This window comes from Eupeodes corollae, chromosome 2 (assembly GCF_945859685.1).
Source record: "Eupeodes corollae chromosome 2, idEupCoro1.1, whole genome shotgun sequence".
Taxonomy (NCBI): Eukaryota; Metazoa; Arthropoda; class Insecta; order Diptera; family Syrphidae; genus Eupeodes; species Eupeodes corollae.
In genome coordinates, this window is record NC_079148.1 from 75,590,320 (window position 1) to 75,662,408 (window position 72,089).

Below are 72,089 nucleotides of genomic sequence, written 5' to 3' on the forward strand. Positions count from 1 at the left end.
ATGCTGCCAATGATTCTATTGGACGAATCTTCTTTCGCATTTGTACAGTTGCTTGAGTACTGAAAGATCTTGACAAAATCTCAAATCCGCTGGCCTAGATAGTATTCTCGCTATTGTTCTGAAGAGCTGTTCGTCAACGCTGACAAAACCAGGCCTCTTTCCGAGTGGATGGAAAACAGCAGCCTGTATCTAAAAGAGGCGCATCCTCCTCACAATCTTATTATCGTCTAATTGCAATTCTTCTTTCCAAGGTTATATGGAAACTCTGATTAATTTTCAACTAAAGAAATATTTTGAAGAACGAAAGCTTCTTATTGCACGGCAGTACGGTTTTCGTAGCAATAGGTCCGAACAAGGGAACAAATCTTTACATCGTTTTGGAGAAAATAAGATTATTGCACTCGATATTTTAAAGGCATTTGATAGAGCTTGGCATCAAGCTCTTTCGGACTGTTCAAGTAGTATTGGACGTTTTCAAATCTGATACCCACAAAATAAACGCTGGTGTGTCCCAGGGCTCCGTTTTTTCTCCACCACGTTTCCCTTGTTTTATAAATGATATTTTGTCTGAAACTTCTTAATAAATAAATTAGGTGGCGGAACTATCCATGAAGAACCAGGGCTTAGTTACTTACAACTCTCAACAATTCCTGTGTGTTAGTAATGTTGAAAGAGATTGAAGGGACCTACAGTTTATATGCCTATTCCGAACGGCTGATTTGATTTGTCAATTCTTCGCGAGGTCTGAAACTTCTATCCCAGTTCCCTCAGATTTTTATAATTGGTTTTTAGATTCCCATCCCTGTTCTTCGGATGTGGGCTACAAACCGCAGCGTATGATTAGGTTCGAATCATGCACTGTCCAATGGGGAATCAAAAACCGTGTAAAATTTAGTGCTTCGACAACTTAATGCTATTTATTTCCCAAAACGTTCCAGGTAATCTGTTCCAAGTAATCTACAAAGCTTTTATGCTTCCAAAACTCAAATATAATTCTCTTATTCTGATGGTGCCCCAATAACGTACTTGAGTCTTTTGGATAGAGTTGAAAAGAGATCTCTAAAAATGATAGGAAATCGTTCTTTGACATTCCGTTCTTGACCAATAATAAATAATGAATATCATTCTTTTGTCGATATTGTTACCAACAAAACTCTAGTAAATTATTCAGTTGCATTCCTCTCCATCATTTTGGACCTCTTCGGTTCTATACCAAAGTACATATACTACACTATTCCAAAACCACAATTTGGAAAAAACTTCCAGGTATCCGTTCCATTCAGAGATGAATGGAAAGAGAAAAAACTCCTGGATGACAAAAGCATTTATTTTTATACAGATGGATCCAATACAATTGAGGGAGTTGGTAGTGGTGTGTACTCAGAAAAGCTTAATCTAAGAATCTCCGCCTCCCTAATAATTGTAACATCTTCCAAGCGGAAATTTATGCGATCGAAGAGGTCCTCTCCTGGCAAAGAGAAAACGTGAGATCAACTTTTGATATCCGCATCTTCTCTGACAGTCAGGCTGCTATTAAATCTCTTAACGGTGTCTCAACCAAATCTCAAACGGCCCTCGATTGTCGATCGTCTCTTATGGAGATAACGCAGCAATTTAACATTCACCTCTGTTGGGTGCCGGGCCAAACAGATATTACAGGAAATTGTAGAGCCGATGACCTCGCTCAAAATGTAACCGTCATACCTATTTCACCTGAAAGGGAGAAGATAGGTATACCGTTAGCTACTTCTGCTAAAAGAAACAGCTATTACGATAACAAACACTAGGTGGAACAATTTACCAACGTGCGCAGCCAAAAAACTCATATGGCCCTCACTAGACCTAAAGTGCTCCAAAGACTTGTTATCTCAAAGCAGACATCATATTAGCTCCCCAATAGGTGTCCTTACGGAACACTATCTTATAGGCAGACACACAATACGACTTTGGTGTAGTCTCAAATGATTTTTGCAGGAGCTGTATAGGCGGGGAAGAAGAGGAAACAATCTCTCAACTTCTCTGCACTTGCCCTGCTCTTTCACTAAGACGCAGACTTCATCTGGGAGACTACCTTTTTGACAATCCCAGTGAACTAGCTAATAAAGATATCAAATTATCTTCTTCGCTTTATAAAAAGCTAAAAATGGTTCGACTAGTAAGAAGTAATTCTCTAGATTCATGTGATGGGTTCTTTTAGCCTAAGTGTGTGAATTCTGTATCCGCAGCCACTTTAATCTAACCTTACCTAGTTGCATAAGCAAAGATTTCGTCTACAGTATTGTTAGTAATTTACGGATTTCCCCAAAAAAAAAAGAAATTTGTTTGTCAAAAATAATTTATAAATTTGTTATAATATTAAAAGTTTTCACAAAATATAAAAATTTTAGAAAAACTTAAGTAATTCCTTTGATAAGATCATTTCTAAAAAAAAGAGCATGGTTAGGTTAGGTTAAAGTGGCTGTCCGTGATGGAGTGGCCCATTGTGATACCGCATGAATCTTGAGGCTTTCTACTAAGCTCAATGAAACCAGATTGTGTTCCTTACGAAACGAAAAGGCTGATCATGTTTGTATGGTTTAGATTGTTTAGATCTTAATAGAAGACTTCTCCTAGGTAATTCTTCCATTTTTGAACTAGAGCAGGGCATGTACAGAGAAGGTGAAGAACTGTTTTCTCATCCATACAGCTTCTGCAAAAGCCATTTAAGAATAAGCCTAGCTACGTTACGTGCTTTCCTCTTAGACAGTGCCCGCTTATGACACAGATTATCAAGCTTATATGTGACTACAGCAAAAATCTCAATAACGAACATTAAGACTTCCAAAGAAAAAATATCAGACGAAACCAAAGCTCTTATATCAAGAAGAGAACATTTAAGAACAAAAACACAACTACTCAACCAAGAAAAAACAGAACTAAGTGAACTCAGGAAAACAATAAAATCTAAAATAACGAATGATATTCGTGCATATAATGCAAAAATTATAAAAGATACACTAAGCCAAACAAAATCAATAAACAAAGCAAAACGATATTTGAATAATAAACAAGAATGGATAGTAAATATGAAGGATCAAAATGCAGTTAATATTTCAAACCGAAGAGACATAAATGAAAACGCTACATTATTTTTTGAAAAACTGTTCACCTCGACTTAAATCAACACAGAAGAAAAAACAATAAAGAACAGTGATTCAATATCGACACAAACCCATATATTCAGCAAAGAAACTATCGAAAGGACCATAACCGATCTGAAGAGAGATAAATGCTGGAAATGACGGAATATCAACAGAAATGTTAATATACGCAAAAAACTCAGTATCCAACATTCATACAAACATATTCAACGAAATCGTTGTAACAAAACAAATCCCTGAACAATGAAAAGAAACAACAATAACATTAAAACATACAAAAGGAAATAAGGACGATATCAACGACTATAGACCAATAAGTAACATTTCGACAATTTACAAGCTGTTCTCCAAAGCACTTTACAGGACCATAAAGGACGATTTCAATAACATACAACCAAGAGAACAGGCTCTATTTAGAGAAGGATTCTCCAGAACAGACCACCTACAGACAATGAATCAGTTAATAGAAAAGTGCAACGAATTTAAACAACCTGTTAGTAAAGTTTTTGACTCCGTTGAGGAGTCATACAAGGAGATCCACTTTCACCACCTCTATTTAATGCTGTCCTGGAAGACATTTTTCAAAAAATTAACTGGAAGAACTATGGAATAACGATATGTGGACAGGTCCTTAACAATTTAAGATTTACAGACGATATAGTTCTTATTTCTACAAAATCTTTACATATTCAAAAAAAGGTTGACGGAACTAACTAGCTTGTGCAGAAATTATGGACTACAAATAAACAAATCAAAAACTAAAGTCATGACAAATCACACTAAAGATGATATAACTTTGAACAGAGAAAAAATCGAGTACATAAAAGATTATATATATTTGGGACAAATAAAATCATTCAAAGACCAAGAAAATAAAGAAATAAATACAGACGCATCACGAACAGCTGGAGACAATTCTGGAGCCTGAAAGAAATCTTACAATTGGACCAAAGTGCAGACACAAGGAAAAATATGTTCGACTCGGCTATTCTGCAGATTCTAACTTATGAATTACAAACAATGAGCTTGACTACGAAAACACTTGACCAGCTTAGAATATGCCAAACCAAAATGAAAAGGAAAATTCTAAACATACGAAAGAAACCTTGAATGAGAGAAATCTGGTGAGAAACCAGCATTTTGTAGTTTCTTAACAAAAACTAAAGTAGCCTTGAAATTTCTTACTCAAATAAAAATATTTTATCAAAATGTTTTTTCTTTTAAAACTGATCATGTATTAAAATTCCAACTTTTACGGTCTTAATAAATTGACGAGATCTACATTTTGAAGTGAATTTGATTTGATCAAGAATATACATAAATGTCTCAAAAGCAGCAAAAGTGACACTTTCGTTAAACTAATGGCTAATTCAAAAACATAATGAACATTTCACATCTATTGATTTTATATACAAACTTTGAATTTTTTGAGCGTTGATGGAAGAAGAGATTATGCCTCGTGTATTTTTTGAGTGCCACACCATAGTTTTTTTTCCTTAGTTTGTTTGTTTTAAATTTAAAGAGACATTATGTACCTTAATTCAAAAAAAAAAAAAAACAATTTTCTCTCCTTTTAAGTTTTTGTATTTTTTTGTTTGTGAAAGTTTCAGCAAAACAATAGTAAGCTGACTGAAAATGATAGTAATAATTGGCTCCCGGAAATTCTTCATATTAAATTCTGCTTTACTTTCCTAGAAAAAGAAGATAACATTTGTCTTTCAATCTTTCTCAAAACCTGTAGCGTTCTTCGCTTTAATAGAAATTTCAACAAGATCATAATAAATTATTTTTGGAAAAATCTGCGTTTCAACAAAATTGCTAACATTTCTGCACGAAACGCATCCAAAACCCCTTAAGACTATTGTATTTTAGCTCTTAAGTAGGGAATATTATGAAAACGGTAGAAATCTTGGAATACTTTTATATGTAGGGAATAGTCCAAATTAAATAGTTAAGCCATACCTTGCTGCAAAACAGTGTTTTACGAAAATCTAATAACTAAAACTGTCACTTTAGCCACTATTGTTCAGGAATTCTTCCTTGATTCAACAAAAATAATGGATTTTAAAACAATGAATTTTAATGTCCGAAATTTAAAGAACCAACATTTTTAGTTGTGTTTGGCAGCCCTCCACCAATTAATGGTTTATTACAAGATGCGTTGTAATCAGCTCGTAAAAGTGAATTGCAGTTGAAGCTATTATACCCCCGATCGATATGTATGGATATAGGTATGCATAATGTATTTTATTGGAAACGGCAACCTGATGATGACAATTTAGTTGGAGAACATGGACTATACGAAGAACCCTTAAATTTCTGGTCACAATGTGCAAACTGCAAGCGCAAATGGCAAATGCATGTCTTCCCTCTTTTAGTGTCCGGTTTCGATGGTTTTCCACAACAGTGTATATACCTTCACCTTAAAACACTTTCAACGGGCAATTTACAAGGCACTAATGGGTGACCGAATCACATATGTGAATCAATTTTATTTCTTCGACTTAAGACTCGATCGGATAAGCTGAATTCTTGAAGTGCGCTCTTAATGGCATTTGTATATACAAGTAAGAAATTATAATAATACACTTTGACACTTGGTTGACTTGTAAATGTGATTCACCGGAATGAACCTCGTTAAGAGATAGATACGATTTTAATGGAAATTGTATGTTGTAAAATCCCCGACTCATATGCGGATAACTTTCAATTAACAAATTTGTGTGGGCGATTGGTAATAAATGGTACGTGGACAATTTGTGGTCCAAATTATTTTTTGTTGATAATTTTATTTGATCATCCTGGGATGAAATAATATTTTATTAACACTTGTAGAATATGCGCACATGTTCTCTCCGATAAGTGCAATTTTTCTTGCTGAGCCACAATTTGGTCTCGTCCAAAAAGATGATTTTTGGCTAAGTATTGGATCTCACGGGATCTCCTGACAAACTTTTTCGATGCCGAACTAAGGAAAGGACCTCTCTTATGTCAGCACAATTTGTGCGGCTGTAAGAATAACAAGGTATACAACTTTTAGTAATACAAGTTTTCTAATAAAAATAATTATATTAAAATGTGGTAAGTAAATACTGAAGGAAGACCGGGTTAAGAAGGCATGCATTGCCTTTTACGACCGTAGACAAACTTTTAGTAAAAAATGGAGCCTTCAATCGAAGATGATTTCCTGGACGTACACATCCATTCTACGTCCTATGTTGTCTTATGGATCAATAAATGCAACCAAGGAAGGTTCAAAGAATAGCTAGATTCGGCACTTTAGGGGCCCTTCGATCATGCCAAACAGATGCACCTCCTATTAGTAGCCTACACATAAATATTTAGTATCGTTCAGCCAGCTAAGACTCACAGAATCAAACTGTTGGTTTTCCAGAACCTATGGGTTCTACTACACTAACGAACTGAGTCTAGCTTATATTTTTGCGTCACACACCGACTTCTGGACCCCTGCCTTGAACGATAGTAAAGATTTATAAGGATTGGAAGGATGGCATGGTTACTAAAGACTTCGATACCACTATCTTTACTAATGGGTCAAAGATGGAGTGTGCAGTTGGGTTGGGGATCTTCTCTGAGTCCTTAAATGTCTCTAAGTAAGCGGAATTACTAGCAATTACAGAAGCATGCAAAGTACTTAAATCAAAATTCAGAAACACGGCAATCTGGAATGACAGCCAGGCGGCTATTATGGCTGCCAATTCGGCCACAAAATCCTCTGTATTGGTCCAACAATTTCGGGATGAACTATTCAGCCTGAATTTCAACCTCCGTGTCACTCTAACAATATCCAGAAACATATGGCTTACCTATAACAAAAACAGGTCTATCGAACTTTTATGTATACCCAGGCTTGATACAGCCAGGGTCACTGCAATATGTACCGGACTGTACTGGGTATCCCTCACAATACTCACTGTCGTAGCTGCCGAGATGAAAATCATTTCCTACGAGATGATGGTATGATGAATGCCATCTTTAATACTTACTTACTTAAGGTGGCGCTACAGTCCTGGGGTGGACCTGGACCTCAACCAACATGCGTCTCCAGCCAGCTCGGTCCCGAGTTAGCTGTCTCCAGCTTCGCACGCCAAGTTGGTTGAGGTCTTTAATCACCTGCGTTCGCAACCTGAGTCGCAGTCTTCCTCTACTGCGTCGTCCTTTGGGATTGGATTCCAAGACCTTCCGGGCTGGAGCGTTGATTTCCATTCGTTCTATATGATCTAGCCATTTAAGCTGTTGGACTTTAATTCTATTAACTAGGTCAGTGTCGCTGTACAGCCCGTACAGTTCGTCGTTATATGTTCTCCTCCATTCTTAATCTTTGTATGCATACGGGACCAAAAATCACCCGAAGAATTTTTCTCTCGAAGCATCCTAATACGCTCTCATCTTTCTTTGACAGGGTCCAGGCCTCAGCGCCATAAATGAGAACCGGGATGATGAGTGTCTTATAGATGGTGATTTTAGATGCTCGAGGGAGGACTTTACTCAATTGCCTCTAAGTCCAAAGAAGCAGCGATTTGCAAGAGCTATTCTTCGTTTGATTTCAGCGCTGGTGTCGTTTTCTGTGTTTATAGCGGTGCCTATAGATAGACAAAGTCCTTAACTACCTCAAAGTTATAGCTGTTAATGTTGACGTTTTTTCCAAGACGTCGTTGTTAAATGTCCTTTTTTGATGACAGCATATACTTGGTCCTGCCCTCATTGACTTAGTGGTCAACCCATCTTCTTCGCTTCCGTCGCAATGCTCAAAAACGCTCCACTGACATCACATCATGATGTCAATATCGTCGGCGTTTCCGAGTAATTGGATGGACCTTTGGAAGATTGTGCCTCTAGTGTTGATGGTTGAGTTTTCCACAATTCTTTCCAGAACGATATTGTATAAGTCGCATGACAGTGCATAAACTTGTCTTAAACCTTTTTTGACATCAAATGCATCGGTGAGATCTATTTCTTGATAAAGCAGCGTGCATTCTCCATTGTCATTCTGCACCAACAGATAAGTTTGACAGGGATGCCAAAACTTGACATTGCCCTCTTCCATATGGATGCTCTCATACGCGGCTTTAAAATCGTTAAAGAGGTAGTGGGTGTCGCTTTGAAGCTTCTGGGGTTTATATAGACTCCTTAACTCTACAAATGACAATCTCAAATGTTATTTTTAAGTTAGTTTTCAAGTTAATACTGTTAACTTAACGTAAGCATTTAACGTCTTTAATAAATACAGAATATTCTCAAGTCATTTCAAATTCAATTAATAATTTCCGAATCAACATTTTTAGATTCCTTTTTAATATTTAATATTTCGTGCGAATTGCTTGAAGTCCAACAGTACACTTAAAGAACACGGTAAGTGCGACAAATTGTCATTTCGGTGAGCTATCCGCAAGCAAATAACGACTTACAATAAAATGGAAAACTTAACTGAATATTATGACACTTAAATGTCATTGACAGTTTTGACAGCTTCCGAAATATAGTAATAACAAATTAAAATCAATGAAAAATCCTGTAATTTCGTAAATATTTGCGTACCGAAAATATATTCACGCTTTGTATCTGTGCTTTGTTTAGCCTATAGCGAGCTCATCTCATTTTTGCCTGAATATCTACATATATTTGTTATCTAATAACAAAACAAAAACTAATTTCAGTCCAGCAGATATATTCGTCCTGATGTTATTCTTCCAAACAATAAAAGATGTAACCTATTCATAGTCAAGTTACGAAGATTTTTCCTCTTCATATCTTTTACTCACCTTTTTTGATGTAATCGATACTTATTTCTAAATTTATTAAGTTTGTAATTTCAATTTGTTTGTATGACTGTAGTTCAGATGCGTATCAAAAAAAGTAACATATCCAAGGGGAAAACCAAGTCTCTAAATCACTAAAATAAATAAAACAACTCAACCTTATTTCTATTACCCCTTACTGATGTATGTTTATATCAACTAGAAGTCTTATTGAGAAAAAGGATTGCGCTAAAGTGCTCTTATAATGCCACCTTCCTCAAGCTCCACACCTGCTGTCTTCCTCGTAAACATTGCTTCCTTGAACATTTAAACAGGTACGAGTTTAACGATTTTTTTTTGTATTAAAATGAAAGATAATACCAAATGAGCCAACAAAAAAAAAAACAACAAAAGGATCAACGACATTCATTGCATTTTAAAAATAAATAAAGAAGAAAAGATACGTAATCGATACGCTCGTGTGTTTCCAAAAATGAAGGTAGAAAAGAAGGCTACGGTACGAACATAGGTACGTACAAAGGAACGTTGTTCATATAATAATTATTTTCACTCAGCATTTTCTGCGATAAAAATCTTCAAAACAAACAAAGACAGTAAAATTTCAAAAAAAAACAAGCAACCAAATAGAAAATACATATACAAAAACTGTATAAACGACAACATTTATACGATCCATGAGGTCCCATGAAAATAATTTATTGGTCTTAAATCGATGAAGATGCATCTTATCGTTCTTATGTACGTTTTTTGACCTAACTTTTAAGATAATTTCTGGAAAACTGTTCTTTTTTATTTCCATCTCTTGTGTCACGAAATACCATCACATTAAATGTTGATTTAGAGGAAGAAATGCTTAGTTTTAATAAATATTAAATGTACCTAATAGTTTGTATTTATAATATAATATCGATCATACGATATTATATTATTAACTGAAACTTGGTTAACAGAAAATCAAGTAACATCCGAATTATTTAACTCAGATTATACTGTATCCAGAAAAGATAGATCATACTTAATTACTGAGAAGGTACGATATTGATCAATTGATTGTAATTTTAAATTTATATGAAAATATTGAATTATTTATTATTATTAATTATATTCCTCCAAGGAGTCCTTGTGAATGTCATAATATATTTTTACATAATTGTAAATCTATTTTTGAAAACTTAAATCCATCGCAACATGTTATTTGTATTGGTGACTTTAGTTTAGGAAATATTAAGTGGTTATTGGACTCAGATGATAATTTGTTGGTTCCATTTGAAGTTACTTCTGAAATTGAGACTAATTTAATAGACTTTTTTAGTCTGTTTGACTTGATACAAATAAATCATATTTCTAATAGCGTAGGTCGGATACTTGACCTTATTTTTGTAGATAAAGAGTTTAATATTTATGTTGAAAAATCTGATACTCCAATTGTGAATAATTCTGTTCATCAAATTGCAATTGAAGGTAACGTATGTTTTTACATTTTTATGAAAATAGTTTTAAATAATAATACTTTTATACCTAATTATAATAAGGCTAACTTTGATGCAATGAATGAGTATTTTTTATCTATTCCTAAATAATGCTAATGATACTCTTGTATATATTGTCAATGAATCTGTACATAGATTTGTTCCAAATAAAAAAGCCAAATCTAGAAATAATCCTGCATGGTTCTGAGTTACTTTAAACTAATCGTCATGATCCAAATTTTAGATCTAAGCATATGTCTATTCAAAAAGAATTCCATACGGTTAATAAATTTTTATATCGGCCTTATTTGTTTTTTATTGAGTCAAATCTTAATATATATAATTCTTCTGTGAGTGTGTATGTCACTGAACTTCTCTTAAACGACTGGACCGATTTTGATGAACTTTTTTGTGTGTGTTCAAGGGGATCTGAGAATGGTTTAGATTCACAATTTTGTCCGTTGGACAATGTTTTTTTGAAGATAATGGTATTCTCCGATGCAGACAGCTATTCCATCAGTACATTGTCGATATGTATGTATGTATGTAAAAATCGAAAGTGAGAGATTACGATACATACAATTTAATCAAGCAAAACTTCGTGCTGAGGAGTACATTCATTTACGTGACGCCGTAATCGGCAACGTAGATGCAACGAATGACATCAACAATATTGGTACCGCATATATTCTCCCATCATCATACACTGGTAGCTCGCGTCATATGCAGGAATATATTCAAGATGCCATGACTTACGTACATACATACGGCCGACCTGATCTTTTTATCACATTTACGTGTAATCTAAACTGGGATGAAATCAAAAGTTGGACGGTTATCCATCTTATCGACGTAGAGACGCAGACAATGGTGGTCAATCATATGAATTGCGTCTGTCAAATGGTGTGAGAGTAGATATTGATAATCGCTGGGTAGTTCCATATTCGCCATTGCTGTGCAAAACCTACAAAGCGCACATAAACGTTGAACTATGCAGTTCGGTGAAGTATATCAAATACATTTGTAAGTATGTTCACAAGGGTAGTGATCAAGCTATATTTGCTGTTCAAAATGTTAACGACAATGACGAAATAACACGTTATCAAATGGGTCGATACATAAGTAGCAACGAAGCTATTTGGCGCATTTTTACGTTCCCTATACATGAAAGGGAACCTGCTGTTATACATTTGGCTGTGCATCTTGAAAACGGACAACGTGTTTACTTTACAGAAGAAACTGCACTACAACAGGCTTCGACGGCTCCAAAAACAACTCTTACTCAATTTTTTAACCTTTGTAGTCGACAAGATGCTGTTAGTCAATTCGCAAGGACGTTGATGTACACTGATGTTCCTAATTTTTTACATGGAATAAACAATCAAAGAATTGGGAACCGCGGAAACGAGGCATTCCAGTACCAGGATTCGCTGATATATTTATGACAAAAACTTTAGGTCGATTATATACAGTTCATCCTAAGCAACGCGAATGTTTTTTTTTTGCGTTTATTACTGGTTAACGTCCCTGGACCGACGACGTCCTTCCAATATTTACGAAAAGTCAATGGTACTTCATACGACTCTTTCTTCGATGCGTGTAGTGAGTTACATTTATTATAGGATGATAACCATTGGGATCTCACACTTGCAGATGCAGCACTGAGCTCATCTCCACAACAAATTCGTCAATTATTTTCAATAATATTGCCAACGTGTTTTCCGTCTGATGCATCTGCTCTGTGGAACAAATATAAAGACTCAATGAGTAAGGATATTTTGCATCGGACTAGAATTACTAATCAAAATCTTAATATGGAATTCTCCGCCGAAATATACAACGAGTCAATAATAATGATTGAGGATATTTGTATGCTTATTTCAAACATGCCGCTTATCCATTTTGGAATGCCAGCGCCGAATCGCCCAGCAGTAGACATAATCAACAGCGATGTTCAACGTGAACACCAGTTCGATAAGACTTCTTTGGCTACTTTTGTTGCGGAAAATGTACAATTGCTTACTGCTGAACAACGAAATGTATATGATCAAATTAACGTTTCAATTGCAGCACAACAAGGTGAATTCTTTTTTATATACGCGGTAGCCTATGTGGATGATTTGGTGCTATTGATGTCAGGAAAGTACACCTCTGTGATAAGTGAAATAACGGAGTTAGCTTTGAAGAAAGTTAGCAGCTGGGCCAGTTGGAGTTGTATACTAGGAGTTAACCAAAGTAAAACTGAACTGTTGCTCGTTACCACCAAAACTAAAGAACCGCCGTCCACGCTACCTCGACTCAACGGTCAAATCCTATCATTGTCTTCCAGTGCAAAATATTTGGGAGCTATACTCGACCCTGAACTAAACTGTAAACTAAATATTGAAGTACGGGTTAAGAAGGCCTGTGTTGCCTTCTACGCCTGCAACAAAACTTTCGGCAAAAAGTGGGGACTTCAGTCGAAAATGATTTTATGGACGTACACAGCCGTAGTACGTCCAATCTCGGTTCGATTGTGTGGTGACCTGCTCTTACCAAAGCCTATAATATTGATAAGCTAAAGATGGTTCTGAGAACAGCTTGCGTGGGCACCACAGGGGCCATGAGTACTTGCCCAATGGACGCCTTAAACGTTATTTTGGATCTTCTACCAATCCACCTTTTTATTAAATACATAGTTTTCTGCAACGCTATTAGGCTGAAGGAATCAAACAGCTGGTTGTCAAAACCTTATGGTCACAGAAACACAACGAAATTGATTCCCTCAGATATTATATCGTTAGACACTGACTATTGCACTCCTACTTTGAGCCTTAGTAAGGGTTTTAAGGTTATTTTCCCATCCAAAGAAGATTGGAAGGATGACAACGTGTCGATAGGATTCGACACAACCATCTTTACTAACGATTCAAAGATGGAGTGCGGAGCTGGTTCTGGGATCTTTTCTGAATCCCTAAATGTAGCTAAATTCTTTAGGCTTCCTGACTTTGCTAGCGTTTTTCAGGCTGAACTGCTGGCAATAAGGGAGGCATATAAGATACTCAAACAAAGCCCAAACCAAAACCTAATGCGGCTATCTTTACAGACAGTCAGGCAGCTGTCAAAGCCATTAACTCGGCCACATCCTCATATAAATTGGTCCAGCAATGTCGTGATGAGCTTGCGAGCCTGAATATTAACCTTGGTGTCACCCTAATCTGGGTTCCGGGCCATATCGGTGGTATCGTGGGAAATGAACGGTATGACGAGCTAGCCAGGCAAGGATCGGCCAACAAGGATCTCTTATAACACCTTTTGCAGTAGCTGTAGTGACCAAAGATAAAGTGAAATCATAATCTATTTCCTCTGCAAATGTCCTGCTTTGGCAAACACCAGAATGAAATGCTTTGGAAAAGCATTCTTTCAAGAACTCGATGAGCTATCTGAGACAAAGATTAGAGACCTAACCTTTTTTCTCAATGCGACAAAATGGCTCTAACATAATCGCTATGAAGCTTCTCTATCAATCTATACCTTTCAATCAAAGGTCAAACGAGTTTTTGGTATCAAAACGGCGCACTACAGCGCCAATTGGATCTCAGGCTAGGTTGCCTTGAGATCGCCATTTCTGCCTGCCTACCTATGGTTCTGACGGTTACTGAAGTAGAATCAGCCTTATTAGGTTTAGATAAACAAAAATGCAGGCCCTAATGGGAGACCACAAAAATTATTGCTTAAATGTGCCTCATCTTTAGCTATTCTATTGACCGCTCTCGAAAAGTGAATTTTTAGAATGTTAGAAACTGTCTTATATTACACCAATTTTTAAATCTGGATCTAAAAAAGAAATTACAAATTATAGACCAATCGGCAAAATATCTACTCTTCCTAAGTTATTTGAGAAATTAATCTGTGACAAGCTCACTTTTCAATTAAAAGATTTTTAACACGGCTTTATATCTAGAAGATCTTCAACCACTAATCTTACATTAATGGCTAACCATATATTTAATAATTTTGAATCTTATAGCCAAACTGATATACTTTTTACTGATTTTGCTAAAGCATTTGACCGCGTTAATCATCATATTCTTTTACACAAACTTTTGAAACTAGGATTTCATTCTAAGTTTCTGGATTGTTTGAAATCTTATTTAACATCGAGAGTTCAAGTCGTTAAGATTGACGAGTATCACTCTAATCAAATATTGGTTCCATCTGGTGTCCCTCAGGGTAGCCACTTAGGCCCTTTAATTTTCCTGTTTTGTAAATGATATTCCCAACATTTTTCAAAATTCGCAGTGTCTTCTTTTTGGGGACGATCTTAAACTATTATGTAGTATGTATTAAATGTTGTGATGATTGTGTTTATTAAATGATTGGTGTAATATCATCTCCTTATATGTTAATATTTCAAAAAGCCAAGTTATGTCTTGTTTTCGTACGATTTCCCCAATTTTTTACGAGTATCCTTTGTTATCCTTGATATTAAGCTTTCTTTTCTTCCTCATAATGAGTATCTATATCATAAATAAATCTAACCAAATGTGTGGATTCATCAAAAGAAATAGTAAGGAATTCACAGATCCGTATACCATAAAAACTCTTTATATTTCTCTCGTTCGATCTTTGCTTGCGTACTCCAACACATTTTAGAACCCTTTGCTATAATAACTCAATTGTAAGAATCGAAAAAACCCGGACAAATATTTCAAGGTTTATGTATCTATCTATCTATGTAAATCGGCGTGCGTACTTTGCGATAATGTTAATTAGAGATGTACTTTATAATCATATTAAATGTGCTCAACTTCTTTCAATTCCTAGATCTAACTTTGGTCGTAATGAACCGATTTCTCGTTGCAGCAGAGAAGCAAATTCAGTTTGTAATAGTTTGGACTTTTTTAGAATTTGCACTAGAGATACCTTTAAAATGTATGTTTTAAATATACTTAGATCTACTTGACGTTTGTATATATTTATATATTCTTGTTATTTTTATTTTTGTATATATTATTGCAGTTATATTGAAATATTGTTATGATGAATAAATAAATAAAATAAAATAAAATATAAAATAAATGTTTGCTGGGTAATTCAAAACATCACATTTGGTGTTTTAAAAAAAATATGATCCATAGGTCCATGTTAGATGAATGTTTTTCTTCAATTTGTAGGCATTGTACAAATTGATTGTCTACTTTATTTTCATAAGAAAAAAAAGGAAACAACAATGGTGGGCCTCAGAGATGAACTCGCTCGGAAGAGAATGTAGGAAACTCTTTAACCGAACCAAAGCCACAAGACTTGCCAGTGGGATTCTTTCAAACGATCCCTAAGACGTTATAAGAAGGCACTAATGAAATGTAAGCGATCTTCCTGGCGGTCCTTCTGTGCCACGACAAAAGTAACTTCTGACGCCTTCAGTCTACTCCCCCCTGGGAGTTTGCTAAAAGTACTACTTGTAACTGAGGACTGGAGCAAGAACATGATATTGTAGAATACCAGAGTTATGAAAGAAGATGTACAGAGATTAAATAAAACGACCCGCTAAGTAAAGTTCAAGTGCATCACTAGGCTTATACAGTTAAGTTGTATTATTAAATATTTCGTCTAAATATTTGTTTTTTTTTTAACGACATTTACCAAAAAGTGGTTTGATGTTAAAAACAACTAAAATTTTTATTTTATGCAAATTAGAATTTGGAAAAACGTTCGTAATGCTTTAAATTATTTCCATAAACTTTATTTTTCCTAAGAAAAAGAGAACATATATAGGTTCTTAAAAAGAATAAGAGATCGTCAATTTTATATTAAGTTGCTAATATTCCTGAAACTCGCCTTCAATTACGTCTTATTTTTTTGACACACATAAATAGTGAACATTGAGGTGATTTTTTAAAATTCAAACTCGAGCTTTTAATCAGGCATGACATTGTGATGGTAGAAAAGTCGAAAAAAGTGGGTCCTCCGATTCCGTCAGTCAGTCTTTCGTGATCACTACATCTCAAACCTTTGTGTCGATTGAGTTCAAACCGATTAGAGCAAGGCATTTTTTTTTCATTTTTTTAATACGAAAAATAACAGCAGTTCCAATACACCAATTTGTTGGTTTATAATCAAAAATTCGATTTTTTTTTTCCAGATATTAACTGATACATTTTTTAAAACTTTCCAATTTTTAAGTTTGTTGACTCCTTTAAGACCAAAATATTTTCTAGCATCTTTGTACGAGTAAGCAGCAGTTCGAAAAACCTACGTCCAGGGCCCTATTTCATAAATAGTGACAGGTGCGACTGGTGACAATTTGTAAATTACAAACCTAACAATTGTCAAAATTTTATACCATAGAAAATTGGAAATTTTGTTAAATAGTCGAGGAATTTGAAAGAATTGTCAAGATTTCGGATCATAAAAAAATGACACTGATGCCAAAACTAGACGTCGATCTGTAAAGTTCTTTCCTATAAATCCTGATTCGAAGTTCCTGGGTTTTTTCATAGATCTTCCATAATGTGCTTAAGGCACCAGATAAAAATAAAATAATAAATTAGGTGGCGCAACCGTCCATGAAGAACCAGCGCCTAGTGACTTACAACTCTCAACCATTCCTGTGTGCAGGAAATGTTGTCAGGGACCTACAGTTTATATGCTGAATCCGAACGGCTAACTTTGAGAAAGCACTTTTCATGACAACAATTACTCTTATAGGATTTGTCAATTCCTCGCAAGTGGCAGTACCTGTGAAAACTTTTTTAATTAAGGTGGCATACGTAGGGACTGAACCCAAGACCCCCTGCATGACAGTCCAACGCACTTTTTTTTTTTTTTTTAATTTTTTTTTAATTCATTTTTATTAATTCATTCTTAAACCTATCTTAAAGCTAACTAACTTAATGGTCCCATACGGACACTCTTAGTTAAACTATAACACTTAAAACTAATGCCTTTCGGCCCTAAGATCTATTTTACTTCATTTTAATTTTATTTATTTTTGTATTTATTAGAAATATTTAAAAAAAAAAACTAAAATCAATATCCCTTTTTTATTTTTACTTACAAACTACTTAAAATTAGGTCCTTAAATAAAACTTAAAACTAACTTAAACTACCTATTCTACCTATAAACTACTTAAAACTAGAACAACCACAGCAGCACATCTAACTATCTAACATTTTTATTTTTCATATTTTGTTGCTTTTTTTTATTTTGTATTTTTTTTATTTTTTAATGTTTTCTTAATGTTTTTTTTTTTTTTTGGTATTTTTTATTTTTTGTTTTTTTTTTTTTGTATTTTTTTTCGTGCCACCATGCCTATTCTACTTAAAACTAAACCCTAATACTATTAAACAAGTATGTAAGCTGGCCAAGGCTTAAAACCCAATCCCGACTACCCACTATCAAGTGCCGATTGAAGCCACCAAAACTGGTTCTCCTGCTTCACCCTATCATTTCGGTCCCGTTCGGACACAGCCCTACTGAACCGAAGGAGCTCTGCTCCGCCTTGTGCCATGCCCGATTGTACCGGAGTCGCCTATCCACGGTTCGTCGTCTCACGTGGTAGATTAACGGAACTGCCAATCTATCCTGTATCAGACCGCATCTATCTAAAAAGAGGAATGCCTCTGGTGGAATGAAGCCGCTCAAGCGTGCACTCTCAAAATACTCGTCGTTCGGATAGAACACCCGGAAAATTAAATTGTTGGTCGAAGACATAGCATTACAATGTGACCTCGAACGAGTTTTATCGCGAAATTGTCAATTCTGTTGGAATAGTAATGCACATAAGAAGATTCGGCTGTTCGATATAAGCCGCTCGAACACCCGAAATGTCTCCATCTGGGAAGGGGCAACGTTGAACCGCACAGGACAACCATAAACGATCATTGGCCGTATGAGGGCCATGTAGCAAATTACCTTCACTCTGGGGTCAAGCCGACTGCTAAAAAACAGCCGTTTCGTCAGAGCGAAGGCTCCTTGGCCCTGGTCAGAGCAGCATTTATATGTCTGTCGAAATATAAATACTGATCTAACCAGATACCGAGGTACTTCACTACACTTTTGCTCGCTAATGGCTGCCCATGAAGATCAACGATGACCATCTTGCGCCAATTCTTGCACGTATCTCTCGTGGCCCTAGCCAACGGAGTCCGGAACAGAATTGTCTCCGACTTCTGGACATTTATTTTCAGTTTCCAGTCGTCGCAATATCGCTGAATCTTGTCGAAATCACGCTGCAAGAGAATCCTAATAATCTCAACCTTTCGGGCCGTTCTGTACGCAATTAGATCGTCGGCGTACGCAATTGCCTTTGTAAGACTACCTATCAGATCGCTGGTGTAAATGCTGAAGAGAATCGGCGAATTCACCGCTCCCTGTTGAAGACCATTTTTAATTGTGAATGTTGTGGTAGAAGTAACATTGCCACTTTTGACAACAAACTTTCTACCGTTAAGCATATCATAAAGTATGTACAACAATGGCTTGCTTATGGCAAGCCTGCCCAGTTTTAGGTAAAGACCCTCTAACCATACGGTGTCAAAGGCCTTTTCCAAATCAACCAGAACAGCACCTGTTCATTGTTGTTTCGATGTATTCCATTGGATATCAGAAACGAGTTTAGACGTAGCATGAATTGTGTCATGACCCGCCTTGAACCCGAACTGTTTATCCGGAATTATTTTGTTGTCCGCAGCCCACTTAGTCAGAGCCCTATTAATGATTTTTTCGAAAACTTTGCTGATGCTCGGAAGAAGACTTATCGACCGAAGATTTGACGGGTTGCAGTTGTCTTTTCCCTTTTTCGGGAGAGGATGAACCACAGCGGTCTTCAAATGCACTGGATAATATGCATTATTCAGTGCATTATTGAAGAGCGTGGTGTAAATGTCAATTGCTTCCGTCGGTAAATGTCTTAGCACAACGTTGGATATACCATCGACGCCTGCTGACTTTTTGTTTTTTATTGAATTGAAGATGAGCTGAAGCTCAACCTTCGTCACTAACAAGGGACTTAGTCCCGTTTGCCTGGCGATTATGGCATTTGCCAAGGAATCGTCATTGAACCGCATGAAACCGCGGTTCTCAGATCGCCATTGTGTCATATCATTTCGAAGGTAAAAGCGTTTAAGTAGGGCTCTGTTTTCCAGGTCGTGGTTGGAGCGAATGCTATCATTTACCTTGCTGGAAAGCAGCTCCCACCGCCTCCACTTTTTCCTTCGGATCTTCAATTATATAAAAGTCATCGTCAAAGATAGCTTCCTCTTGATCTATTTGCTCTGTCATGAGTACGTCTCTGTTCTCTTCAGTTCTTTGGAATTTAAGACACGGAAGGTCATTGTCGTTTTTTTTCCTGAATATCTTGTTGATTTTGGGGAACATACTAGGGTCACTCGAATTAACTGACCGGATCTTGCGGTCCCAGTACTTGTTATCTGATAGCCTGTAGTTCTCCTTAATCAACAGATTGACATTTTTTATTGACGACTTCAGTGTCCTAACCTCCAAGTCGTGTGGGTCTGTAAGTCGTCTGTACAAGTTTTTGAGTCTTGTCAGTAAGCCACTCTTGTGCCTACGTAGTGCGTCAATTGTCGCGTTTCTGTAAGCGTCTATTTGGTCCCGTTTTTTGTACTTTGGAATTGTCCGTTCCATCGTTCGTTTTATTGTTTCGTTCATCTGTTGTAAATGTTGGTCAATTTCTGTATTTGTCAGGTTTCTGTTGTTTGGTGAGGCTATGTCACTCGAAAATTCCAACGCACTAACTATCACGCTACGGGTACTACTAGGCTCCAGAGATTGGAATAAAAATGTATTGATTTTCTTTGTTCATTTCATTTGAAACCATCAGAGGGAGGTTCCTGTGTTTTAGTGGGAGATAATAGAACTTTCGCTATTTACATTGAATTTGGTTTTATTGCTTTTGGAAGCTAAGCAACCCAGAATTTCATAAAAGAAATAAACACATAGAGATGAAGTTTAATTTTATTTGTTTATTTGAACTGTTTTCCGACAACATTTTTGCAATAAAATCTTTTTTTGAAAAGAAATTGGAATAATAACTATAAAGTTAATCATTTTTCCAATGATGTGTACAAAATATCTTTTATTTTTTTATTAATTGATAATAACATTTTTATAAAAATAAAAGGGGATCTTAAGATTTTTTGGTAATTTATAAAAATCATTCAATTATCTTTGACTCATTGTACTCTCCACTTTGTTAATAACTCACTTGTTTACTATTCACTATTTAACATATATGCTTTTATTTTTTTACTTTTTCAATGCTTTCTTATATTTGTTCTGTTTGTCTTCAAAACTATTCGCTACTAAAGACATTACTAAAGCATGTTCAGCCCAGCTTCCAGTTCTCGAAAATATCGGATGGCTTACTCCATTTTCTTCACCCTCTTTCAATGGCATGCCCTCAAAATTAAATATTTTTCTAACAATAGGTCTTGCATAAGGTTTCAAACGCTCTATCATGTTTGTAGCTCGCAACATTTGTTCTGCTGATAGTTCACTAAAATCTTCCCCCGAAGTAATATCTTCCAATTTTTTTGTAAGTTCACATGCTTCGGTTCGATGTTTTTCACCATCAATAATTATTTGTTTGAATAAAGCTTCGACACCATCGAGGGCAGCTGTGAAATCTTTAATTTCAGCAATAATTTTTAGAAATGGATCAAACCCAATTTTTGAATAGGACTTCGAAATAGCTTTTCCTAATAAATCACCGAAAAAATTTGGATCGAATTCGATTACTTTTTCGGCAAATCGCATGTCAATTGTTCCGGTGAGGTCAAGGCAGCCATTTATTATATAAGTGGAGAAAGATTCAATTTCACTTTTCAAAAATGACCTTATCTTTTCAACGTCTTCACTTATTGACGTAGTAGGAATGTCCAGCAGGGACTCCATGTTTGATTTTTCAAGTCTTCGATGAAGATTAATTAAATCTAAAATACGATCTGTTCGATTGCGAAACATTTTTCTCCAAACAATACCTGAAAAAGAAAAAAGAACGTAATTAAATTAAATTTCTGAAATAGAAAACATTCGTGCACGCCGGCGGCGATGGGTTAATAATTATAATTACTTTCTAATATTATCTCTCTTAAAAATCATGAAACACTTAGAGATCAGAAATCTTCTATGACTAGCAAATGTCCACCTTCTTTTCTTCCGTGGACCTTAAACTTACTATGTACCTCATAACTTTAAGAAAACTACGTACCTTTAAAAAACATAATTACAAAAATAAAGTTTTAATATTCTCTTTAATTTGTTACCAACCCTAAGAAAGTATTTGCGTTGTTGTTGTTAAAGGGTTCTGATGCATACTTTGAAAAAAAGGAAAGCATAAGATTAAAAACGTAAGCAAAGCTGCAAACAATTTTAAATGAGAAATGGTAAGCCATAATTCACACTAAACTTTATATAAAGTTAATATTATTATGAACATTGCATATTTTGAGTAATTTTAACTATTGACAAAATTACTGTAAGGTCTGTGGTAAAAATGCACACATGGAGAAACTCAAAAATCAAAAAACAAAACGTACCTCGAAAACCATAAAACCAACTAAAAACACCAGATAATATTTTGGTTGAAGGTTAAATTTATTTTTTTGAAAATTTCACAAATCCATAATCTATTTCACCTTCGGCTTCATCGCCGATATATTTTAATTGTGATTTCCTTAGTGTTATTGTTTGTTTTGCATAAGTTCTCAAATAACTCAAAACAATTTCAACTCGTTGTTTTTGATCGTTCGGTATTTCACTAAATTCTTCCATTGTCATCATTTCCTCAAGTCGCTTCATTAATTCAAGTGATTCAGTTCTATTTCTAGAAGTTGCAATTTTTAATTGGTCACAAATAGCTTCATATCCAATTATAGCTTGAAGGAAATATTTACAGCCACGTACTATTACTAATGTTGTTTGAAAACCAATTACTTTATAACAGCTACTTATGGTTTTCTTCAAGATCTCTTCGAATAAAATTCGATCGAATTCATAAATACGATCGATAAATTGATAATCAATTAATTTACTTTCGAACATAATTTGCATTATTTTTAATGCAAAAGTTTCTATTTGAGTTTTGAAAGCTTTTCGAACATTTTCAACTTGTGTTTCAATGGAAAATGGAAATTTATAACAGTTGATTGTTGAAGTTTGATCGAAATTTTGTTCTAGTTCGATTAAATCACATAGTTCTTCGTAGCGTGTGCGTAACATTTTGTGGTTGAAAATATCTGAAAAACAAAATATAACATTCGAAAATGATATTGCCAGTTTACAAAAAATGTATGTATTTTCAGAAATGAATGTAAGAGATATTTTCACACTAAAAAAGTATACCACAATGTTTCTTTTACGGGTTATTAGTATTCAGATACAAATTATCTTATCCATATCTTCAATTTTGTGTACGTCCACTTTATATTAAATAAAATAAAACAACTTGCTCCTGTATTCAAAAAGTTTTTTAAAAAATTGTATCTATATTTAAAGACTCAAAAATTTGCCTGCAGAGAATTTTGCCTGTAAGAATTTAAATGCTATTTAATTAATCACAAAAACCTTGAATTATATTTTTTTTTAAGAAAATCGTTAATTTGACCTTAAAAATATTTTTCATATCAAGAAACAGTCTAGTTTCAAAATCTAGTTTTGTTATATAGATTTTTAGTCGAAAACAAATTTTTGCGAATTTGTATAAATTGGATGAATGAAATTAAATTCAGATACATCCAGAACAGAACATCAATTTTTAACAAATTTGCGTACCTTTTTTGTAGATTTTATTTTTTTAATAAAAAAACGGACTGTTGGATTTCTTAAAAAAACTACTAAATATCGGAAACAATATTTTCTGTGAAATAAAAAAAGTTTGAAGACAATATTTTTAAATTTTTGAAAAGCTATTTGAGTAGAGAGTTAATTTTTAACAAGTTTTAGTATTGTTCTTTTTTAGGTTTTTAATTTTGTAAAAAAAAACCGTCAATTCGATTTTTCTCAAAATATTTTCGAATGTTGAAAACAATATTTCTTGTGAGTTAAAATTAGTTCGAAGCCATAATTTCACATTTATAAGATATTTGTGTCGAAATTCAATTTTTACGAACTTTTGTTAAATTATCTTTTAAGTTTTAATTTTTTGTAAAAAAAACTGTAAATTAGATTTTTTTCAAAATTTTATCAGATGTCAAAAACATTATTCTTCGTTGCAAAAAATTGTGTTTGGGTATGAAATCATATTTAAGTATTAATATATTTTATATTTATTTTTTATTAATATAAAAAAAACCTGTGATTCATCCCATGACACAACTCATCCTAGGATAACTCATCCCGGAAATGAAAAATACTTGAAAGCATACTTAACAAGATCAATTTTTTGTGTATTCAACTAGTTCGTTCAAAGCTTTTTCCTTTGGATAGCTTTATTTTAATTTCATATTAGAAGGACCAGGATGGAAAGTAAATTATCTGAAGATAAGAAAGAGGAAGAACATGTATGTTTAAATTGTAAAGCGATCGCCTATTGGTTGTGTAGTTAGGCAGGTGTCTAAAACGAATAAAGAATAGTTCATTGGTGTGTTTAGCCATGTTTATGTTGATAATGAAGGGATCTTAGTAGTAGGTAGAAGGTACTTACTACAATCCAATCACATTCCATCTTCCCTACAAGTTTTTAGGGAAAACATGGAGTTATTACGTTCAGTTTAATTTTTTGTTAAATTTTAAAAGAAACAAGCGTACGAACAAGTACAAGCAATTGCTATTCATGTGTTGTTTACAGTCAGGCTCTTGTTCGTTTTGGATTTTGGTTATGAAGTGACTCGTAAGCAATAGTTGTAGAGGTTGTAAGTAACATATATATACAGGTATAATGTTTATACAAACGTTGGAAAAGTGATTGTAATAGAAAATACATATACCTACTCTTTCTGGTCCGTTTCTTAAGTTTGTACTAAGTATTTATTCTTTTATATAGGCAAAGGCAAGTAAAATATGTGTGAAACAACGTCATTCGTAAAGAAAAATATTTTATTTTATATATTAAATATTTCATATAAATATGTACCAAATGCATTAATTTGGATGAAAGACAGTAATGTTATTACAATTTTGTCAAAATAATGCGATCTTTCGGCCTCAATAATTAAAAACAAAAATATTTTAAGATTCAAAATTTTACCCGAAAAATAAGTTTGTCTTGAAAAATTTAAGTACCATTTTATAAATCAAAAAACCCTTGATTTTTCAAATTTTTTGTTTAAAAATCGTTAGAGCGGTTTTTTTTTAATTAATCATACTAATATTATAAATGCGAATGTAAGTTTGTTTGTTACGCTTTCACGCAAAAACTACTTAACCGATCATCATGAAACTTTGCACATACACTCTTAAAGGTTTTTATTAAAAAAAAATAAAAAAAATTTACGAAAAATAAGAAAATTGTTTGTCAAAATATCGTCAAATTTAGCTACTTCAACGCCATCTAGCATCATAGTAATGAAGTTTCAACCCTGAATACTGTAATATCAACCCACTGTATCACCGACGGTGACGACAATATCTAATTCAATTGAATATAGTTTCAACTGTTTCTACTTTTTCTATATTTACCGTACATGTTACGAATGTCTGCGCATGTTGTTGCATCATGTTAGAGGTCCAATTAGTTTTACAGAACTTAAAATTGTCAATGGTCAGGAATGTCAAACCTACCGAGAAGCATGTGAAGCGACTGTTAGAAAATAACAATCATTGGGATGAAACTATGGAGGAAGCTGTACAATGCCGATCGCCAGATAGAATCAGGGAACTTTACGCTACGATTTTATCTTCTTGCGGTCTTTCTAACCCTCAAACTCTTTGGAATAAGTACAAATAATACATGGCTGAAGATATTTTACATCAACTGTAGCAAGTACACACAGACATTACTTTCAATGAACATGTCTACAATAAAACGCTAATTATAATCGAAAACAAGGTTTTTACGATGGTTGGAAAAAAATTAGATGATTTTGGAATGTCCAGCCCTCGAAGAGACAATGTGGATGATTTTAATAATGAAATTGCACGAGAGCTAGAATATGATTTCATAGCACATCAAGTGGCAGAATTAGTCCCTCAATTACATCCAGAGCAAAATCATGTTTTCCATCAAGCTTTACGTAAAATAGACTCCGGCAGTGGTGAACTCTTCTTTCTCGACGCACCAGGAGGAACTGGAAAAACGTTTTTGCTTAATTTATTATTAATGTCCGTCAGAAAAGACCAAAAAATAGCAGTTGCTGTAGCTTCGTCAGGTATTGCCGCGACGCTATTAAAGGGTGGTCGTGCGGTACATTCCGTTTTAAAATAACCATTGAATTTGGCACAGGAAGATTCGCCCATCTGTAATTTTAGTCAAAATAGTTTACGAGGTAGGATGCTGCGAGAATGCAAGCTTTTAGTGTGGGATGAAAGTACAATGTCTCTCAAGAAGGCTATAGAACCTTTAAACCGGACCCTCCAGGACTTGCCAGATAGTACAGATGTAATAGGAGGCATGGTAGTTTTATTGGCTGGTGATTTCCGTCAAACCCTCCCAGTTATTCAAAGGGGAACACCAGCAGATGAAATTCAAGCGTGCATTAAATCATCAAGCTTATGGCCGACAGTTGAAAAACTCCGCCTGAAAACGAATATGAGAGTGCATCTTCATAATGACGTGGATTCAGGACTTTAGGCAGAAATTTTGTTGAAAATTGGTGATTGTTGTTTAGACGTTGACGCTGAAGGCTACATATCACTGTCAAGAGAATTTTGTAATTTAGTAGAAAGTGATGTGGATCTCATTGCTAATGTTTTTTCCGGAATTGCAACAAAATTTGTGTAGTGATCAGTGGTTGTGTGCAAGAGCAATATTAGCACCAAGAAATGAAATTGTAAATAGGATCAACACTGACATTTAAACGAGGTTCAAGGAGAAATGAAGGAATATTTGGCAATAGATACAATTATGGATACGGAACTAAGTACTTCATATCCTGTGGAGTTTTTAAATTCACTTGAACTATCGGGTGTACCTTCACATAAACTTCAATTGAAACTAAATGTACCTACCAGTAATGCTTATGCGAAATCTAGATGCTCCTCGGCTATGTAATGGAACAAAGCTTCGGATAACAAAATTGGGACAGAACATACTTGGTGCTACTATTTTAACAGGTGTCGGTAAGGGAAATAGTGTTATAATACCTCGCATACCAATTATTCCAACTGACCTTCCATTCCAATTTAAAAGGGTTCAGTTTCCCGTCAAGCTTAGCTTTGCTGTTACTATAAACAAGGCACAAGGACAAACATTACAGGTAGCAGGAGTGCATTTAGAAAACCCATGCTTCTCTCATGGTCAACTTTATGTAGCCTGTTTACGTGTATCTAATGCCCGGAATTTACACATACATATTTGCAACCGACGGGAAAACTTATAAAATTGTCTATAAAAATATCTTAAATTAATACTTTGTATTTTATTTTTTTAAATTGTTAGAATTCAGAATTACTTATTTTTGTTAGTGTGAAATATATTTTAACATTTGTTGTTGCATTTCATTAAGCATATATTAAGGTGTTGAAACTTCATTGTCTGTAGTAATTTTTAAAAATTGTTGATCTCAACCAAGCAATAAAATTTAGTTATTATATTGACTTATTTCTATTATTATACCCTTACCCTTTATCTCTCATACTTATTAAATTTCTCCACTGCGGGCGTAGCCGCGGGTAAAAAGCTAGTTTTTATATATAAAATTTGGCTCCCGGAAATTACGCCAGAATTTTTTTTGGAAAAAACGCCAGAAAATTCTGGCTTTTTTTCCTTGGAAAAAATCCCAAATTTTTCTGGCAAAATTTCGGAATTTTAGGCATTTTTTCCTTAAAATATTCTGGCGTTTTTTCCATTTATAGAAATGGAAAAAAGGCAAAAAATAACCTGAAATAAAATTTCTGGCGTTTTTTCCTTTTCATGTTCCCTCCCCCGCGGGTGCATGTCAGGGGCTGTTTTTCCTGTTGTGATAAAATGTCTACAATATTGACCAAGTAGCGACTTTTAAAATGCAAACCATTTTCTGGCTTTTTTCCAAATTGATATTACAAAATTAGGCCAGAATATATCAATTGGTTTAATGGCCTAATTTCCATTTTGGTTTCTGTTTTTTTTCCATTTCTGCCTGGCACAATTTCCAATGTTTCTGGCTTATTTTCCACAAACAATTCTGCTTCTTTTTCCAATTTGAAGCAGAAAACATTTTCTGGGATTTTTTCCAAAAAAAAAAAATCTGGCGTAATTTCCGGGAGCCTAAAATTTTTCAATTTTGTTCTAAAAATATTTTAGGTATGTAGTTATTTAGTGATTGTAAATAAACGCTTTACATTTCAATTTCGTAAAAAACTGTTGACCCGTTTTTAAGATGTATAATATTGAAAAACAAAAATTCAATATTTTTTTTAAAACCCAAACAATAAAAAATTGCATTTTTGATAATTAAATATTGTTAAGAGATTATTCAGAAAATGTATTGAAATTAGTTCATAAGTTGCTGAGAAAATTAAAAAACAAAACGGTACTATGAGCGGTACCTTTCCTGAGCAATACAAAAATAAGTTTTTCTTACTTAAAGAAGCCAAGTTAAACAATAAAATTTTAAAGAAAATTAAAAAAAAATCTATCGGTTTTTTTTGACAAAGAATTTTCTATTTTTGACCAAAAAAGATTTTATGGAGGCTACTGTTAGTTTTGGTCTTAAAAAAAAAAATGAAAAAAACGCCGAACGCTAATCTGCTCGAAACCTTAACTTCCATGTTTGAACTCAATCGACCCAATGGTTTAGGCTGTAGGAGTGTGGACAGACAGACAAAACCAACCGGACAGAATCGCGGGACCCACTTTTTTCGACTTCTCTACCATCGTAATATCATGTTTCATTAAAATCTCGAGTTCGAAATTTTGCACGAATGCAAAACTTGCCATATAGTTCCTATATGTCGTAAGTAAAAAAACCACCACGCAAATTCCTTGAGAGCCCTTTCTGCATCTTACTGCCTTATTATCTGTATAAAAAAATGTATTTGAAGTCGATATCTCTTCTGGTTCTTGAGCTATGGACGACGAAAAAAACTTCGTACGTACACACGCACAGACATCTTTCTAAAAATGTCTTATGGCGACTCTAGGGACCTTGAAACGTCGAGAAATGTCAAAATTTTCAATTTGACAAATCGGACCCATTACAATAACTTCCAAGTTAATATAATCAGTTAAGAAAAAAAAATTAGGAAAAATTGAATAAAAGTCTATCGAGACGTCGTTGTTCAGACAAATCTAATTTTCGATTTTTGCCCAAAAATAACGATGAACAAAATTTGAAAAATGCTGGTTAAAACCTTAAATTCTTAATTTGAACTAAATACACCCAATGGCTTAGACTTAAGTGCCGACTCTCTTACATCGTAATGTCACCTTTAGTTAAAATATCGAGTTCGAATATTTTTACGAATTCAAAACTTGCTTCGAAAATATTGTTATTGGCGGTAAAATAACTTTTTTTTAATAAAAGTGCAATAAACCTTCAGCGTTGAAAATTTTCTTTGGATTCACTAAAAAATGTATTTATCATAAAAAGTCTACTATTATTTTAAAATATTTTATTCAACGGCAAAATAATGAATTCATAAAAATTCCGTACTAAATATGCTCGTAAATTCAATCTGTTATTTCTCAATTTCATATAAATTCACTTCCGTGAAAAAGGCTAGAAAACCATCCAAACTGATAACTTCCCATCCCGTCTGTTGATATATTTTGCTTAAAACTTATCAAAATTTTCTCAACAATATTTTGTGTGAGATAAATAATTTGAAGTCCATATTTTTCTTTGTACTCTTAATACTTGAGTCTAAAACCATTCCTTATCAGTTCTTTTGTTGTTTTTGTAGGTTTTCGTGCCTTGTTTAAAAATTGTCGGTTGAATTTTTTTAGAAATTAACTAAAAATTACTATTAATATTTTGCAAGTGATGAAACAGATTGATTTTAAAATCTATTTTTGTTATCGAGATTCTTAGTCGAATACCAATTTTTATCAATTTGAGTAGCATTTCTTGAGTTTTTATTTCTTATGTATACAAATACAGATTGGATTATAGTAAAAAAGTTAAGAATAGAATGAAATCATTTTGAAGTCAATACCTACATTTATTCACGATACATCGGGAATCGAAGTTTTTTTAGATTTTAATTTTTATGAAAAAACCGAATATCGAAAACAAAGTTTTCTATAACATGAAATTAGCTTGAAGCCAATATCTTAAATTTTTGGAAAGATATTTAAGTCGGAAATCATTTTTACCAACTTTTAGTAAAGTTTTATTATTTAGATTGTTATTTTTTTGTAAAAAAAACTGTCGATACGATTTTTCTCAAAATTTTATCAGAGATGAAAAACGTTATTCTTTAATGCATACAATTATTTTGGAGATGGAATCGTTTTTGTTCGTAAAATATTTGAGGTGACAATTTTTTACTTGCGACATATAGGAACTATATGGCAAGTTTTCCATTCGTGCAAAATTTCGAACTCGAGATTTCAATCAAACACGATATTACGATGGTAGAGAAGTCGAAAAAAGTGGGTCGCGCGATTCCGTCCGGTCTGTTTTGTCTGTGTGTCCACGCTCCTACAACCTAAGCCATTGGGTCGATTGAGTTCAAACTTGCAAGTTAAGGTTTTGAGCAGATTTGCGTTAGGCGTTTTTTTCATTTAAATTTTTTTGAGTTTTCTCAAAAACAAAACGATAGATTTTTTTTAAATTTTCTCTAAAATTTTATTTTGTAACTTGGCTTCTTTTAATAAGAAAAATATATTTTTGTATTGCCCTGGAAAGGTAGCGCTCATAGAACCGTTATTTTGTTTTTTATTTTCTCAGCAACCTGTGAACCGATTTTAATAATTTTAGTTTTGAATAAGCTCTTATATTGCCTTAACAATATTTAATTATCAAAAGTACATTTTTTTATTTTTTGGATTTTTAAAAAATATTGAATTTTTTTTCTTCAAAATTCTATATCTCAATAATGGTTCAATATTTTTTTACGAAGTTCAAATTTTGAACATATATTTACAGCCACTAAACAAATGCATACCAATAATATTTTTAGAACAAAATTTAAAAAATTTATATATAAAAAATTAATATAAAAAAAACGCTCTAACGATTTTCAAAAGAAAAATTAGAAAACTCAAGAATTTTTTGATTTATAATTTGACATTCAAATTTTTGAAGACAACCTTATTTTTCAGGTAAAATTTTGAATCTTAAAATAGTTTTTTTTTTTATTATTTTACTTGTGCATAAGCAGGAAACAGCGCATTATTTTGATAAAATTATAATTACATTCCTATCTTTTATCCAAACTAATGCATTTGGTACATATTTATGTATTTTTATAACAATAATTAATGTAAATACCAACGATGGCCGTCCGTGTAGCGCCACTGTATCGGATTAACGAATATGATCAACAATCTATTTTCAAGTGTCTTTCGAGAATATATATGATTTTTAAATATTATTCTTTACGAATAAGGTAAAAGAATAAATACTTAGTACAGGTTTAAGAAACGGGCCACTGCCGCTCATCTGAATAGGTTCACAAATATTTTCACCTCATTGTTGGCCTCTCTTCATTGTATTGAAATGACACATCTTTTTTATATATGTCATGAAAAAGCATCATTATGTGTTTGTTTTGGGAGAAAAAAATGTAACTTAAAGCTTACCTTTAATCTCCCACGGTAGTTAGACTAAATGTATTTATAAAAACAAGCATTTTTTGGCTCATCTGAATAGGTTCAACAGCAGAAATTGCAGTTTGTGTTGAGTTGCGTGTTAATTGCAACCGAAATTTTATCTGTCAATAAAGTTAGTGTGTTTTTCCTATAAACGGTGAAAAATTGTCGAGAACAATTTTCAAGCGAGGAGGAAAAAGGCAAAATAAAAGCAGGACTAAGCCAATGACTTGTAGCGAAGAAATTCAAAAGAAGACAAAATTTGGTAGGCAGTTACTTGCGATATGTCCAAAATTATGGGAAAAACATGAAAGGAGGAACTTATACGGCCTTATCAATGGCTGATAGACGTGCTAACATCAGAACAGCTTCTAATTCTTATGATTCCGCGACAAAAATAAAAATAAAAACCGGTGTCAATTGCACTTTAGCTACGGTAAAACGCGTTATTAAAAGTGCTTCTCATTTAAAAAGAAAAAAATCAGAAAAAACCACCATTTAACGAATCTAGGAAAGAAAATCGTCTCCAATTCGTTCTCCAAAAAAAGTTATTTTTTCAGACGAAAAAAAAAGTTAAATTTAGAGGGCCCTGATGCCTCTAATTATTACTTTTATGACCTTCGAAAAGGGGAGCATTATTTAAGCCGGCTGCATAGCTGTGAAGGCAGTGTTATGGTGTGGAGAGCTATTTTCTTCTACGGAGCCTTAAAGCTCCAATTTGTTACACCGAGAATGAATGCAAATTCTTATAAAGGTGTGCTAGAAAAGGCCTTCCCATAGATTTCTGATCTCTTTGGACCAATATCGTGGACATTCCAACATGATAATGCTCCTATCCATACAGCGAGGACAGTAAGGCAGTGGAAAGAGAGCCAAAATGTGGAGATGCTGGTGTGGCCCCATACTTCCCTGACCTTAACATAATAGAGAATGTGTGGGGTAAAGTATCAGAGTCAGGGAGGCAGTTTAAAAACAAAAAGTCATTAATCGCAGCCATTAAAAAAGCCTGGTCAGAAATTTCGCTTCAAACTGGAAAAATTGTAGAGTTCTATTCCGAATCGAATCTACGAGAATTTATATTAAAAATAGGTGGCAACACTCATTATTAACTATCATGGAGTTCAAATAATTTTTATTGTTTTATTCCATTTCATTCGTTGAACCTATTCAGATGAGCCAAACAAAAATGCTTGTTTTTATGATTACATTTAGTCTAGCTCCCGTGGGAGAATAACGGTAAGATTTAAGACAAATTTATTTCTCCCAAAACAAGCACATAATGATGCTCTTTCTTTATAGGTATAAAAAAGATGTGTCATTGCAATACATATGAAGATAGGCCAACAGTGAGGTGAAAATAATTGTGAACCTATTCTGATGAGCGGCAGTGTATGTATTTTCTATTAGAATCACTTTTTCGACGTATACACATTATACCTACTTATTACGTACAACCTCTACAACTACTGCTTACGTGTCACTTCATAACTAAAATCCAAAACGCATAAGAGCCTGACTGTAACGTACGCTTGTTTCTTTTAAAATTTAACAAAAAAATAAACTGAACTTATTAACTCCATGTTTGCGCTACAAACTTGTAGAAAAGAAGGAATGTGTTTGGATTGTAGTAAGTACCTTCTCCGTCTACCTACTAATAACATTGCCTCATTATCATCATAAACATGGTTGAGCACTCCAATGAACTATTCTTTATTCGTTTTAGACACCTGTCTAACAGCACAACCAATAGGCGATCGCTTTACAATTTAAACATACATGTTCTTCCTCTTTCTTTTCTTCAGATAATTTACTTTCCATCCTGGTCCTTCTAATATGAAATTAAAATAAAGCTATCCAAAGGAAAAAGCTTTGAACGAACTAGTTAAATACACAAACAATTTTTTTCGTTAAGTATGCTTACAAGTATTTTTTATTTCCGGAATCAGTTGGGTCTTGGGACGAATCGCTCGGTTTTATTGACAAGTCAAATGGCATTTATATCTTTAAAGACAAACTTATTTAATAGGTATATTTTTACATCTTATATAGGTACTTTAAACAAACTCTTTCGTGCATTTTATTTTTTTTCAGTTTTTGTATTCATAATTGTATTAGTTTGGTATGTAATATAATATTCAATTTAAGTCGCTAACGGAACTGGTTCATGCGATATTTTGTTTTAAACAAACGAATTTTTTTTAAATTGCTGTGGTGAAATCTATTTGAAGAAATGAGGCTGCAATGCGACCCACACTGATAACTTCCCATCCCGTCTATCGATTTGTGTTGCTTAAAAGTTTGTCTATATGTACTCCTATCAATTTTTACCAAATTTGCGTACTATTTTTTGTAAATTTTATTTTTTATGAAAAAAAGGACTGTTGGATTTTTATATAAAAAAATGACTAAATATCGAAAACAATATTTTCTGTGAAATAAAATAAGTTTGAAACCAATATTTTTAATTTTTGAAAAGCTATTTGAGTAGAAAGTAAATTTTCACCAAGTTTCGGTATTGTTTTTTTTTTAGAGTTTTATTTTTTGTAAATTTTATCGAATGTTGAAAATAATATTTCTTATAAGAAAAAATTAGTTTGAAGCCAATATTTCAAATTTTTGAAAAGATATTTAGTCGAAAATCAATTTTTAACAACTTGTATACGTTTTTTTTTAGGTTTTTATTTTTTGTAAAAAAACTTTCAATTCGATTTTTCTCAAAATTTGTCCTAATATTAAAAACATTATTTCTTATAAGTAAAAATTCGGTAGAAGCTATTATATCAACGTTTTGAAAAGATATATGAGTCGAAAATCATTTTTTACCAACTTTTGTCATTTTTTTTCGGTTTTTAATTTTTTGTAAAAAAAACTATCAATTAGATTGTTTGCAAAATTTTACTGAATATTGACAACAATATTTTTTGAAAGATTAAAGTAAATTAAAGCCAATATCTCAAAGTTTTATAAAGATATTTGAGTCGAAAATCAATTTTTACCAACTTTTATTAATTTTTTTTTAGGTTTTTATTTTTTGTTAAAAAACTGTCAATTCGATTTTTCTCAACATTTTTCAGAATGTCAAAAACAATATTTCTTATAAGATAAAATAAGTTTTATAAACAAAACTGTCAATTAGATGTCAAAAACATTAAGGCCCAACTAAAATAGGCATAAGTAAACATAAGCTTATGTCAAAAACACAACGAAAATTCACTTAAGTTTGCGAAATTACTGCATAGCCATAATGCAAATTTTGCTCACGTATCTACATGTCAGATTTTACTTATGCGGCGAGCGACTGGGATCGCTCTTGCTTAAGTGTGCTTAAGTTAACGAAACTGAGAAAAATTGAACGAAACGTAGCTAGACTCCATTATGTTCACTCGTATTGAGAATCTTTGTATTCGCACGTTTACTTATGCGCGCATATGCTAGCTTATGCCTATTATAGTTGGGCCTTTATTCTTTGTTGCACAAAATTGTTTTGGAGATGAAATCATATAAAAAAAACCGTTGAACGTTTGAATTGTTTTCAAAAAATACACTTCTTTGATATCACGTTACAATATATATACAATTTAATTCAAGTCTCTAGCGTTTTTAGTTCGTAAGATATTTAGGGTTAACCAAAATGTTCACCTTTTTTTCAAACTGCTATGGTAAAAAAACCACCCACGCAATTTTCTTGAGAGCCCTTTCTGCATCTTTTTACCTTATTATCTGTATAACAAAATTTATTTGAAATCGATATCTCTTCTGGTTCTTGAGCTATAGACGACGAAAAAAACGTCGCGAACGTACGGACGTACGAACGTACGTACACACGCGCGCACAGGAATCTTTCTAAAAATCTTTTATTTCGACTCTAGGGACCTTGGAACGTAGAGAAATGTAAAAAATTTCAATTTGACAAATCGGACCCATTGCAATAACTTCCTATGGGAAGTTAATAATATCTCTACTGGTTCTTGATATATGAACAACGAAAAAAGATGTGGACGTACGAACGCACGCACAGACATCTCTCTAAAATTCTTTTATTTCGACTCTAGGGACCCGAAACGTCGAGAAATGTCAACATTTTCAATTCGACAAAACAAATGAGAATTTAAAAAATAAAATTCAAATTAATATTAAATTCTCATTCTCTCGTTTTTTTTTAAAACGACAGCACTGGTTGGAGAATTCGCAGATTAAAAAAGCTCTTATATATTAGCAAAAAACTGCAATTCCAAATGAAAATAAATAAACGTGAATCAGACAAAGAAACAGATACAAACAAAACGAAACTCAATAGAAATACTGTGTGAATGTTTTTGTTCTTGAATATAATACATGATTCGAAATATCAAATTCAAATACCTTTGAGTTTTCTAAGAATTCAAAAATAACAAAATTATTCTCAAATTATTGTGTCAACGGGCAAAGCAACAAGTTTCGCCCAAATAAAAATAAACGCCACTGACATGACACTTGGGTGCTGGCAAAGACTAACACTTGAACACTCAAGACTCAACACTGGAGACTGGACTGGCTTTTGCAGTATTACACTAATGCTTGGAGCAGGGTTGTCAGTTGTTTTGTAAAAAAACGGAATCATTGGAATGTAATCGCCTGAAAAGCTCAATATTTTAAAATTTTAAACATTTCGATTTAGACTAAGAATGTTTCTAAAAATCACCAAAAATGTCTTTTTCGGAGTTAATCGCCAAATCAATTTCTGTATAGACAAACAAATCTTCAAATGGCTGATTTGTCAACAAATCCTCATATCTGATATCCCTGTGTCATAAATATCTATCCGATAAGATAAAAACATAATTTATTCATTCATTTTAATAATCTTTTTTTTAGTTTTAAGAGTAATAGAATTTCCAGGACTCTAGCTAAAATGTGTATGTAGGTTTATTTAAAACGAATGTAGTCTAAACTTGGTTTAAAGTCCAAACTTTGAGTAAGTGGCTATAACTGTTATCATTGAAATATATCCGGAAAAATGTTTGAATCGATATTTGACCATGTTTCCCTTCGATTAGAAATGAAAATTGTATACCTACTGATCGATCGGAAATCACCAAAGTGTAATTGCGCATTTGTTTTTCTCAAAAATGTAATTTTCTATTTTCCGGACAGATATTCATTTTCCTAAACAGCTGATACTTTTATGTTCATAAGTGGCAGATTTCTGTCAGTAAAAGTTTTTCGTTGGATTTCAATTAGGAATTTTTTTTCAATGAATGAAACTTTTAATGATAGCTCTAAACGACTTATCAAGACAATTCCAATGTGTGTTTTCAATGATGAAAATCAATAATAGCTTTAACTGGCACCTAAATATTGCAACGTTAACACGTTAGCAAAGAGAAACTATTTTACAAGCTTTGAATGTAAATAAATTAAAACACTTTGTACTCAAGATTAGTTAAGAAGAGAGTAAATATCCAAGTCACATTTTTTAAGAACTTAGCTAAGATATTTTTTGGACTATTCTGTCATCGCTTTTATGGAAAATTCTATTAAAAATACTTATAATTGGTGCAGAATGAATGTGTTATAATGAAATTTCGTGAAAAATTCATAATAAAATAAAGATGTTCTTGAAATGCGTTTTGATTTAAATTGTTGTGGTGTTCAAAATTTGTTTAACTTTTTTTAGTTAGAAAAAAGCTTATATGTATTATGAAATTATTTCATTCTTTATTATTAAATTTTCAACGTTTCATGTTTTTTATATTGGTCCGAAAAAATCTATACAAGTATTCAAAACGTTCAATCAAAGTAATATCTAGTATTTTCAATTTAAAGTCAGTAATAAAATTATTTATTAACACCTCTGATATTTAAGTCCAAAAGCTTTAAAACAAAAACAAACTAGCTTTTTATTTTTGAGATTGAAAGCTTTCTCGTAAAACTAATATCTATCTATATAGTGTATTTGACGTTTAAAATAAATCTTATTATTTGATTTGTTTTTCGAATACGATCGTAGAATTGAACTGAGATAATTTTGTGTTGATATAAAACTGTGGATCGTGACATAAATTTTTAGTTCGTCTAATGTGTTCATTTTTGTATTACTAGTTTATTTAGCATTGTACTCCAATATTTGCATAGGTGAGTGCATTTTTTGTCAACATTTTATATCAATGTTTCTTGTGTTTATATTTCAATGTACCTACGTTTTGTAGATGCAGGGTGGGTCAAAAGTCACTTCCTAAATAAAATAAAAACTTTTACAGATTCAAACTCATAGTTTGATCCTGTCTAACAGCTAAATCACAAATTCGGTTGTGCCGAATTTGACACATTGTATATAAAAATAATTGACTCTTATGAGGCAATCTAAAATGTTACCTTAAGCTTTGTGCTAACTTTGAATCGTGAATATCGTAAGTTTAAGCTCAACGACCGAATGCATCTACTCGTATGTTCTATTAAGGTTATGCTTTGACAGCTGCCAACGGCATAGTTGTTGTAATTGTTTTTGTTTTCTTCCCAAATATTTAACTATGTAATATGTTAATAACAAAAAAAATAAAAGAAATAAAAGAAATAAACACATACGTTAAAAAAGTGTAGACAAACTTTCTTCTAAGCGTCCTATGTTTGAAGCTTCATAACGTTTTGTAAATTCTTAGGTGTCGCGTTTTATGACACATGATATCGTAAAATATCTTAAAATCGATAAGAAGACTGTCAAAAGCCCGACAAACCCAATGCTTTGTTGTGGTTTACCCATAATTGAATAAGCATATAAGCTTACTTTAAGCGCGATGAATGTACCTTTAAAAATCTACGTTCTTTTTTATGAAAAAAGTATTTTTTCATTTTACAAGAATTATTTTAACTAAACAAATTTAATTTAATTTTTTTTTAAGTAGGTAAACAAACAAATAAAGGGTCCGCGAAATAACTTTTTTTTTAAATGCTATAATATCGAATGTAGCTTCGACTGTGTGGTGTGGCATGTAGCGCCGTTCTTATAAAACCACAACCTCTTCAATTTTTATGAGCGAAAATTCGTTCAACATAGCCCGATAACTCCTTGCTCACTTTCCAAGAATAGTGGCCCAATTATCTACAGTGACTCATTTTCGGTGTACCTAATTTTCAATGGGTTTTCTGTGCCCCAAAAGCGACAATTTTGCTTGTTTACATCCCCCAAGACCAAAATAAGCTTCACCTGAAGAGAAGATTTTTTTGGCAAAATCGACATCTTCTCTTAGCGTTGTTCCCATTGTCGTGCAAACGTATACACCTCCATATTCGTTCAGGGGAAGATAAAACTAATTATCTGTTAAATGAGACATGAGGTAAGTGTTACCATTCACGAAATAAGAACTAGTTAAAAAACAAACGTTAGATGGCGGACCCTATATTTTCGAATTAAGGAAACTCCAAAATTTGTTGAAAGCCAAACTAAATAACCACAGGTTGCAATTTTTACTAACTTTCCATAGGAAGTTGTTGTAATCGGTCTGATTTGTATGTGTGCATGTGCATTGTGCACGTACATTCGGTATACCATTTTTCGTCCTTAAATCTCAAAAACCATTAGAGATATTCAGTGTTGGATTTACGGGCGGCATAATTTGAGGGGCGTCAAAATATTTGAAATGCCAAAATTTAAAGGCGAAAAACAGTAAAGAGACAATCAATTTTAAAAATTGGTTTAGTTTAGTTTTTATAAGAAAATGTTAATAGAATATAAATATTATAATTAAATTCATTAATTTACTTCTTAATCTGTATGGGCAAGATGTCAATTTCTTAATAGATCAATATATAGGCTTTATTGAGCAATGATCTTTACTTTCTGTTCCTTTAGTGAGATTAATCTCACGGGTATGAAGCATTTTGAAATTACTAAAGCTGAATAACTTCTCAATTCACTTTAAAAATACCTTAGATTTGCATGTATTGAATATCATTTTGATATTCATTCAAAAGTACATTTCCCGTCTTTTTTCATATTGAATTCTTTTAATCATAAAAAAAATTGGTAAAAAAAATTAAATTTTTATCTGTAATAGAAAAAATCATTCGATATTCCACATATTTACAAAAACCTTGAATTACATCTACAAATGTCAATCATTTCTGAAAATGCAAGTGCAAGAATTTCGAATTTTTTTTTTTAAATAAAGTATGTGAACTGATATATGTATATTAAAATCGTCGACTTATGATACAATTACATTTATGTGCTTATTATGTATACATATAAAAAAAAGTTTTAAGAATTTTATTTATTATCCGATTGTTTTATTTATGTGATCGTGATCTCAATAACTTGAGTGAAGTGTAACAGAAGCAGTCGACTTCTTTTCTACTTTGCAAGAACTATGAAATTTGTTTACTAATCTACACATCGTTGGGAGATTTTAGTGCAGCGTACAAATTTGAGAGTTAAGAGTCTTTCTCAATCTCGTTGGTCTGCTCGACATGATGCATGTTATGCATTAGAAAAAGAGTGGTCTGCAGTAAGCAGATCGTTATGATACTCATCGCAAAAAAACCAGAAGAATTCAGCCAGATGAGTCACGGGTAAATGAAAGAACACCTTTTTCTGGACAAGAAAATTTTCGCACAAATGTTTGTTACCCTATTCTAGACACTCTGAGTGTACAATTGGCCGGGCGTAAAAGTGCATATGAAAAGCTTTACGAAAATTTTAATTTTTTTGATGATTTATCCGAAATAGATACAAATGAATTGAAAAATCTTGCCAATAAACTAGTCAGTAAGTATCCTGACGATTTGGAAGAGACGTTAGGCAATGAATGTATACATTTGCATTTTCAACTGAAAGATTCCTTAGCAAATACGGAAGATGTACGCTCTGCACAAAAAATATGCAATGTAATGCATTCACGGAGTCTTCGAGATGTTTATCCGAATGTGGACATTGCTCTCCGTATTTTTTTGAGTATTCAGGCTACAAATTGTTCAGGAGAAAAATCTTTTTCCACTCTAAAACGCGTAAAAACCTATTTACGCGCAAGCATGGGCCAAGATAGACTTAATGCTCTTGCATTAGTGTCAATTGAAGCTCAACTAGTCCAAGAAATTAATTATCACGATATAATCGACGTTTTTGCGCGGACCAAAGCCAGGAAAAAGAATTTTTAAAATTAATTAATATTGAAAAAAATATTTATGATTTCTCTGTTTAAAGTTTATAACTTATTTATCTGTCATGTTTATTATTTATATTTAAAAAAATATATCTCAATAAATAAAGTTATTTTAAAATAAAAATATTGGATAAAAATTAATGAAATTCAATTTGTCAAAGAGGGCGGCGCATCGAACGGGGCCTAGGGCGGCAGCAAGCCTAAATCCATGCATAGTTTTTCGTAAAAGAGAGCGCTTACGAGAGATTAAAATATTTCCACAACCTACGAATTTTAGCCCAAGAAATTTATTTGGGCTGATTTGTGAAAATTTTCAAATTTGATAGAAATTCAAATAAATTAAATAAATTGCTCGCTTTTGTCAATTATAAAATTTAAAAACAAATTTTCAAAGAACAGCAAAAAGACAGGAACATTGTGTGAACAATTTTTTGTTTACCCGTCCGCTTACTTTCTTGTAGTTTTTTTTTTTTGTGAGAGAATTTACCCCCCTTTTTAAAATATCTCTTTTTACGAATTTTAGTGCAGAAAGTACGTGAACGGACCTATTATATAATGTGGCGTGATGCCAAATCAGCATAATTTTGAAAACAAAATTAATTAACAGTTTTTTTTTAAACCCACAAAAACTGAAAAAAAAAATATATTTCTCCTGAAATATTTTCCGAACCAAAACAGATAACGTTTTTGACTTCTGGTCAAATTTCAAGGAAAATTGAAATAAGGGTGTTCTTACAAAAAAAAAGTACTAAAAGTTGGTAAAAATTTATTTTCCACTCGAATATCAATATTATTTTATCTTATAAAAAACACTGTTTTTAACATTTATTAAAATTTTGTATCCAACAATCAGTTTTTGTATTTATAAAAAAACAAGAATTTACCAAAAATAGTTTACAAAATTGGTAAAAATTGATGTCCAAATAGAATATTTCGAGAATAGATGAAGCCTTTGACTCCAAAATTATTTCATTTTATGCAAAACTTTAAGTATTTTTTTAGAAAAATTAAATTGACAATTTTTTTACAAAACACAAATCAACAAAAACGACACAAAAATGATATAAAATGGTTTTCGACTCAAGCGTTATGAAAAAAAGAAAGATTTTGCCTCCAAACTTGTTTATCTTACACAAAACGTTGTTATTAATATTTTGGTAAACTTTCAGCAACATCGAAAGACGGACACGGATGGGAAGTAATTATTTTTTATTCAAATTGTTTTTATTTTGCATTAAGATAGTTTTGTAATAATAAATGCAATAAAAAATACATTCTTACAACCCTGGGCAATATCGAAAGAATGCCTTACTTATTCACTTATTTAAGCTTATCCATACGATTAGAATTTTAAAAAATATGATTTAATCCTAAATACTAATCATTCTCCTGCCTTATTACAATTTCAGGTTGCTTAATAGTTTACTAAAAATGTTCCGTGATCGAATTGAAAAACTTAGTCATCTTATTGAGCTCTATCACAGAAGTTCTACTACAGTTGATGAAGTGAAAGAAAAACTACATGAACCCAACTTTAAAGAAAAAGCAGAAACTTTGCTCATTGAAATTGATACTTTCTCAATTGTTATAATAAATCACACAATAAAAAACCAACAGCTTGATTTGCAATTTTCTAACAAACTTTATGAATTCAATCCAAAATTATTCTTGAAAATTTTTAATACTGCCATTGAAAAATTCTATTCACAAATAGGCTTCACTAAAATACTTCGAATAGTTGATGGAGTTACGTATTTTGCTCAAGCCATAGAAGGCTACAAAACGATTTATGATCAAATTAAAGACAATTTATCAGATATCCCCGAAAAATCGTATACACTACGTGAAAAACTTGAGAAAATGACATTGATGAAAGATTTTCCGAAACTAACAGAAACTGAAAGATGTTGCATAAATGATATGATGGAAAGCTTAGAACCTTATGCAATACTTCCGAAGCCAGATAAAATAGTACGAAGTGGTAATTGGGCTGAACACTATTTTCATTTGGGATGTGTTGAAAAAGAATTTATTGATGAAAAAAACAAATTTTATTCTTTGTTCCGTACTGAAAACTGAAAATAAAACTTATATTCTCAAAATTTATAATGTGTGTATTTTAAAATATTTGGCAGAAGAAACCACTAATCTTATATTTTAAAGGCGATGAAATGAAGAAGTATTGAACGAAGAATACATTTTACATTTATTTTGGTATTTAAAAATCTTGAAATTTATTTCCACAACATAAGAGACATAAACGTATTTAAAAATATATATTTATATAGATTTTATTAATTAAGAGGACTTTTAGCGTTATAGCTCGTTCGGCAAAAATTAGTTCTAGTGGTTAAATTCTTTGTTAAGCTAGCCTGACTCAGATAGAAATACAATAGACAAGGAATAGATGGCCATGAAATCGTTCCATTCGATTCAAGACACCAATTTTAAAGCAGATATGTTAATACTCTCTGTGACCAGAAAAAGATTTGAGATTCACAAGGGAAGTTTTAGAGTACATGGAGGTAAAAAGTCTTTCAAGCCATTGCAATTTGAAAAAAAAACAAGACATATGGATCGTGGAACTCTCGGGAAAATCTTTTGAGGACACCTGCATTAGTTTTGAAACTATAGTACAACAGAAAAACTAGATTCATTATTTAAACTTGACGAATTAAAAATATTGTAATAATTTCTTAGAAGACGTGTTGCGTGTAAAACACATTCTCTTACATTTGTCAATATTTAAAACCAAACAATTTTTATTATACAATTCCCAAGGAGTTAATATTTCGAAAAATTTTAACATCATCTGAATAGATTAGCGATATAGAATTGTTTAAAACAGAAGGTAAATCCTTAACAAATAAAACTAACAGCAACGGACCATGGTGACTCACTTGAGGTACACCACTTTAAATTGACTCCTGAACTCCGCAATGAAATAATTTTGGCAAATGCTTCGCTAAAGTGTGTTTAGATTGTTGTTTTCAAATGCATCCAAGCAAAAAGTAAAGAATTTTTATAAATTAGTAACACACGAACAATTAAAAGAAATTATGCAAGGGATTCAAACAATTAAGGAACCTTTTTATGGATATTTCCAAAGATCTTGGAACTTAAAACATTTCAGAGACTAGTTGAAAAGACACATATTTTAACATTCATCAAGCTCCATCGTTCCTTTGTCAAATAACATAATATCAAGACCAATCAGAGACTTAGCGGGGAATTTGAAAGCTTCTTTACTTTTACGAATAAAAGTCACAAAATTTTGCGCTACAAACGGATGAATCAACGGATGTTGCAGGGTTGGCTATTTTAATAGTATTTGTGCTTTTCCAATATCTACAGTCCTTTCAAGAAGGTCAGCTTTTCTGCAAGCTATTGCCAACTACTAAAAAAAATTACAGTATCTCTAAAGACGTGTTGGACGACAGCGTGAAAATAATCAACTTTATACGTCTTTACTTCTTCGCTTGAAAGTAAGGTGGCTTTCTCGCGGAAAAACACTGACGCGGCTTATTGAAATGAGAGCTGAAGTGTTGACGACAGCTTTATTTTGGGGGACATGTTGTGTAATGAGCGTTGCGTTGGTTATTGAAATTGGAAATAGAAGCATTTAAAAATAAAATCCAGTTTTGGGCTGAATCAAAGAATTTAAAGGAGAAATAGATTTGGACATTCGATGATATTTTAAATTAATGTCAATTGGGTAATAAACCCGTACTCTGCCGCGTTGGAAAAACCACCTTCCCTCACATCGCTGCAGTTTGAGTGCTTGATTGACCTGACATCAGATTCTACAATAACTTCCAAGTTAATATAATCAGTTAAGAAAAAAAAAATTAGGAAAAATTGAATAAAAGTCTATCGAGACGTCGTTGTTCAGACAAATCTAATTTTCGATTTTTGCCCAAAAATAACGATGAACAAAATTTGAAAAATGCTGGTTAAAACCTTAATTTCTTAATTTGAACTAAATACACCCAATGGCTTAGACTTAAGTGCCGACTCTCTTACATCGTAATGTCACCTTTAGTTAAAATATCGAGTTCGAATTTTTTTACGAATTCAAAACTTGCCTCGAAAATATTGTTATTGGCGGTAAAATAACTTTTTTTTTTAATAAAAGTGCAATAAAAATGTATTTATCATAAGAAGTCTACTATTATTTTGAAATATTTTATTCAACGGCAAAATAATGAATTCATAAAAATTCCGTACTAAATATGCTCGTAAATTCAATCTGTTATTTCTCAATTTCATATCAATTCACTTCCGTGAAAAAAAAGGCTAGGAAACCACCCAAACTGATAACTTCCCATCCCGTCTGTCGATATATTTTTCTTAAAACTTATTAAAATGTTCGCAACAATATTTTGTGTGAGATAAGTAATTTGAAGTCCATATTTTTCTTTGTTCTCTTAATACTTGAGTCGAAAACCACTTCTTATCAGTTTTTTTGTTGTTTTTGTAGATCTTCGTGTTTTGTTTAAAAAGTTGTCGGTTGATTTTTTTTAGAAATTAACTAAAAATTACTATTAATATTTTGCAAGTGATGAAACAGATTGATTTTAAAATCTATTTTTGTTATCGAGATTCTTAGTCGAATACCAATTTTTATCAAATTGAGTAGCATTTCTTGAGTTTTTATTTCTTATGTATACAAATACAGATTGGATTATAGTAAAAAAGTTAAGAATAGAATGAAATCATTTTGAAGTCAATACCTTCATTTATTCACGATACATCGAGAATCGATAATTACAAATTTTGCGTACTAGTTTTTATAGATTTTGTTTTTATGAAAAAACTTACTGTCAGATATTTTTTTTAAATTATACCGAATGTTGAAAACAATTCTTTCTATAAGATGAAATTAGCTTAAAGCAAATATCTTAAATTTTTGGAAAGATATTTAAGTCGGAAATCAATTTTTACCAATTTTTAGTAAAGTTTTATTTTTGTTATTTTTTTCGTTTTTGTTCGTAAAATATTTGAGGTGACAATTTTGTTTGTCATTTTTTGTATTCATAATTGTATTAGTTTGGTATATAATATAATATTTAATTCAAGTCGCTATCGGAACTGGTTCGTGAGATATTTTGTTTTAACCAAATGAATTAAATTGCTGTGGTGAAGTCTATTTAAAGATAATATCTCCACTGGTTCTTGAGATATGAACAACGAAAAAAGCTGTGGACATACGGACGTACGAACGCACGCACACACATCTCTCTAAGGACCTCGAAACTTCGAGAAATGTCAACATTTTTAATTCGACAAAACAAATGAGAATTTAAAAAAAAATTCAAATTAATATTAAATTCTCATTCTCTCGGTTTTTTAAAACGACAGCACTGGTTGGAGAATTCGCAGATTAAAAAAGCTCTTATATATTAGCAAAAAATTGCAATTCCAAATGAAAATAAATAAACGTGAATCAGACAAAGAAATAGATACAAACAAAACGAAACTCAATAGAAATACTGTGTGGATGTTTTTGTTCTTGAATATAATACATGATTCGAAATATCAAATTCAAATACCTTTGAGTTTTCTAAGAATTCAAAAATAACAAAATTATTCTCAAATTATTGGGTCAACGGACCAAGCAACAAGTTTCGCCAAATAAAAATAAACGCCACTGACACTTGGGTGCTGGCAAAGACTAACACTTGAACACTCAAGACTCAACACTGGAGACTGGACTGGCTTTTGCAGTATTGCACTAATGCTTGGAGCAGGGTTGTCAGTTGTTTTGTAAAAAAACGGAATCATTGGAATGTGATCGCCTGAGAAGCTCAAAATTTTAAAATTTTAAACATTTCGATTTAGACTAAGAATGTTTCTAAAAATCACCAAAAAAGTCTTTTTCGGAGTTAATCGCCAAATCAATTTCTGTATAGACAAACAAATCTTCAAATGGCTGATTAGTCAACAAATCCTCATATCTGATATCCCTGTGTCATAAATATCTATCCGATAAGATAAAAACATAATTTATTCATTCATTTTAATAATCTTTTTTCTAGTTTTAAGAGTAATAGAATTTCCAAGACTCTAGCTAAAATGTGTACGTAGGTTTATTTAAAACGAATGTAGTCTAAACTTGGTTTAAAGTCCAAACTTTGAGTAAGGGGCTATAACTGTTATCATTGAAATCAATCCGGAAAAATGTTTGAATCGATATTTGACCGTGTTTCCCTTTGATTAGAAATGAAAATTTTATATCTACTGATCGATCGGAAATCACCAAAGTGTAATTGCGCATTTGTTTTTCTCAAAAATGTAATTTTCTATTTTCCGGACAGATATTCATTTTCCTAAACAGCTGATACTTTTATGTTCATAAGTGGCAGATTTCTGTCAGTAAAAGTTTTTCGTTGGATTTCAATTAGGAATTTTTTTTCAATGAATGAAACTTTTAATGATAGCTCTAAACGACTTATCAAGACAATTCCAATGTGTGTTTTCAATGATGAAAATCAATAATAGCTTTAACTGGCACCTAAATATTGCAACGTTAACACGTTAGCAAAGAGAAACTATTTTACAAGCTTTGAATGTAAATAAATTAAAACACTTTGTACTCAAGATTAGTTAAGAAGAGAGTAAATATCCAAGTCACATTTTTTAAGAACTTAGCTAAGATATTTTTTGGACTATTCTGTCATCGCTTTTATGGAAAATTCTATTAAAAATACTTATAATTGGTGCAGAATGAATGTGTTATAATGAAATTTCGTGAAAAATTCATAATAAAATAAAGATGTTCTTGAAATGCGTTTTGATTTAAATTGTTGTGGTGTTCAAAATTTGTTTAACTTTTTTTAGTTAGAAAAAAGCTTATATGTATTATGAAATTATTTCATTCTTTATTATTAAATTTTCAACGTTTCATGTTTTTTATATTGGTCCGAAAAAATCTATACAAGTATTCAAAACGTTCAATCAAAGTAATATCTAGTATTTTCAATTTAAAGTCAGTAATAAAATTATTTATTAACACCTCTGATATTTAAGTCCAAAAGCTTTAAAACAAAAACAAACTAGCTTTTTATTTTTGAGATTGAAAGCTTTCTCGTAAAACTAATATCTATCTATATAGTGTATTTGACGTTTAAAATAAATCTTATTATTTGATTTGTTTTTCGAATACGATCGTAGAATTGAACTGAGATAATTTTGTGTTGATATAAAACTGTGGATCGTGACATAAATTTTTAGTTCGTCTAATGTGTTCATTTTTGTATTACTAGTTTATTTAGCATTGTACTCCAATATTTGCATAGGTGAGTGCATTTTTTGTCAACATTTTATATCAATGTTTCTTGTGTTTATATTTCAATGTACCTACGTTTTGTAGATGCAGGGTGGGTCAAAAGTCACTTCCTAAATAAAATAAAAACTTTTACAGATTCAAACTCATAGTTTGATCCTGTCTAACAGCTAAATCACAAATTCGGTTGTGCCGAATTTGACACATTGTATATAAAAATAATTGACTCTTATGAGGCAATCTAAAATGTTACCTTAAGCTTTGTGCTAACTTTGAATCGTGAATATCGTAAGTTTAAGCTCAACGACCGAATGCATCTACTCGTATGTTCTATTAAGGTTATGCTTTGACAGCTGCCAACGGCATAGTTGTTGTAATTGTTTTTGTTTTCTTCCCAAATATTTAACTATGTAATATGTTAATAACAAAAAAAATAAAAGAAATAAAAGAAATAAACACATACGTTAAAAAAGTGTAGACAAACTTTCTTCTAAGCGTCCTATGTTTGAAGCTTCATAACGTTTTGTAAATTCTTAGGTGTCGCGTTTTATGACACATGATATCGTAAAATATCTTAAAATCGATAAGAAGACTGTCAAAAGCCCGACAAACCCAATGCTTTGTTGTGGTTTACCCATAATTGAATAAGCATATAAGCTTACTTTAAGCGCGATGAATGTACCTTTAAAAATCTACGTTCTTTTTTATGAAAAAAGTATTTTTTCATTTTACAAGAATTATTTTAACTAAACAAATTTAATTTAATTTTTTTTTAAGTAGGTAAACAAACAAATAAAGGGTCCGCGAAATAACTTTTTTTTTAAATGCTATAATATCGAATGTAGCTTCGACTGTGTGGTGTGGCATGTAGCGCCGTTCTTATAAAACCACAACCTCTTCAATTTTTATGAGCGAAAATTCGTTCAACATAGCCCGATAACTCCTTGCTCACTTTCCAAGAATAGTGGCCCAATTATCTACAGTGACTCATTTTCGGTGTACCTAATTTTCAATGGGTTTTCTGTGCCCCAAAAGCGACAATTTTGCTTGTTTACATCCCCCAAGACCAAAATAAGCTTCACCTGAAGAGAAGATTTTTTTGGCAAAATCGACATCTTCTCTTAGCGTTGTTCCCATTGTCGTGCAAACGTATACACCTCCATATTCGTTCAGGGGAAGATAAAACTAATTATCTGTTAAATGAGACATGAGGTAAGTGTTACCATTCACGAAATAAGAACTAGTTAAAAAACAAACGTTAGATGGCGGACCCTATATTTTCGAATTAAGGAAACTCCAAAATTTGTTGAAAGCCAAACTAAATAACCACAGGTTGCAATTTTTACTAACTTTCCATAGGAAGTTGTTGTAATCGGTCTGATTTGTATGTGTGCATGTGCATTGTGCACGTACATTCGGTATACCATTTTTCGTCCTTAAATCTCAAAAACCATTAGAGATATTCAGTGTTGGATTTACGGGCGGCATAATTTGAGGGGCGTCAAAATATTTGAAATGCCAAAATTTAAAGGCGAAAAACAGTAAAGAGACAATCAATTTTAAAAATTGGTTTAGTTTAGTTTTTATAAGAAAATGTTAATAGAATATAAATATTATAATTAAATTCATTAATTTACTTCTTAATCTGTATGGGCAAGATGTCAATTTCTTAATAGATCAATATATAGGCTTTATTGAGCAATGATCTTTACTTTCTGTTCCTTTAGTGAGATTAATCTCACGGGTATGAAGCATTTTGAAATTACTAAAGCTGAATAACTTCTCAATTCACTTTAAAAATACCTTAGATTTGCATGTATTGAATATCATTTTGATATTCATTCAAAAGTACATTTCCCGTCTTTTTTCATATTGAATTCTTTTAATCATAAAAAAAAATTGGTAAAAAAAATTAAATTTTTATCTGTAATAGAAAAAATCATTCGATATTCCACATATTTACAAAAACCTTGAATTACATCTACAAATGTCAATCATTTCTGAAAATGCAAGTGCAAGAATTTCGAATTTTTTTTTTTAAATAAAGTATGTGAACTGATATATGTATATTAAAATCGTCGACTTATGATACAATTACATTTATGTGCTTATTATGTATACATATAAAAAAAAGTTTTAAGAATTTTATTTATTATCCGATTGTTTTATTTATGTGATCGTGATCTCAATAACTTGAGTGAAGTGTAACAGAAGCAGTCGACTTCTTTTCTACTTTGCAAGAACTATGAAATTTGTTTACTAATCTACACATCGTTGGGAGATTTTAGTGCAGCGTACAAATTTGAGAGTTAAGAGTCTTTCTCAATCTCGTTGGTCTGCTCGACATGATGCATGTTATGCATTAGAAAAAGAGTGGTCTGCAGTAAGCAGATCGTTATGATACTCATCGCAAAAAAACCAGAAGAATTCAGCCAGATGAGTCACGGGTAAATGAAAGAACACCTTTTTCTGGACAAGAAAATTTTCGCACAAATGTTTGTTACCCTATTCTAGACACTCTGAGTGTACAATTGGCCGGGCGTAAAAGTGCATATGAAAAGCTTTACGAAAATTTTAATTTTTTTGATGATTTATCCGAAATAGATACAAATGAATTGAAAAATCTTGCCAATAAACTAGTCAGTAAGTATCCTGACGATTTGGAAGAGACGTTAGGCAATGAATGTATACATTTGCATTTTCAACTGAAAGATTCCTTAGCAAATACGGAAGATGTACGCTCTGCACAAAAAATATGCAATGTAATGCATTCACGGAGTCTTCGAGATGTTTATCCGAATGTGGACATTGCTCTCCGTATTTTTTTGAGTATTCAGGCTACAAATTGTTCAGGAGAAAAATCTTTTTCCACTCTAAAACGCGTAAAAACCTATTTACGCGCAAGCATGGGCCAAGATAGACTTAATGCTCTTGCATTAGTGTCAATTGAAGCTCAACTAGTCCAAGAAATTAATTATCACGATATAATCGACGTTTTTGCGCGGACCAAAGCCAGGAAAAAGAATTTTTAAAATTAATTAATATTGAAAAAAATATTTATGATTTCTCTGTTTAAAGTTTATAACTTATTTATCTGTCATGTTTATTATTTATATTTAAAAAAATATATCTCAATAAATAAAGTTATTTTAAAATAAAAATATTGGATAAAAATTAATGAAATTCAATTTGTCAAAGAGGGCGGCGCATCGAACGGGGCCTAGGGCGGCAGCAAGCCTAAATCCATGCATAGTTTTTCGTAAAAGAGAGCGCTTACGAGAGATTAAAATATTTCCACAACCTACGAATTTTAGCCCAAGAAATTTATTTGGGCTGATTTGTGAAAATTTTCAAATTTGATAGAAATTCAAATAAATTAAATAAATTGCTCGCTTTTGTCAATTATAAAATTTAAAAACAAATTTTCAAAGAACAGCAAAAAGACAGGAACATTGTGTGAACAATTTTTTGTTTACCCGTCCGCTTACTTTCTTGTAGTTTTTTTTTTTTGTGAGAGAATTTACCCCCCTTTTTAAAATATCTCTTTTTACGAATTTTAGTGCAGAAAGTACGTGAACGGACCTATTATATAATGTGGCGTGATGCCAAATCAGCATAATTTTGAAAACAAAATTAATTAACAGTTTTTTTTTAAACCCACAAAAACTGAAAAAAAAAATATATTTCTCCTGAAATATTTTCCGAACCAAAACAGATAACGTTTTTGACTTCTGGTCAAATTTCAAGGAAAATTGAAATAAGGGTGTTCTTACAAAAAAAAAGTACTAAAAGTTGGTAAAAATTTATTTTCCACTCGAATATCAATATTATTTTATCTTATAAAAAACACTGTTTTTAACATTTATTAAAATTTTGTATCCAACAATCAGTTTTTGTATTTATAAAAAAACAAGAATTTACCAAAAATAGTTTACAAAATTGGTAAAAATTGATGTCCAAATAGAATATTTCGAGAATAGATGAAGCCTTTGACTCCAAAATTATTTCATTTTATGCAAAACTTTAAGTATTTTTTTAGAAAAATTAAATTGACAAATTTTTTACAAAACACAAATCAACAAAAACGACACAAAAATGATATAAAATGGTTTTCGACTCAAGCGTTATGAAAAAAAGAAAGATTTTGCCTCCAAACTTGTTTATCTTACACAAAACGTTGTTATTAATATTTTGGTAAACTTTCAGCAACATCGAAAGACGGACACGGATGGGAAGTAATTATTTTTTATTCAAATTGTTTTTATTTTGCATTAAGATAGTTTTGTAATAATAAATGCAATAAAAAATACATTCTTACAACCCTGGGCAATATCGAAAGAATGCCTTACTTATTCACTTATTTAAGCTTATCCATACGATTAGAATTTTAAAAAATATGATTTAATCCTAAATACTAATCATTCTCCTGCCTTATTACAATTTCAGGTTGCTTAATAGTTTACTAAAAATGTTCCGTGATCGAATTGAAAAACTTAGTCATCTTATTGAGCTCTATCACAGAAGTTCTACTACAGTTGATGAAGTGAAAGAAAAACTACATGAACCCAACTTTAAAGAAAAAGCAGAAACTTTGCTCATTGAAATTGATACTTTCTCAATTGTTATAATAAATCACACAATAAAAAACCAACAGCTTGATTTGCAATTTTCTAACAAACTTTATGAATTCAATCCAAAATTATTCTTGAAAATTTTTAATACTGCCATTGAAAAATTCTATTCACAAATAGGCTTCACTAAAATACTTCGAATAGTTGATGGAGTTACGTATTTTGCTCAAGCCATAGAAGGCTACAAAACGATTTATGATCAAATTAAAGACAATTTATCAGATATCCCCGAAAAATCGTATACACTACGTGAAAAACTTGAGAAAATGACATTGATGAAAGATTTTCCGAAACTAACAGAAACTGAAAGATGTTGCATAAATGATATGATGGAAAGCTTAGAACCTTATGCAATACTTCCGAAGCCAGATAAAATAGTACGAAGTGGTAATTGGGCTGAACACTATTTTCATTTGGGATGTGTTGAAAAAGAATTTATTGATGAAAAAAAACAAATTTTATTCTTTGTTCCGTACTGAAAACTGAAAATAAAACTTATATTCTCAAAATTTATAATGTGTGTATTTTAAAATATTTGGCAGAAGAAACCACTAATCTTATATTTTAAAGGCGATGAAATGAAGAAGTATTGAACGAAGAATACATTTTACATTTATTTTGGTATTTAAAAATCTTGAAATTTATTTCCACAACATAAGAGACATAAACGTATTTAAAAATATATATTTATATAGATTTTATTAATTAAGAGGACTTTTAGCGTTATAGCTCGTTCGGCAAAAATTAGTTCTAGTGGTTAAATTCTTTGTTAAGCTAGCCTGACTCAGATAGAAATACAATAGACAAGGAATAGATGGCCATGAAATCGTTCCATTCGATTCAAGACACCAATTTTAAAGCAGATATGTTAATACTCTCTGTGACCAGAAAAAGATTTGAGATTCACAAGGGAAGTTTTAGAGTACATGGAGGTAAAAAGTCTTTCAAGCCATTGCAATTTGAAAAAAAAACAAGACATATGGATCGTGGAACTCTCGGGAAAATCTTTTGAGGACACCTGCATTAGTTTTGAAACTATAGTACAACAGAAAAACTAGATTCATTATTTAAACTTGACGAATTAAAAATATTGTAATAATTTCTTAGAAGACGTGTTGCGTGTAAAACACATTCTCTTACATTTGTCAATATTTAAAACCAAACAATTTTTATTATACAATTCCCAAGGAGTTAATATTTCGAAAAATTTTAACATCATCTGAATAGATTAGCGATATAGAATTGTTTAAAACAGAAGGTAAATCCTTAACAAATAAAACTAACAGCAACGGACCATGGTGACTCACTTGAGGTACACCACTTTAAATTGACTCCTGAACTCCGCAATGAAATAATTTTGGCAAATGCTTCGCTAAAGTGTGTTTAGATTGTTGTTTTCAAATGCATCCAAGCAAAAAGTAAAGAATTTTTATAAATTAGTAACACACGAACAATTAAAAGAAATTATGCAAGGGATTCAAACAATTAAGGAACCTTTTTATGGATATTTCCAAAGATCTTGGAACTTAAAACATTTCAGAGACTAGTTGAAAAGACACATATTTTAACATTCATCAAGCTCCATCGTTCCTTTGTCAAATAACATAATATCAAGACCAATCAGAGACTTAGCGGGGAATTTGAAAGCTTCTTTACTTTTACGAATAAAAGTCACAAAATTTTGCGCTACAAACGGATGAATCAACGGATGTTGCAGGGTTGGCTATTTTAATAGTATTTGTGCTTTTCCAATATCTACAGTCCTTTCAAGAAGGTCAGCTTTTCTGCAAGCTATTGCCAACTACTAAAAAAAATTACAGTATCTCTAAAGACGTGTTGGACGACAGCGTGAAAATAATCAACTTTATACGTCTTTACTTCTTCGCTTGAAAGTAAGGTGGCTTTCTCGCGGAAAAACACTGACGCGGCTTATTGAAATGAGAGCTGAAGTGTTGACGACAGCTTTATTTTGGGGGACATGTTGTGTAATGAGCGTTGCGTTGGTTATTGAAATTGGAAATAGAAGCATTTAAAAATAAAATCCAGTTTTGGGCTGAATCAAAGAATTTAAAGGAGAAATAGATTTGGACATTCGATGATATTTTAAATTAATGTCAATTGGGTAATAAACCCGTACTCTGCCGCGTTGGAAAAACCACCTTCCCTCACATCGCTGCAGTTTGAGTGCTTGATTGACCTGACATCAGATTCTTCGATAAAAGAACTTTTCACAACAAAGAAGTCTTTATTAGAATTCTGGGGTATGTTGAAAGACGAGTTCAGTTTACTGTCAGAGAAAGCAAAAATAATTCTTCTGCCGTTTGCAACAACACACATGTTCTCTGCATATGTTGGAACCAAAGCAAAATATAGATCCCGTCTCGATGCAGAGCCTTATATAGGTATAGTTATAGTTGTCCAAATTCAACCATATATTTCAGCTTTATGCAAAAGGAAAAGGAACATTATTCCCACTAAAAAGACACTCCATATAATTATAATGCATATAATAAACATTGTTCTTGTGTTTTTCGTAGTAGAAACTACTTCCTGAATTCAATAAAATAAACGAAATTTGAAAAAAAAAATGTAATTTAATTTGCTACATGTAACTACGAGAAATGGCATATGCGCATCGAAGTGCTCCGCGTCACATTTTCCAACGCAAAAAGTGCTCCGCGACTAAAACAAATTGGTAACCGCTGCTCTAGAATATTTTCATTGCAATTTGCATACGAGAACTTGTAATTCAGCGCGACATCAACTGAAAAAATATCCCTGAGAATACGAAAACCAATAAGTTTATGTTCTTAATCACTAATGAAGATTGTTGATTTTGCAAAAAAAAAATTTTCTTGAATCTCTACATGATTGCTTGAAAATGGAAAGTAAATAAACTACAAATTGCCGCAAAAACAGTTTCAAATTACGACTCAAAAGTTGTATTTAAAGATAACTAAGTATCAAAACTGTGACTGTCATTTGCAAACTGCAGAATAACCTGTTTCAAATTACAACTCAATAGTTGCAATTTAAAAAACTTAAGTATCAAATCTTTAGTTGTCATTTGCAAACTAATGTATTTGGTCGCAGTCAAAGAAAATTTGGGTTGAAATTTACCACTTGTGTTTGTAGATTTAAAAAACGATTCATAATCTACAAGAAAACAATTTCAATCTACAAACTTCTGCTGAAATTTACGATAGAAACAAACATTTAATTGATCCAAATTATTGTCAGATTGCAATTCGCTGTTTGCAATATTTGTTTTCCTCGATCGAATTTTTGCTACTCAAATGTAGTGAAATGTGATTTTTCAGTGTCAATATCTTCATTTTGCTCATTTAATGAAATTGCAAACAAAAAGTAGCAATTTCATTATTTCGTGATTTGTAGCTTATTTTTCTTGATCTGATCTAAGAATTCTTTCCGTGAAAAGCGTAACTTAAATGGAATATTAAATGAATTTAACTCTCGTTCTGCATCTGAGCAAATTGTATGGATTGGTGATTTCGATTTTATGGATGAAACTTTAAAGGACCGCTAAATTAACGATCGAGGTAGAATTATTTTGGATTTTGCGAGAGCTTTTGACATTTTTTTATAGTTATTAAAACCGACACAAGAGATAAGAAAGCAAAACTCACATTCACTCTTTTATTGACTATACCTTCACATCTACTAATTTTTTTTTCACAGGAGGAAATCTTCAAACGACACTTGTCAGTATTCGACACCAAGTAGTGTGGGACTCTTAACCACTAAAACCACCTCATCACTACCAATCTTGAAGGATCGACTTCCGATTTTTCATTCTTAATTTTGTACAATCCCTTTTGGGGAAGTTTAAACTTTTAATACTTTCCCATGTTTTTTTACACCATAAGCTCATGAGGCTTGGTTCTTCTTAATCTCCGAACATGGTTTCTTATATTCAAGACGGACTCCATTTCAGAATTAGTATGACTTTGCAGTCTCTGGTTGTGCGATACAGCTTTTTTTTAACAACTTCTGTAACCATTTCTATTTGTAAGTCACGATGTAGATCGGTATTTCTTATGTACCAAGGTGCATTAACTATTCCACGAAGGACTTTGTTTTGGAATTTTTGGATGATTTCGGTATTTGTTGTCTTTGTACAGCCCTATAATTGGATTCCATAGGTCCAAACAGGCTTTAGTACTTGATTATACAGCATTATTTTGTTTTGGATTGATAAATCAGAGTTGTTACCAAGCAACCAGTACATTTTTCTATATTTCAAGTTTAGTTCTTCTCTTTTCTTTTTGATGTACTCTTTCCACTTAAGTTTTACATCCAAAGTCATTCCGAGGTATTTGGCCGTATTGGCGTAAGGTACAGCTTGATTATTAATGATTATTGGAATATTGTTTATCTTTTTATTTCTAAAGTTTATATGTGAAGATTTTGTTTCATTGAGTTTGATACGCCATTTTTGGGTCCAAGCTCTCACTGTGTCGACGGCATTTTGTAGTTTTACTGCTGCCTTAGAGACACATTTGTCGGGTACCAAAATTGCGGTATCATCTGCAAAAGTAGCCATTATGGTGTGATTACCAACTGGAATATCCCTTGTGTATAGTAAATGCAGGGCAGGACCTAGGACACTTCCTTGTGGTACACCGGCTTCTATTTTCTTCAATTCCGAGTATTCTTGATCGTACCTTACTCTAAACAATCGGTCTGAGATGTACGATTTTAATATTTCAAAGTACTGCCTGGGAAGATCCCTTTGCAGTTTGTATTCAAGTCCCTCATGCCAAACCTTGTCAAAAGCTTGAGCAACATCTAAGAAAATAGCTGATCATACTTGTTTTTCTTCTAATGCTTTTTCTATTACATCCGATATTTTAAGAACTTGGTCTATCGTGGAATGTTTATTTCTAAAGCCAAACTGATGGTTTGGGATTAAACTTCTTTCTTCTATGATTTTGCTAAGTCTCTTCAGAAGAAGCTTTTCAAAAACTTTTGCCATAATTGGTATAAGCGATATTGGTCTGTAAGCCGTCACTTCTGTAGGTGGTTTACCTTGCTTTGGTATGACAATTACTTCAGCAATTTTCCAATGGTGCGGGACATACCGGTGCTTAGGCATGCATTTATTATATATTGGAGTTTTATGAAGGCTTTCAATGACATTTCTTTCATAACCTGAGCAGTAATTAGATCGTAACCTGGTGATTTTTTATTTGGTAGTTGATGTAAACACATACTTTTTATTTCTTTAAGTCTTACAATTGGTATTTCACTTTCATCTATCTTATCAACAAACTGTAAGTTATTTTCAGCCGCGTTTGATGAGTATGGCTTAAAAACGTTCGCAAGATGTTCAGCGAAAAGGTTAGCTTTTTCTTTCGGTTTACCGATCCATTTCCCATCTTGAGATTTCAAGGGCGAGTTTTATAACTGCAGTCTTTTCAGGCGCTTGGCTGCTTTCCATAGCGAAAAATCGGTTGAAGCATCAGTCGTTAAATTCCTTAGGAATGTACTCAGTGAATCATTTTTGAATTTGTAAATTTGTTTTTTAAGATTTTTGCTTATACGGTTAAACATTGTTTTATCATCTGGAAATCTACTATTTTGCCATTTTCTTCGAGCTCTTCTTTTCTCTATTATCAACTCTCTTATCTCTAAAGGATATTTTATTTCATTTTGTCTTCTATTAGAAAATGTTTGAGTACTTTCTTCAGCGGCCTGTTGCACATCAGCAATAAATTGTTACATTTCATGGTCAATTTGCTCGATTGTATCCATGGGAGATCTTAATTTATAAAACTTAAAAGCCTTTCTCTAAAATCATTCCAGTTTGTTTTCTTATTAACAAGCTTTGGATTACTTTTTTCTTGTGCTTCCGATTCACTTAGTGATAGAATCACTGGAGTATGATCTGATGACAGGTCATAATTACCTTCTACACTAATTTCATTTGATTCCTTTAGCTACGAAAAAGTCAATAAGGTCTGGTATTTTGTTAGTATCGGAAGGCCAGAAAGTTGGCGACCTGGAGGAATATAATTCGCAATTGTATTTACGGCCTGCTTGGAAAAGTCTTTTGCATTTTGTTGATATAAGTCTTGAACCCTAATGGGTGTGTTTCGCATTGAAGTCTCAACCAACAAAAAAGTTATGCCCAAGAAGATTAAATAGATATGTATAGTCATCTTCTGTCGGGGAGCGCCTTGGTGGGCGGTATATAGCTGCTATCTTAAACTCTTTCTTTTTCATACCAATACTAATAGTTGTTACTTGCATATTTTTACTAGTAAACTTGGCTACTTCATAATGTTTTAAGCTTTCTTTTATAAGAATCGCCGATCCACCTCTTGCCTTGTCAGCTGGATGTGGAGCGTGGTAACATGAATAGTTTCCTATTACATTATCTAGACTTTGCCCATTGGAGAAATGAGTTTCGGACACCAGGCAAATATCGATATGTTCTAGATCTAAAAAGATTTTTAATTCGGATGAATGTTGTATAAGACCGTTTACATTCCATGTAGCGATTTTAAGTGTTCTGTGCATCATTGTTTTTTAAGAGCGACTTTTTCGCTTAGCAGTTTGATATTCAAATCCATTTTTTAAAAATAAGTTGTAGCACTTCTTTTATGGAAGTCTCTTCATTCTTCCGCACATTTTTAACAATCTGAGAATAGGCTTTCTTTTCATCTACTAAATCTACTAAATTAAAAAATGTATTCCTAAACTTCGAAGTTAGCAATTAATTAAACTCCGATCATTATGCCTCTAATAGCATCAATGGTCACAATTAATTACTAAAAGTGTATAGTTTTTTAAAGCTAAAGAAGTACAACTTAAGAATAAAAATAAATAAATGTCATCAGTTCGCAGTTTTCATCGCTTATTGCCTCGAACGACCAACAGTCCTTAGTTGATTGCATTTTAATTGTTACGTTCGGAAATTGTTGTGTACAAGGAAATTTAAATCAACAAGCTGTCCTAGTTTGTTTCATTTATTTTTATATTTCAGCATCTGAAAGAGTATAATATTATGATGACGATGAGCGACTCTGTTCGGAACGGTCGCGTTCGGTGCGATTGGCGTTGTGGAGTGTGGCGTGCGCCACAGCTCCACAGACAACAATATTCAATTTGTGTCCATCCAACCCATATATAGCTTCCAGGCGCGAATTGTGTGTAAAACACAACAATCAACGGACAGCTTGAAATGATGAACGATGAGACTACGCTGTTGTGGGTCTTCGACAGAGGACTACATTGTACCTGCCGATACTGATTCTTCCATGAGACTTTCAGTTTAAAAAATACAGCTCTTGCATATGTAGGTTAACACTTCGGTCACTATTTACCTTTTTTATGGTGGTTTGGGTCTGTTGGAATATTTTTTTGAAGGACGATCCTGTCCGCCCATTGTTGGCAAAAATTCACTTTATTTTTGTAAATAAATATTAAACATGCTTATTTGTTTTCATAATTTAGTACGCCCTGCCCGCTGTATCCTTAAGTAATGGTTGTTGGTCCCTTGCCACAAGTTAAAATAAAATGCATATTGTAGGCATGCTGCATGCAGTTGATGTTGATGTCGGAGACCACCCCTTTAATGAGCGTCTAATTACAGTTCTTAAGTGGCACCCGATTTCGCGAAGGCTCGCGTCTAGTAATACTTTGGCATTTTTAAACCCAATCTGTAAAAGAAGAGCTGTGACCATATCGTTGCCAATGAATTTTCAAAACAGGAAATATTTCGAGAATATAATTCTCTAAAGTAAGTATTTCTCCAGAAAGTTTGTTGTCTTATTTAAAAAAATCACTGTGCTGTTAATTTTGTGTGCTCGTTCTGTTGATAATAATAAAGCACGTTATTCTTTATTAAGCATCGAACTTCAGCGTTCTATCGGTCTGAGACATTAATACAATCTAAACTCATTATGAAATTGTCTGGAGCTTGAAACTTTAACAGCGTACAAATTGTGAGTATGAATTTCTTAGAATTGAATTCTTGCTGTTAAATTAAATGCATCTTTAAAGATAAAGAATCGAAGAAAACAATTCACTAGAAATTGTAAAGTTTTGTTTGTCAAACAATAGTTGAAAACAATTCTTTGGAAATTGAAATTAATGATTTGACTTTTAAGGATAAGAGTATATTTGAAACTTAGTGGCATATTATTATTGTGTGACACTTTGGAACATAACTGAGCACCAACCGATACCGAGACAATATTTAATTTTTGTGATTTTAACGAAAGGACTTTCAGACGCAGCTACTAACGAAGATCATTGAATTAGAGTGGGTTTAACTGATTTTCGAGTTTAGTTATCAATATGATCGTAACAATTCAACAAAGAATTTAGAATAAAAACAAAAAATATGCCTCAGTTGTATTCTTTCTTAACATGTCAAAACTACATTGAGGCGTATACGTACCTTTCAGTAAATAAAAAAATGTGTGCACATAGAATTCTAATAAAATTCGCACTACTTTTTGAAATAAGAAGTTTTACATAAACTTAGATTTAATGGTGATGTTCAAATGGGAGACATGTGCATTCAAGAGGACACAAGCGTCCACAGGTTTTTCTCAAAACCCACCTCTGTCTATCAACTCCTACTCTCACCTCCCCGCGGTGAACATCGGGTGCCTAGTACCTCAACTGGAGATTGGGTTCCAACCCCAGTGGAAAGTTGTTGGGGGCAGCAAACGAGAGAGGGGGGGAGAGGTGTTTCCACTAAGGCACCTCTCCTTATCCAGGCGGTAGCGGACGAATTCTCGAGATGGAATCAACGGTGGCGTCTACAGTTCCAGTAAGGTTGAACTACTTAGTGAACACCTTATAGGGCTTCTTCGACATATTCGGAGCCCAGGCCTGTAAGGAGCGGTTTATCCGGCTCCCCTTCCTTGGAGTTATACTTAGGATCTGGCCCTCTAGGTTGGGGGTTGTGCCGTCGGGGTGACTTCCTGGCCACGTAAAAATACCTTAAGTTTCGAAGCACCAACAAGCCTCGGATACGGACGGATTCACTGTTGACAACCCACGCAAACGAAATAAGGACAACGAACTTCGGATATGTACGTGGAATGTAAGGTCTCTTAACAGACCACGTGCAGCCGAACAATTATCGGAAGCCCTAAACTGCTGCAAGGCAGATATTACAGCCATCCAAGAAGTGCGATGGAATGGACCGGGCAAACGCAAACTAAAAGACTGCGATATCTACTACGGCGACTGCTACCGAGAACAAAGACAGCGTCTATTTGGGTGTAGATTTGTTGTTGGAACTAGGCTCAGGCAAAAAGTCTTGAGTTTCAACAGTGTGAGCGAGCGCATCACGACAATCCGCATCAAGGCTAAATTCGCCAACATAAGCCTAATATGCGCGCATGCCCCAACAGAGGAGAAAGATGAAGACACCAAAGACATATTCTTCGAGCTCTTGGACAAGACATATGAGCAGTGCCCTGGCTATGACATTAAAATTGTCTTAGGAGATTTTAATGCCAAGCTAGGAAGAGAAGACATCTTTGGTGGCATATTAGGAAGATATTCGATTTCACTGCGGGGCGAGACGTTCTGTTAGCTAGTACGCAGTTCACGCATCTCAATATCCACAAGGGGACATGGAAATCTCGTGATCAATCAACCTTCAACCAGATTGACCACATTGCGATCGACGCACGACACTTCTCCAGTATCCAGGATATCCGAACATTCCGAGAGGCCAACATTGACTCGGACCACTACCTCGTTGTAGCCAAGGTACGGCTACGGATATCCCGATCCAAGCCAAAACAAGGAAGTACTGTGAGAAGATTCGAAGTTAGACGGCTACAATCGCAAGAGACTGCCATGTCCTTTTCCGATCGAGTCTCTAATAACCTCTTAAGGAGTCCTATGCTTCCTGCATTAAGCATTGAAAACCAGTGGCGAAATTATCTTGCAGCCATCAGAGATGCCGCCTCTGAAGCGCTAGGTTTCACACGGCCACCACAGTAAAACCCCTGGTTTGACGACGAATGCCGGCAAGCGCACGCAGCGTAACAAGAGGCATACAAAACGGCGCTGCACAAAAGGACTAGAGCTGCTCGCGAGCTCTACGATCAGAAGAGGAGAGAGGGACACCGGCTTCTTAGATGGAAAAAAAGAGAGCATGAGAAGCACGCGATCGAGGAGATAGAGGGATGTCACAACAGGAAATTTTACCAAAAGGTAAAAAAAACCTCCCAAGGGAGGGTACCAGCCACAAACCGAAGCCTGTAAAGACGATCAGGGGAACATCGTAGTAGAACCGCAGTCGATGCTGAGAATATAGAAAGATCACTTCTCCAAATTATATAACGGCGATGAACCGAATTCCGCTATAAGGGAGATAGAACCACTCAACCTCGGTGACGCAGATCAACAATTCCGCCTACCCGGCCTTGACGAAGTGAAGATAGCTATATCTAAACTTAAGTCAAACAAAGCTGTTGGAGCTGACGGCATCGGTGCCGAACTATTCAAAGCAGCAGGTGATGACTTGGTACGGAGCATGCACCAACTCATCTGCAAAATATGGTCGGAAGAAAGCATGCCCGATCTGTCGTATTATGTGAACGTCTGAGGCCGTTCGTCAACAACCTAATAGGTCCTTTGGCATCACTGTCAAACTTATCCGTTTGTGCAGAATGACGATGGAGAATGCACGCTGCTCTATCAAGGTCGGAAAAGATCTCACCGATGCATTTGATGTCAAAAAAGGTTTTAGACAAGGCGATGCACTGTCATGCGACTTCTTCAACATCGTTCTGGAAAGAATTGTGCAAAACTCAACCGTCAACACTAGAGGCACAATCTTCCAAAGGTCCATCCAATTACTCGGATACGCAGATGATATTGACATAATTGAAAGATCAAAGCGTGATGTCAGTGGAGCGTTTTTGAGCATTGCGACGGAAGCGAAGAAGATGGGTTTAGTGTTCAATAAGGGCAAGACCAAGTATAAGCTGTCATCAAAAAAGGACACTGAACGATGACGTCTTGGACAAAACGTCACCATGGACAGCTATAACTTTGAGGTAGTTAAGGACTTTGTCTACCTAGGCACCGCTATTAATGCAGACAACGACACCATCGCTGAAATCAAACGAAGAATAACTCTTGCAAATCGCTGCTTCTTTGGACTTAGAAGACAGTTGAGAAGTAAAGTCCTCTCTCGAGCATGTAAATTCACCATCTATAAGACACTCATCATCCCGGTTCTCATCTATGGCGCTGAGGCCTGGACCCTGTCAAACAAAGATGAGAGCGTCTTAGGATGCTTCGAGAGAAAAATTCTTCGGGTGATTTTTGGTCCCGTAAGCAGAGATGGAGAATGGAGGAGAAGATAAAACGACGAAAAGTACGGGCTGTACAGCGACACTTACCTAGTTGCAGAATTAAAGTCCAACGGCTTAGATGGCTAGGTCATGTAGAGCGGATGGACATCAACGCTCCAGCCCGGAAGGTCTTCGAATCCAATCCCTAGGGACGGCGCAGTAGAGGAAGACCACGACTCAGGTGGCTCACGCAGGTGGGAGAGGACCTCAACCAACTTGGCGTGCGAAACTGGAGACAGCTAGCTAGGGACCGAGCTGGCTGGAGACGCTTGTTGGTTGAGGTCCAGGTCCGCCCCGGACTGTAGTGCCACCTTAAGTAAGTAGTAAGTAGATTTAATGATGGAACTACGGCCACTGAGAGGCTAAATTCCTATTGAAAATACTGACAACTAGATTTAAAAAAAGGGATGATGTTTTATTTTTGGTTAAGTTTATAATTTTTAAATAGTGAAATTCACCTTTCACCAAAAAAAAGTTTTTTTGCATTATAAATATGAAATTGAAAAAAGAGATGAAAAGATTGCAGAAGAAAAAAAGCTATATGTGCAGAGAAGCGAGGTGTAGGAAGGAGACTTACGAAGTTCCTTTTGAATTGAATGAAAATGATACCTTTCAATTGATTTATCGAAGACCTAAATGGAAGCGAGGGGGTATTGGTTAAACGGCGCTGATTTAAGGTTGGTTTTTGCTCAAGGGCCCGCTACGAAACCAGAAAGATTTAAAACAACATTAAAACAAGTTAAAACAAAAATTTAAAGTCAATAAAAGAATGAATGAGTGAGTGGTGTGTGGATTTACTTGCGTTTTAAATGACTATCAGTTCATTGAATTTAGGTAAACACTCGTTGTTAAAACGTAGTACTTTTCTTAAATACGTCGACGGTATGCAAATGTATACATAAAAGAATATTATGTAAAATAGTAAATACAAAACGCAAATAGCTCTTTCGCTGTAATGGAAAACATCCTCTGATCAATCAGATTGTATCTTAGGTTTTGACAAACGGATGCTACCTCACGAAAATAGGTAGTTTGATAATTATTCGAAATTATGCTCTTAAGAAATAATGATCGCTTGGCAGTTGAGCTAAAACTTGCAGAAAATAAAACCCAGACAATAATGTTACACACACATACAAACAAATATGGAAAACAACATCCGCTGTATTATAACTTTTCTTCTTTTCAAATAGAGAGACATCTATCACACATTATTGTAACTTAAATTCTAAACTATTTCTCTTTGAAAAAAGGTTTGTGTATATGATAATTTCATAATTAAATTTTTGTACATAAGAAGATATTTTTAGGGCGACCACATGCCGTATTTGTCGCTAATGTCGCGAAATGGAGAAATGCAATCGGAACGAGTGGAGAATATTATTTCCACTCATAAAAAACTAGAAACCGAGTTTTTGGCAAAAAGTTATTTTACATTTACAAGTTTTCGTTTAACATTTCAAGTTTTGCAACATCGACTGTCAAATTTTGTATTGATGCAAATATTGTAAGCAAAAGTTTAGGCCCTCTCTTATTATTTGTGAAAATAAAATGACTTTTGTCGTTTAAGACCTTTGTATATGAAAACTTTGCATATGAAATCCATAGTAGTCTCATTGCGGAAGTCAAATCACATAATATTTTTCGTAGAACGTTTCGTGGAGAAATCGTTTTCAGTCGGGAGACTTACAAATCATGATAACTTGAAACTAGAAATTTCAGAGTAGATTACGTCAGGTAATCTATTTGGTAAACTACGTGTAGTTAATTGGATAAACTACACGTTTGATTTGTTTCATTTACTACCCTACATTTGTTACGTGTGCTACCTTCACAAAAAACGTTAAATTTTAAAAAGAATTTAAAAAAACGAGTGAATAAGTAACGACCAGAGATGGCAGAAATGCGATTTTTTTTTTATTTACTACATTTGCTACGTCTGCTACATAAATGAGGTAGTTAATGTAATTAAATGTAGTTAACGTAGTTAAATGTAGCAGACGTAGCGGTAGACGTCAAAACGTAGTTTGAAATGTCAATTCAATCACCAAATTGACAAATTGCATATAAAAATTAACTGTGTAAGTGTAAAAAACTAACTCTCGTCGTCGGATACATTATACTCTTAAAATAAAACAGATGATTATTAAATTTGCATTTTTCTTTCATAAAACTTCGAATTACTGGATTTAGTTAATTTACGCAAGATATTTGGTACTTATGTATAGTTCAGTGTTTTTCACTCGTTAGTCGTTACTTATGCGCTCGTTTTTTTAAATTCTTTTTGAAATTTAACGTTTTTTGTGAAGGTAGCACACGTAACAAATGTAGGGTAGTAAATAAAACAAATCAAACGTGTAGTTTATCCAATTAACTACACGTAGTTTACCGAGTAGATTACCTGACGTAATCTACTCTGCCATCTCTAGTAACGACTAATGAGTGAAAAACACTGAACTATACATAAGAACCAAATACCTTGCGTAAATGAACTAAATCCAGTAATTCGAAGTTTTTTGAAAGAAAAAAGCAAATTAAACGAGAGTTAGTTTTTCACACTTACACAGTTATCTTTTAGATGCAATTTGTCAATTTGGTGGTTGAATGGACATTTTAAACTACGTTTTGACGTCTACCGCTACGTCTGCTACATTTAACTACGTTAACTACATTTAATTACATTAACTACCTCATTTATGTAGCAGACGTAGCAAATGTAGTAAATCACAAAAAATCGCATTTCTGCCATCTCTGCTTGAAACACACGGAAATAGGGAAAGAATATGCTCTTTGTATATATAATTGAATAGTACTATCATGAAGATGAAACGCTCGACCTGACATCTTCTTACGACTTCCTAAACAATTCGTTCCACATGTTTTGCATGTGGAACGTATTGGGGTGGGAGTAAAAATGAGCGAGAATTCCAACATAAAATAATAAATTTCCAGATTATTAGAAAAAACAGAAGATAGAGAAGAATGTATACAAATTAACGAAAGTTCGAGGGAGTCAATGAAAATATATTTTTGTTATAAATTATTATTTATATTTTGTATAATTTGTTATTTTGATTGTTTGATTGGTTGATTGGCAATGAAATCATTTAAAAAACACACAGGACAAAAAATGGAAGAAAAATTAGAATACAAACATTTTGTGGTTGCCAATTAGAAAAATTAAGGTTTTCCCTTTTTTTTCTAATCATTTTCAAATGAGACAAATATTTTTAAACCATGCTAATAATAGTGCAAACATTTTTAACTTAACATAGGAAGTTATTGTAATGAGTCCGATTAGTCCAATTCAAAATTTTGACATTTCTCGACGTTCAAGGTCCCTAGAGTCGAAATAAAAGATTTTTAGAGAGTTGTCTGTGCGTGTACGTATATACATACGTTCGTGCATCCGTAAGTTTGGGAACTTTTTTCGTCATCCATTGCTCAAGAATCAGTGGAGATATCGACTTCAAATAAATATTGTTATACCGACAGATAATAATGCAGAAAGATGCAAAAAGGGCTCTCAAGAAAATTGCATGGGTGGTTTTTTTGACATAGTAATTTGAAAAAAGGGTAAATATTTTGATTAACAATAAATATCTCACGACGATACCAAAGAAATATATTTTTTGAAAAATTCCAATTAACGTTTTTTTATAAACCAAAAAAACTGAAAAACAAAATATTGTTCGCCTAGAAAATTATACGAACAAAAAATGATTTTATCTCCAAAACAATTTTATGTAACAAAAAATAATGTTTTTGACATCTGGTAAAATTATGAGAAAAATTTAATTGACAGTTTTTGTACAAAATATAAAAAAAAAAACAATACTGATACTTGGTAAAAATGTACTTTTACCTCAAATACCTTTTCAAAAATTAAAAACATTGGCTTCAAATTAGTTTTATCTCACAGAAAATATTATTTGCCACATTTAGCTAATTTTTATTAAGATTCAACAGTTAAGTAGTTAATCGGAATGGGAAGTTATCAGTGCGGGTTGCGTCCGAGCCGCTATACATTGAAAATATACTCATATTAAAATAACAGCTTTAATCACTTATTTAAAAACTCTTTTTAGTTAATTTGATGTTAGCACCGTAGAAATAAATCAATAGTAATTGAGGTGAAGATTAAAATTGACAAAGATTTTGTTGGAAATAAAAAATGTATTTAATTTTGATATGAAATTTGATGTGTATTTCTTCAATGTTAAGGTTTTTTGATCTTTATTCCTTTTCGTTAATTAAATTCCTTAAAATTAGAATGTCATTTTTGTAACTTGATTACTTAAATAATTAATTACACCTGACAAGCCAAAACCATTTGCCCTTTTTCCTAAGAACGCAAGAAGCGCAAGAAGAAGATAGTGTAGTAATCTTTAGCCATTTCCGTTCCGTTCTTTGAAGCAACCAAAATGAGGGTGAGGAAAATAGTAGTTTCCTAAACTGATTTTGTTACCTTTATGGTTTAATACATTAATTTAACAAAATTATTTCCTAGAAACTTCCTTACATTTTTATCTACGCAACAACCTACCAACCTAAGGACATACTATCGTACTTATTCATGTACCTTTTTCAACTCCAAAAGGATAAATATAGAAAAATATGTTTTAAAATAGGTAAACATGCATAAATTCTCATTTTTTCCAAATTTAACACAGTTGTTTCGCACTGCAAAGTATTAAAGAAAAAAGTCTGAAGCTACTATAAGAAGGTCAATGTAAACGGTCAACGCGTTGACTTTTTGACGTAAAAAAGGCGTCATTTGTAGATCTACAATTAAAACTACTTAATAGTTATGTAATATGCTTACACTGTACCAATTTTAACATTCTTTGACACCCTTATATGAAAAAAAAAATAAAAATAACGTTAGCTTAAATAAATATTATTTTGTCTAATCGTGTGATAGTCAACATCTTAAGCATTGACGCTGTGAACGTTGACGATGCCTGCGTTGACACAGAATATTTACATGTTTTTATGACGTCAGAGAGTCAACGCCTTGGCCTTTTAAGTTGATTGTTTAATTCTAGCCTGAGCCATGACTTAACTCCAAATACCAAACGACTTAAGTCCTTACAATTCAGCTTCATACACACCAACCTCCTTAATACTTACTTTTCTACATACTTACCCAACCCACCCACTACCCACATTACAATAAAAAAAAAAAAAAAATATAAGAAATACCTACATCGAATGTATTTGCTATGGAAAAATTCAAAATATGGCAACGTAGCATTCTATTAAAACTTAAATTTGACAACGTTGCTTTTAAATTTTCAGATTTCACAAAAATAGAAAATCTAAAATCAAATGAATACAATTTTCTGCTAACAAATCTAAAACACATACAACTAAATGTATTGTATATGCATATCTTCTATACATTGATAGGTATGAATAAAACAAATCTCAGGTAACGTTAGCAACGACTGATTTTTGTTTACATTTGAGTAATTTATTTTATTTATTTATTTCAATACTTTTATACTTCCAGTCGCTCTTAGATTCCACACTTAATTTTCGTACAGGCAGCGCCCCCATGGTCCGCCTTTCGTACCAACATTTTGTGTTTCATGATAGTACTATTCAAATTAATATACAAAGATATGCTGTTTAAACGAGAGCCGGAGTGCATAAGGAGAACACATTTGCTCCAAGACATAATATATTATTATACCGCAGCATTCATCCCATAACCAAACAAATCGGGACAGGGAACAATTTTACCTCCGTCTTTTTTAGAATCATAAGTTGTTCTTCAAAAATAACTTGATCAAGGCTATCGGTTAAAATGGGAACACGACGACCAATTAAAAGTTTTAGATTTGTTTGAATTGATATTGATACATGTGGACATATTTGTAAAAACCATCTTCTTACAAATTTAATTCCTCCCAGGTACGAAGGACCTCACCAAAAGTTTTTATCGTTTTTATGATTTATGCCATGGTCACTTTATAATTTTCTTTGAAACAATATAAAGGACAAGAAGGGCACCATCTTCACTGATGCTGCTTATCTTGTTTTCGCTTACGAAAATTTTTAATTTTACACAAAAATTCCTAACTTTTTCTGTTTGAAAAAAGACTTTGAAAACGAAAGAAAAAAGAAAAAAGAGGCTGGGACCCACACTGATAACTTCCCATCCCGTCAGTCGATTTGTCTTGCTTAAAAGTTTGTCTATATGTACTCGTATCAATTTTTACCAAATTTGAGTACTATTTTTTGTAGATTTTATTTTTTATGAAAAAACGGACTTGGATTTTTATATAAAAATTACTAAATATCGAAAATTTTTATTTTTTATTTTTGGAAAGCTATATCAGTCGAAAGTAAATTTTTACCAAGTTTAGTACTTTTTTTTTAGTTTAATTTTTTGTAAAAAAAACTGTCAATTCGATTTTTTCAAAATTCTATCGAATGTTGAAAACAATATTTCTTATAAGATAAAATTAGTTGGAAGCCAATATTTCAAATTTTTGAAAAGATATTTGGGTCGAAAATCAATTTTTACCATAACTTTTGTTAAATTTTGTTTAGGTTTTTAATTTTTTGAACAAAAACTGTCAATTGGATTTTTTTCAAAATTTTATTGAATGTTGACAAAAATATTTTTTGATAGATTAATGTAAATTAAAGCCAATATCTCAAAGATTTGAAAAGATATTTGAGTCGAAAATCAATTTTTAACAACTTTTATTAACTTTTTTTTTTTTTTTTTGGTTTTTATTTAATTTTTTTAAACTGGCAATTCGATTTTTCTCAACATATTTCAGGATATTGAAAACAACATTTCCTATAAGATAAAATAAGATTGAAGCTTAAATTTCAAGTTTTTGAAAAGATGTTTGAATCGATATTGAATTTTTACCAACTTTGAGTAATGTTTTTTTAGATTTTTATAAAAAAAACTGTCAATTCGATTTTTCTCAAAATTTTATCAGATGTAAAAAACATTATTCTTCGTTGCACAAAATTGGTTTGGAGATGAAATCATATTTTAGTCGTAAAATTTTAAGAGTTACAATTTTTTTTTAGTTTTTTTGATTTATAAAAAAAACCGTTAGATGCATTCTTTCAAAAAATATACTTCTTTGATATCACGTTACAATATATTGCATAAAATTTAATTCAAGTCTCTAGCGTTTTTAGTTCGTAAGATATTTAGGGTTAACCAAAATGTTCACCTTTTTTTAAACTAATATGGTAAAAAAAACACGTACGGACGTACGAACGTACGTACACACACGCGCACAGACATCTTTCTAAAAATCTTTTATTTCGACTCTAGGGACCTTGAAACGTCCGCGAGAAATGTCAAATTTTTCAATTTGACAACCCATTACAATAACTTCCTATGGGAAGTTAAAAATATTGCCTTGACGATTCGAACTGGAACTGGGTTTATTTGACGAATCAAAACGTGGAGTTTTGACTGATGAATAATGGACTAGATAGTTACCGAACACTAATAGGTTGCGCCTTTCATATTTCCGTATTGATCATTCTAGCCGTTAATTCAAATAATTTTTTGAATATTTCGTTAACCATGGCAAGGGATATTTATTACTTAGATTTTTTGGGAATCTAGTGTGGGACCCATGGTGGATCCAGGAGACATCAACTATCTCCCCCCCCCCCCAGTGAGATAATTTGTTTGTTTTTTTTTCGAAGGAATTCCCTTTAATTCAAAACTAATCGTATTGCGTTAAAGGACATGACTGCCATTATATTTTATATTATATTTATATTTATATATCATATAAATTTTATATTCAGCCCTATTCCAAAAACAGCACAAATTCATCAACTGTTGACCAATGGGCGATCCAAGGGGGGGTCATATGGGCCATAAAGCTCATACAGTCAAGTTGCATAAGTAAAGATTTCATTTAAAGATTTTTTAGTAATTTAACGCCATTCACAAAAAGTGGTTTGCTGTCAAAAACAACTCAAATCTTTGTTTTCACTCAATTTGGAATTTAAAAAACTTTAGTCATTATTTTCATTAAATATATTTATAAGAAAAAAAGCAAATATTCATGTTTTTAAGAAGAAACCTTGAATAAGAAATCGTCAATTTAAAAATATGTGATTTTTTTAAAACTTTCTCTTAATTTTGTTTTCTTTCTTTTGTTTTGGTTTCTTTCTTAAAGAAAAACGTATTTTGGTATTTCCCCAGAGGTCTATCCCTCATAAAACCTTAATTTGTTAAGGTTTCTCAAGCACTAATGGACCAATTTCAAAAATCTTTTTTTTTTTCTGCTCAAGCTCTTATCGATGATCAAATTGATGATAATTTTTGATGATCAAAAATGTAATTATTTTTTTTGATTTTTAAAAAAATATTAATTTTGTTTACAAAACTCAATAACGAATTTTAAAAGTAAAATTTATATCTATTTATAAGCACTGTATTTAGTGCTTACCGA

The 72,089-nt window shown here is 32.7% G+C and overlaps 1 protein-coding gene and 1 long non-coding RNA gene across 4 annotated transcripts; one reads left to right on the forward strand and one right to left on the reverse strand.

The window, feature by feature from the left end:
* Positions 1 to 20,338: 20,338 nt before the first annotated feature.
* Positions 20,339 to 46,052, reverse strand: LOC129946925 (uncharacterized). Of its 3 annotated transcripts, none has more exons than XM_056057307.1 (2): positions 45,916 to 46,052; positions 20,339 to 21,375 (listed from the first exon to the last, which is right to left on the reverse strand). In XM_056057307.1, the coding sequence occupies exon 2, from the start codon at positions 21,356 to 21,358 to the stop codon at positions 20,642 to 20,644; it is 717 nt and encodes a 238-aa protein (XP_055913282.1). In that variant the 5' UTR covers positions 21,359 to 21,375; positions 45,916 to 46,052; the 3' UTR covers positions 20,339 to 20,641. The 3 variants fall into 3 exon arrangements, 2 of the variants coding, with proteins under 2 accessions (XP_055913282.1, XP_055913281.1); XM_056057306.1 differs by lacking the exon at positions 45,916 to 46,052 and adding an exon at positions 35,589 to 35,740; XR_008781660.1 differs by lacking the exons at positions 20,339 to 21,375; positions 45,916 to 46,052 and adding exons at positions 22,225 to 22,632; positions 35,589 to 35,748.
* On the forward strand, positions 37,145 to 42,468 carry LOC129946926 (uncharacterized). Its single transcript, XR_008781661.1, has 2 exons — positions 37,145 to 37,340; positions 41,773 to 42,468. It is a non-coding gene; the product is annotated as an uncharacterized LOC129946926 (long non-coding RNA).
* Positions 46,053 to 72,089: the final 26,037 nt, after the last annotated feature.

Bases quoted from the DNA above. Each gene is read 5' to 3' on its own strand.
- LOC129946925 (XM_056057307.1), bottom strand. From the start codon at position 21,358: ATGTTTCGCAATCGAACAGATCGTATTTTAGATTTAATTAATCTTCAT.